This window comes from Pongo pygmaeus, chromosome 2 (genome assembly GCF_028885625.2).
Source record: "Pongo pygmaeus isolate AG05252 chromosome 2, NHGRI_mPonPyg2-v2.0_pri, whole genome shotgun sequence".
NCBI classification, from domain to species: Eukaryota; Metazoa; Chordata; class Mammalia; order Primates; family Hominidae; genus Pongo; species Pongo pygmaeus.
Window position 1 is genome coordinate 185,797,408 of NC_085930.1, and position 72,089 is coordinate 185,869,496.

At 36.1% G+C, this 72,089-nt stretch overlaps 1 long non-coding RNA gene across 1 annotated transcript; it reads right to left on the reverse strand.

The window, feature by feature from the left end:
- Positions 1–2,780: 2,780 nt before the first annotated feature.
- Positions 2,781–34,162, reverse strand: LOC129032478 (uncharacterized). The gene is made up of 3 exons (XR_008501366.1): positions 34,071–34,162; positions 32,961–33,151; positions 2,781–3,319 (listed from the first exon to the last, which is right to left on the reverse strand). It is a non-coding gene; the product is annotated as an uncharacterized LOC129032478 (long non-coding RNA).
- Positions 34,163–72,089: the final 37,927 nt, after the last annotated feature.

Here is a 72,089-nt window from a genome sequence, read left to right on the forward strand (position 1 = left end):
TACAAATTGGGTACAGTGTATGCTGCTCAGATGATGAGCAATCTCACAAATCACCACTAAAGAATTTACATGACTAAACACCACCTGTTCCCCAGAAACCTATGGAAATAAAAAAAAAGGAAAGAAATTTAAACAGAATCTAAGTAATGAAGAGAAAGTGAGACAAAATAAAATTTAAAAGATATTCTAGTAGTAGTCGAGGAGTCGGGGGGAAGACCAACTATAGACTGTTTCAAAATAAGTAATTTTTTAAAAGCTTAATGAAGTATAAGCAAAGAGGTATCATGTAAGGAAAACCAAACAGAAAGTGGGATGAACTGGGGAGGGGTGTACAGTATCTACCAGAATGGGATATAACATTAAATATACTAGTCAGATAAAATGGATATTATATAGTTATGAATCAGTTAGTATAAGATAGTGAAAAAAGTGGCTGTGTAGTTGTCATAAACATGTATATAACAACCAATATAGCTGGTAGCTCACAAAATCAAACCTTTTTAAGGTGCCAGGATAGCAAAGAATAAAAAGTTAACTACCATGAGTCTTCAATATGTTTCTGTCAGAAACGGACAGATGTAGTAGGTCTGAGTCAGATAAAAATTGAATAATAGAATTCATTAAATGTAAGCTAACATATTTTAAGAACTATACATACCTCAAAATAAACAAGAGGATTTCAGTAAATGTGTGTCTCTGTAATATTTACAAAAATTAGTCATCTTGGTCACAAAGACAATCCTAGTGACTTTTTTTAAGATTTTACAGTCACATTCTCAGCATAATACAATTAAAAATTAATGGACCTAGAAAAAAATTGTACTACAACAAATAGACAAAAGGCTCATATCAATGATGTATGAGCCGTTATAAATTGACATAGATAAGAAAATATCCCAACAGAAAAAAAATGGCAAAGCATATGAATGAGCATGCACAGAGAAGATATCCGAGGTCTTAAAACAGGGCAAACATGCTCACATTTACTGATTAGCAAAAGAACTGAATAAAATACTATGTATCTATGCCCTGGAAAAATGTACAGACATTCAAAGCAAAGAATTAGAGACTACTTATTTGAGTTGGAGGGATTTCCATTGCATATTATTTTTAAAAAGCAAGATAGTCAAATCTACAGAGACTCGGGGGAAAGGGTGGGGGGGGGGTGAGGGATAAAAGTCTACAAATTGGGTGCAGTGAAAGTACCCAATACAAGTAGATTAATGGTCATCAAGGGTTGGGGAGGGGAACAGGGATTAACTATTGATCCCAGCAGAGATCATATTGGGGTGATGAAAAACAACTGATTTCATGGAGACAGAGAGTAGAATATTGGCTACTAGAGGCTGGGAAGGGGAAGGGGATCAGTGTGGAGGGGAAAAAGTGAGAATAGTTAATAGGTACAGAAGTATAATTAGATAGAATGAATAAGGTCTAGTATCTGGTAGCACATCAGGGTGACTACAGTCAACAGTAATTTACTGTATATTTTAAAATATTGAAAGAGTGGACTGGAATGTTTCTAACACAAAGAAATGATAAATTCTTGAGGTGATAGATACCCAGTTACCCTGTATCAAAACATCACATGTACCCCATAAATATTTATAACAATTATGTACCCATAATAATGAAAAAATGAAAAATTTTTAAACCATGTTTGGGAAGTGATTAAGTCATGAGGGCTCCACCCTTGTGAATGGGATTAATGATCTTATAAAAGGGGTTTCCAAGAGCTGCCTGGCCCTTCCATCTCTCTGCATGTGAGGATACAGCATTAGTCCCTTTTTGCCCTTCTGCCATGTGAGGCTGCAGTGAGAAGAGGACATCTTGGAAGCAGAGAGCAGCCTTCACCATACACTAACCCAGAATCTGCTGGCATCTTGATGTTAGGCTTACCAGTGTCCAGAAGTGTGGAGAAATACATTTCTGTTCTTTATTTTAAAAATAAAAATAAATAAAATACTTAAGTAGAGGCAGTATAATATTATGTACATACAAGTTAGTTTATGAACCCACTGTAGGGACTGACAGTTTCCCTAATAACAAATTCATATTCCAGTGAAGGTTCTATAAAGTCTTACCAGAAACCCACAAATCAGAAGTGACCATTCCAAGTGCTTCTGTTTTCCACATCTTGATTATCACCTAAACATAGAAAATGTCAGAAAAATGATTTTACTGGTAACATTATTGGTTTAATTAACATGGAAAATGTTAGAATTGGGCTTGTATTGATAAAATTAAATATAGTCAAGAAATGTTCATTGGGTAAAATACTATGAGACCCATCCTCCCTCCAGTCCCTTGCATAAGCAAAATAGAAGACAGTGGTGTGCCTCCCAAATTCTTGGAAAGATATCAAAGCTTGACCAATAAGCAGCCCTATGCCCAGCCTTTGCAAATCAATGTGACTATTAGAATATCAAAAGCCAGCTTCCAGAGATCCTGTCATGTTATCCTGAGTGACTCTTTCATCTAGTATGGAGGTTGAAGAATTTAAAAGAACAAAGAGCCATGCCTTCTTCAAGCTGACAGACCCAGTTATAGAAGCTATTTTCTGCCTGCTTACTAACGTTTGGTTGTTTAGTAAATGTCTTTATGTGTGTAAAAATTTTGTCAGAGATTTCTTTCATTATAACCTGAAAGTAAGATTGTGAGGGACTGCTGACTCTCACCAGCTACATCAAACTAGTTGCTACCATTCTCAATCAAAGAACCTCTTCAGAAAGAAATTAGCTGTGTCAGTTCCCAACAATAAAGAAATAAAAGTATCTTTTAAAAAAGAAAACTATATAGATTATCTCTTTATTAAAAGAATAATGCCATGAGTATACACAAACAAAACTTTCATATTTAATTTTTGGGAGATCACAGGTTTGCCCATTTCCATTCATAGACTACTGGGTCTACTGCCAACAGGTAAGCCCTTGAACCTTAGATACAGTCATGCAAATTCAACCCTTACTTCAGTAGACAAGATGTGAAAGTTGAAGGACACAGGTTGGATCCCTGATTCTATTCAATTACAGTATTCCAGAAGTAAACTTTTTGGAGGCAGACTTTTAACAATGTACAAGATAGGATAGTTTTCTGATCACAGAGATTTGCTGTTCTTTCTCTGTGGGTACAGACCAGTGTATATGTGTCCATTTGGCTGGTTTTCCATTATGGCCGACTAGTGAATGCTAAGATTTCATAATGAGAAAGTCACTGTAGAAGTTTCCTTTCTTGCTTGGGTTTTGAAAAGCAGGAACATGAATGAGGAAATGACCAAAATCTTCATCTCACTGGAAAACATACAGTAAAGGAGGCAATCCTAAGAAATAAAGGAAATTAAATTAGATAAGGAATGGATAGAAGTAGCTTGAACTCATAATTGGAGATTTTTATTTAATTAAAATGAGACCACTGAGAGGTTTTTGATTAGTTCAATGGGTGATCTTCTTCCACAAAAGTTACTAAAAAGACAAAAATAACTGGCAATTTCAAGCTAATGGAGGAAAGTTGGATGTCTGAGAGCAAATGAAGAGAAAAAAAACATAAGATGATAGTGGCTGTATATGAAATCGAGAGAATAATAGAAGAAAAGGGAACTCTATTTAAAGACATTATTTAGGAAGAAATTACAAGATCTGTTGATAGTGAACAAAAGATAAATTTCCCATTGATGTAAGGTGAAACAAACACACACTTCATCCATCCACCAGCATCTCATGAATCTTCTAAAAGTGCTACTTCCACCATGTTATCTTTCTGTCCCCAAAGGGGAGAGCCTTAGTTTAGAATCTTAGAATAAGGTCTAAATTCCTTATCTTGAAATTTAAGACTTTCTGTAGTATAGTCCCAAATTCTCTTTTTCAAAACTACCTTTAAAAATAATTCTGATAAAGGAAGACATTTATGCAGCCGACAAACATATATACATATAAAAAAAAAGCTCATCATCACTGGTCATTAGAGAAATGCAAATCAAAACCACAATGAGATACTATCTCATGCCAGTTAGAATGGCGATCATTAAAAGGTCAGGAAACAACAGATGCTGGAGAAAATGGGGAGAAATAGGAAGGCTTTTACACTGTTGGTGGGAATGTAAATTAGTTCAACCATTGTGGAAGACAGTGTGGTGATTCCTCAAGGATCTAGAACCAGAAATACCATTTGACCCAGCAATCCCATTACTGGATATATACCCAAAGGATTATAAATCATTCTACTATAAAGACACATGCACACATATGTTTATTGCAGCACTGTTCACAATAACAAATACTTGGAATCAACCCAAATGCCAATCAATGATAAACTGGATAAAGAAAATATGGCACATATACACCATGGAGTACTATGCAGCCATAAACAAAGATGCGTTCATGTTCTTTGCAGGGACATGGATAAAACTGGAAACCATCATTTTCAGCAAACTAACACAGGAACAGAAAACAAAACACTGCATGTTCTCATTCATAAGTGGGAGCTGAACAATGAGAACACATGGACACAGGGAGGGGAACATCATATACCAGGGCCTGTCAGGGGGTCCGGGGCTAGGGGAGGGATAGCATTAGGAGAAATACCTAATGTAGATATTTGATGGTGCAGCAAACCACCGTGGCACGTGTATACCCATGTAACAAACCTGCATGTTCTGCACATGTATCCCAGAACTTAAAGTATAATAAATAATAATAATAATAATTCCGATTGCAGGAGTCTTGTGAGTTTCTGTTCCACAGCTCAGAAGCAGATTTAAAACGAATTTTATATAATTCAATCTTGATCAAGAGCAGGGCCTTCTTATCCCACTATCTTTTAAGTGTTCCACCTTCTGTTCTAACATAGGGAGATGTATGAGGGTGTGAGTTAGAGAAATCAGTGAATGTACCTCACATTCAGGTGGAACACTCTGTGGGATGGATCTGCAGGTGGGAAGGGCCTGGGCAGAGACATAAGCACAGGTGAGCTAAGCAACTGACTTTGGTCTATGGCCTGACCATGTGCTGTATTGGCCTCACTAAAGGCCATGTCTCTCTTGCAAGAACTTTCATTTCTTCATTTCACTCTCTCCTGTCATTGGAAGCCCAACTTTTCTTCTCTCAGCTTCTTGTTACTTTTTCACTCATCCCTGTGAGTTGAGAAACCATCGACCTGTATGATGGTTGAGTATTTGTAACCATTATGGCTCCTCAGTAAACAACTGCAGACTCCCATCTAGCTCTGACACAGTTCAAGCTGGAGGAAATAAGAGGTCCCTGTGGGATACAAGTAAAAGGAGGAAACCGCAAAAATAACCATGAAATAGTTATTGCCATGAAGTTACTTCATATGTCCTTAATTTTACACGTAATTGATTCTTTCTTCAGCAAGAAATGTTTCACTGTTTCCTTGGTATTTTGGTCTGCTTTTGGGGTCTAAGCCACATCTCTAAGACTCTTAGCTTTTCCATTGCCTCATTTCATTATCTTTATTCCCATTCCACTTCAAACTTATGGCCATGTCCTAAATACTTTTATCACCACAATTTTTCTCTACCCAATATATTAGGTTAGTGCAAAAATAATAGCATTTTTTGCCATTAAAAGTAATGGCAAAAAATGGTAATATTAAGTGTAACCACCCTGACACAATGCCATAAGATAAATTTTCAACCCTGCTTCATCCCAAAGTCTGCCTTCTCCATATTTATACCTGGACTGCTGATTCATCACTGCTAGATAAAAATCACACAACCACTGAGATTGACACCATTAAAAATTCATGGCTTCAAACTCTAACCGTCCAGAAATCCTGCAGTTCTTCTCCAGGAAAATCTCATTCCTATTGTCCACAGTGACTATTTTTATACTTCTCCACCTTCCTCAAACCTCTGAACCAGATGCTGCTCACTTCATTCTCAATAAATGACCTAACCTGCTGTTTACAAAGAAAATAGAAACCTGCTGCGGGGCGCGGTGGCTCATGCCTGTAATCCCAGCACTTTGGGAGGCCGAGGTGGGCAGATCACGAGGTCAGGAGATCGAGACCATCCTGGCTAACACGGTGAAACCCCGTCTCTACTAAAAATACAAAAAATTAGCCGGGCGTGGTGGCAGACGCCTGTTGTCCCAGCTACTTGAGAGGCTGAGGCAGGAGAATGGCGTGAACCCGGGAGGCAGAGCTTGCAGTGACCCGAGATAGTGCCACTACACTCCAGCCTGGGCAACAGAGCGAGACTCTGTCTCAAACAAAAACAAAAACAAAAACAAACAAACAAACAAAAAACCCTGTTGTGTGGAATTACCTCAATTCCTCCACCACACCCATAACCTCATCTGTTTCTGAATATATACCCATATTCTATCCTCCTTCCCTTGCTATAAATGCAAAAATTAACATGTGTCCTCAAAATGTATTATTCTCTTTCTCATGTATTATTTTGGAGAGGTAAATAGGAGTTTCTGTTGTATAATATTGGAGGCTACCTCCACAATGCCTGACAAGAAGCTGCCTGAGATTAGTGGCTCCTCATTCTCCAATGGGAGGGGTTTCTATTATTTTCAGCTTCGCACAAGGTGTCCAGGTTCTATCACGCCAGGGATTTGATATCCATGATGGCAGGTAGCCAGCTGCAAGATATCTGTCTGTGACTCCTTGAGTAGTTGGTATGCAGATCTATACTGCATATTATTTGCTTTCTCCACTTAGTACAAAGGATGATAACAGGAGAGTTAGAGCCCCTTCCCAAGAGCATTGCTCTGCTGTGGGTCCAGCTGTGCCCAGGAATAAGGCATATACAGATCTAATGCATTTCAGCATATAGTCTCTTCTTTAATCATTGTGCAAGAATAAGTAGGGTCATCTTGCCCCAGGGATAGAAGTTTACTCACACCATCCATACTGTTAAGTGTGTCCCCAATCATTTGTATCTGACAACCTCTCCTAGGGAGTAAAGGTATCACTACAAGATGCCGGAACTAACATCTGTGACCTTCACCTCAGTTTTAAGATGTTTATCTAGTGGTGTGGTGGTTCTCACTCTGTATCTTACCTCCTTTAGGGCTGTTGACATCATGGAAGAGAGAGTTCCAGGTCACTGGCAACGGGAAAATCCCTAAGATGGAGCTAGGTGCTCCGCTTATTCTGACATCAAGATTTACCACCACAACATGCAGGGTTTTTGTTTTGTGTTGTTTTTTGTCTTGTTTTGTTTTGCTTTGAAATAGGATCGTGCTCTGTCACCCAGCCTGGAGTGCAGTGGTGCTATCATGGCTCACTGCAGCCTTGACCTCCTGGGCCCAAGTGATCCTCCCACCTCGGCCTCCCTAGTAACTGGGACTGTGGGTGCATGCCATCACACCGGGCCAGCTTTCGTACTTTTTGTAGTGATGCAGTTTTGCCACGCTGCCCAGGCTGGACTTTAACTCCTGGGCTCAAGTGATCTTCCCACCTCAGCCCCTCAAAATGCTGTAAGTACAGGCCCGAGCCTGAGACATGCAGTTTTGATAAACTGTACCCAGCAACATGCGGTTCTGATAAACACCAAAGCGACATGAATCATAAAAATCACAGCTCAAACCATAACATAATCACAAAAGCAGCCCAAAGTATTAATAAAAGAGAATATAAGATGTTGAAAAGTGATAACAGCCCTTCCTAGGAGAACAAATGGAAGGACAACCAAAACCATGATGGGCTAACAACCAAAGACTTCAATGGTTCAGGCATAATTTTGTTTAAAAATCTCACTTTTTAACCTTCCCCAGGATAAGGAATGTATTTCCTGGCACCCCATCAGCACTGATTCATTAAGATGGGCAGCTGGCACCCACTTTGACTCTGCCTCTACCTATGAGGTAGTAGATGATTCCAGAGAGACTTTCCATGGAACAGTAGGCAGAAGCTAACTGCATGGTGGTCCAAGAGCCTAAGAAGCGGATTCTACCTGGTGCTTTTTTTTTTTTTTTTTTAACATATCCATACACTTAATAATAAATTATTAGTATCCATCTTCCACTGGCTTACAGCATGTCATTTCTTCACATTTCTACAATATTTTGCTCGAACTTCACTATCATTTGGATTTTAGTTTACTTTTATTCAGGTGTATTTTTCCTTGATTTCACATTTTTCTCACGTGAGCTGCAAATACAACTAGACTTCAAACCAGAGCATTTGATCTTCCCTTGCGCTTAACTTTCCAGGAAGATGTCGCAATTGCCCCTGAACAATAATCAAAAGGCACTTCTCTCTCTTCCTCTGAAAAATCACAGCTCCTGGGTGGGGAAGTGAGTGGAGATGTTACATCTCTCACATCCTTACTTTAGTTTCGAGAGTGAGAAGAGATGAAAGAAGATGAAAACAGACTTCAAAACACACAGAAAACTCCTGTATTTACAAAGGGGAAAAAATGATGGTGTTCAAAACACTACAGAGCAATGTAAGCAGTATCTCCAACTCCCAAACAAATAAAAGAACCTTTCACAAAAGAAATCTTATGTGACCCGAGACAATAAACCTCTGTACAGTTCAGCAGCTGGTTTTATAGCTAAAATAGTCAGGCTTTGCCTCGACATACCCACAGTTCTGAAACATGAAACTTTTCAATACCCATCATGTTCAAATTATTGCCACTCCATAATTTCCTCAATCCCATTCCACTGAAATGGAATGTGTTATGCATAGCAGCCATTTTAAATCAAGAGGGGCAGAAAGTTACCTATACAGTCTGTTATGAACTTCCTAACCTTAAGTAAGAGATTTCAATCCCATGCAAGTAGAAACTAGTGGTGAATTTATGATATGAATTTTGTCTTTTAATTAAGAACTTAAAAAAGAGTTGACAAAGTTTTTTTGAAAGCTTTGAAAAGAGGCAAAATAGATCTATTGGAGAGAGTTTAGGAGTTGGAGAGTGGAGTATAGGCAACCTCACGAGGAGCTGGGACTTGGGAATCAGCATTCGCTCTAACTTGTAGTGAACATCAGGGAAGAGTAGGTGGTGGAGAGGGACAGATTGGGCAGGTGGAATTTAATGTCTAGAGACACATGGTGTCTTTTGGCACAACTGGCGATTATCATGATCAGAGAGGCAACTGGGTGGGGTGAAGTCTCTGTAGGTAGAGGGTACATGCAATGGGGTATCTGGGATGCTGGCCAACAACAGAGAAGACTGGAAACAAGGAAAGAACCTCAGCTCCTGGACTGTTGTGTGATTTAATAACTGAAGGAGAATGGAAGGAGCAAGGCAGCATTTCAATACAAATGACAACAATTACTAACAATAACAGATTTGCTAAAACACTGGGAAGGATTGAGTCTTGTACTTCATAGAGGAAACTGAAACTCAAACTACATAGCCTTCCCAAATTCTCTCAGCTAGTGGGTCCCAGAGCCAGATTTATCAAAAGGCAGATCTACTTAGATCCAGAACTCATAAGCACCATGGTGTATTTTACTGAGTTAGAAAGAGCAGAGGTGCAGGGAACACGGGAAATGATGCACAAGGTTGTGATCCACATATAAATACATAGCAGTTCCTGTTTTCACAATGTTAAACGTAAGGAAACATAAGTAAAAGTCTACAGCATTCTAGAATTTACATAGCACTTTCACTTGGGCGGTCTCAAAACCAAGATAGAAACCTAGACAATCAGTTTCAGTGTCCAAAGACCTAACAGAATCAGCAAGTTTCTGTCTAGGATGACTTGAACATTAAGCCATCCTTTAAAAAATATCTACAAGAATATATAGGAGAAATTTTTTAAGACCTTGGATTAGGCAAAGGGATTTTAGGTATGACACCAAAAGCATGAGCCCCAAAATAAAAATTTGTTAAATAAGGCTTATTCTCTTAATAGTGTTAAGAGAATAAAACAGCAAGCATATTTAAGTAATTTATTTTCAAATCACATATCTGACAAATGACTTGTATCCAGAATATATATATATATATATATATATATATATATATATATATATATATATATGACTCTCAGAATTCAACATTTTAAAAAATCTCCCAATTTTTAAAATGGTCAAAGATTTAAAAAAAATGCTTCACCAGAGAAGATATACAAATAGAAAATAACCTTAGTGTCATTAGTCATTAGGACAATGAAAAAATTAAAACCACAATGCAATACAACATACAACTACTTAAGTAGCTGAAATTGACAGAACTAACAGTCATAAGTCTGGCAATGAGGCAGAGCAACTGGAACTCTCATACATTGCTGGTAGGAACGTAAAATGGCACAGCCACTTTGGAAAACAGTTTGGCTGTTTCTTCTAAAATTAAATATACACTAACCATATGACCAGCAATCCCACTCCTGTTTACACAAGAGAAATAAAAACTTATGTTTACCAAAATAGCTGTAAGCTAATGTTTTCAAGTGCTTTATTCATAACTGCTAAAAGTTGAAAACAACCAAAATGTCCCCCAATTAGTGAAACAGTTGCACATACATTCAGTGCAACATTGCTCGCAATAAAAAGGAACTACTGATATGTATAACAACATGAATGATCTCAAATGCATTATGCTAAGTGCAAGAAACCCCATTCAAAGACTACACACTGTATGACTTCATTTATATGACATTCTGGAAAAGGCAAGAACTGTCAGGCAGAGAACAGATCGGTGGTTCCCAGGGATTGAAGTGGAGGAGGGGCCAATTACAAAAGGGCAGCATGAGAAATTGGTGTGTGTGTGTGATGAAACTCTTTAGTAGCTTGATTGTGGTGGTGAACACAGGACTCTATCTACTAGCAAAATATATACTACTATACACCCCCCCCAGAAAAGTTTACTGTAAATTGAAGAATAAAAAACTGTAAACATTAAAAACTGATTATATATATATTTTTTACTTTTGCTGAATAAATTCTGTGTGTGTGTATGTGTGTGTGAGACAGAAAGAGAAAAAGAGAGTAAAGAGAAAGAGATTTTGCCAAAAAAAAAATGGTTCTTTTATGAAAGTATGGGAAGTACGGGCTGTCCCCTCATGCAGTGTTTTATGCAGAGTAGCTATTCAATATGCACTTGTTAAGTCAAAATGAATAAGAGAATAACAAAGTATACCAGTTACTTCAAATTAATTTCACTTACAAAATATAAATACCAAAATTAAACAATTAATGATATTTATAACTGTCTCAGTAATGATTCACATTGAGATCTTTGAACTTATATCACTCTCAACACACAAAACTTGCAAAGTTACATAAAAGCAACAAAGCCAACTCAATTAATTTATTAGCATATTTAAAATTCAGGGTGCCAATGATAATTTTAGTTGTCACTTTAAGTTATAAAGTAGCAATTTAAAAATCGTAATGATGAAAAAGAAGACTAAGACTTATACATATTATGAATGCTTATGATTTTTTGCACATATTAAAATTCATCTTTATTATAATTGATGAATATAAAATATATAAAATTACTTTAGAATGATATGGATACAATGAAAGTATATCAAAGGAATAATATTTCATATGCTGAATGCATTTTATATTTTATTTTTAATCCAAACTTTTGTAGAATGATTCAATGCTACTTTAAAAATTAAAGTAGCTTGTAAAGAATACAAATTACAGTCATTATCATGATTTGTTTTAAAAACAGATCATTACAGCTTAAATAACTTTCATGTGAAAGAAATCAACAATAATTCAAAAAGCAAAAGAAAGTATTGAGAAAATAACCTAAGTGTGATATTAGCAGATATATTTCACTTCTGAACATAGATAAATGTCAAATGAAATTATCTTTTGAAAGCATAAACTTTTATGAATTTATTTTAATTTATAAAATAGCTACAGCTGTTATACAAAACTCTAATAGTGTTTATTGACATGCACTGAATTGGGAAAAAAAGATACAGGGAAATGAAAAGTGTACACATTCAATAGAATTTTAAGACGGTGTATATGCCCAAGCTCACCCAGTTTTAATAGAAAGCAAGAATCTGGTTAATAATGAAGCCCCTCCCTAATCTTAAGAAAGTGCAGCAGAAAATAAAATTAAAGAAAAAAATTATCTCACTTTACAATTGTGTACTGTAGACACTTCAATTGCCAGTTTTAATTTTTCCTTGCAACATGAAGCTTTGTTTTCAAGATAGCTAGTGCAACCTCACATATGAATACTTGTGTTGTTATTTCTTTTGGTAGAGACTTGACAAATATTCCTAATTGAACAGTGGAAAAACAAGGATATGGAACTTATATCCAGCAACTTTTTTTTGTCCAGAACAACTAGTTCGGAGTTTGCCTATGAGTCAGTAATGTATTTTACAGTGATTACTAATATTTTCTTAGGAGTTCAATAAATATTTGGACAAAAAACAGACAAAAGTTATATTAACTTATCTAAAGTATAGAACTAAATAAAATATTTGGAGAAAATGTCAACTCATGTCACACACCCAAGATGATGATGATAAATTATTTGTAATGGATTGATTGTTATTGGTGCCACAATACAGATAGAACTCTCCTCCTATAAAACCTCATCTAACAAAATTTACATTTCCTCTTACCTTTTTCTATAAAAGTGGTTAATGGTCATGTGTCTAGACTGTGACAAGTAAAGATACTGACTTTATGAAAAATCACAGATTATATTCAGCACCTAGCACAGTGACTGGCCCACACTAATACTCAATGGAAGTTTATTGGACTGATGCGAAATGTGAATACATTCTATGTAAAAAGAATAAAATTATGCTCTTAGGACATTATGCTACAGTCAGTTTTAAGTAAAATGGATATTTTATTTTTGGAGGGTTGGGAATATTCTCATACACTATATGCATGAGCAAACATTTATACAAATTTTCTGATGGAAATTTACTAAGATTATTTTAAAGTCTTCAAATGTATATATGCAGTGATCTAACATTCTTAATTCTAGGAATTTATCCCAAGGAAAGTATTTGGAATTTGCACAAAAAATGCCTATGTTTTTAATAATAGCAAAGACTGGAAACCTTCTTCTAAATATATAATAATAAGTAATTGGTTAAATAAATTATGGCAGACTCACATAGTGAAATATCTTTGAACTCATTAAAAATGATGCTTTTTATGGAAGCACGTTTGTTTTATACATTAAGTAAAAATGTAGTTTAAATTGGAATGTATACTGTTATCTCATATCTTGTGCAAATATATGTATGTGCATGTACACATAGAAAAGTGATATGTACCAAGATGTTAATTATTGTTATCTGTGGATGGAGGATTTTAATTTTCTTCTTTTTCCTATCTGAATTTTATAATTTTTAAACACTAGATTCTATTTATTGCTGTTGAACAATTAAAATACAAGTAAGAAAGTAAAAAACTGATGGTTGAAACAAAAGAGTAACAAGGCCACTCACCACCACAAAAATGACTAGTTTGCCCCTCTTCTGGCTAAGTTGAGTGATTGGTACTTCTTTATCAACACAACTCTACCCCTGCTATAATCCTCCCACCAGCTAGAAACAATAAATAAAGAAATTCAATCATCACCCATCTCTGTTTCTTTCTCTCTCTCTTTTTTTTAATCCCAAGGACTTCAAAACAAAGTCTCTGTTTCTTGATAGCATTTGATCCAGAATGAGTTTCTGCTTTGTAATCCATCCTTAGAACCATCGGCACAAACCCAATCCCATAAGAAGCTCCTCTCAACACCCCCTTATTGAGGTGCTTTCACAATGACACTTAAATGAACTCTCAGATCCTGCTGCACCAAGAAAGATAAACCCAAATTTGTGACTCTGAGTATTTGTGGTGGTCTTTGGTTGTTTCTTGTGATGATGATGGTGGTGATAATGATATTGGTGATGTTAGTAGTGGTGGTGATTGTGATGATAGTGAGGCTGGTGATGATGGTAGAGATGATAGTGATGATAGTGGTGATAGTGATGGTAGTGCACAGGTGTTTTTAAAACTAGTAGTATTTGGGCCCCAAGAAACCAAAGAAAAATATTCTCTTTCACATAGACAACAAAATTATACTAAGTCCTATGACTTCCAGCACAGGAGAGGCAATCTAGTGAAACAGAAAGAAACTATACTGAGAGTCAGTAGTAATAGGTTCTAGTTCTGGTTCTGCCATTAGTTTACTTTGTTACCTGGAGCTAATCAACCTCTCAGGACCTCATTTAATTCATCTGCAAAATGAAGATTTCTGGATTGACTTCTAAAGTAACTTTTCATATTGTGCAGCCTTTTGTCTCTGCTCTGTCTAAGTTATCAAGTCAGAGACCCAGACTAGATGATCTACAGTCTAGGTCCACTACCTGTTTTTGTAAGTAAAGTTTTTATTGACATGTAGCCACATTTGTTTACACATTATCTATGGCTGCTCTCAGATTACAATGGCAGATCAGAGTGGTTACAATAGAAACTACACAGCCCACAAGGCCTAAAATATTTATTATCTGACCCTTCACAGAAAAATTTTGGTACATTAACATGCCCCTGGTCTAGGGGTATGTTAATAAGAGTTTGGTATGTTGAGGATATATCTTATTAGCAGATACATCTTGTTACCTGCTTCACAAGGTAGGGAACTCTCGTTCACTAGTGTATCCTTAGTGCCTATGTCAGTGCCTGGTTTCTAGCACATGCTGAATACATACTTGTTAAGTGAATGAGTGTATTAGAATGAATGACTAAATGAATTATAGCCTCTGGAGGGCTGAAATGTTTATTCATTAGTATTCTTCCTGTCTTGGCAATGTTTCTATTTGCTGTAGAATTTAAAACATATCCAGATGGAGGGAAGTTTATATATAACACCCATTTTCAGTGTTGTCATATAGCACGTCCAAGTGTACATAGTTCCAACTACATAACAGGGCTTAGTCTGAAGTAAATTCTAGTGTGATTTTCAAATACAGTAGCATCATACAATATCTGATCCCACTCAGGAGGCAAGTGTGGATTAATAAAAGTAGAGTCTGAGATTTCTGGAAAACACTTCTTCAGTTAGAGGACAACAGAATCAAGGAAAAGTGGAAAAGAATCATCATATGTTATAATCTTAGTACCAGTATTTATTGTTTTCAGATTTCTAAAAATAAGGTTTGTGGATCTTTCTTTTGTTTGATGTAGGCTCATTGAACCGATATCACCAGTAATGTACCCAAAGTCAAAAAGAGGTTTATGTAGCTTGCATCTTCTGTTTTTCTATATACTGGAACATCCAGTAAATTTCTCTCTCTCTTTTTTTTTTAATAGAGGTGGGGATCTCGCTTTGTTGACCAGGCTGGTCTTTAACTCCTGGCCTCAAGCAGTCCTTCCATCTTGGCCTCCCAATATTCTGGGATTACAGGGGTAAGCCATTGCGCCTGGCCAAGTAAGCTTTTCTTTAAGAAGAAGTGTATTCTTTAATTGGCTCAAGTGATTGTGGGGGCTGGTTAAAAGTGAAATCTGCAGAGTGGGCTGGCAGGCTAAAAAATAAGGGAAGAGGTGATGTTTCAACTCAAGTCAGAAGGCAGTCTGCAGGCAGAATATCCTTTTCCTCTGGAAAAAGAAAAATTGAGTCTTTTTTCCCCGTCTTAAAATCTTCAACTTATTAGATGAGGTCAACCCATATTACAGAAGGTAACTGCTTTACTCAATGTCTACTAATTTAAAAGTTAATCTCCTCTAAAAAATACCTTCACAGCAACATCTAGACTGGTTTTGACCAAATATGTGCATACTATGGCCTAGCCAAGTAGACATATAAAATTAACCATCACACTCTTCTATATATTAGCCTCATTAAAGTAAAGATTTGAAATGTACAGTTGACCTTTTCTAAAATGAAGATTCATAGAGAAGTCCTTTGTTTTTATATAACCTGATAAAAATTGGACAGCCTTAATATGGGTGTCCTGTTCCACAGAAACATGTATTCAGTAACAATGAAAGAAAATCACTGAGAAAACATTTACTAATATCACTGGCAAAGAGAAACATTACATCCAAAACACATAGCAATGGTTTTAAATATAATCTCTCAATCCTTTTTCATCTCGCACAATACAATAGCTACTCACAATGTCTGGTTTTTAGGTTCTAGGCTCATGTATTTAAAAGCCTCAAAAGCTCTTAAAACTCAACTTTCGTTGGCTTTCCCCCACCCTTTTTCATTTTTCCATTGTTTCACTTCTCCAGAAGTAATCTTTGCCCCCCAATTATGTCTTTAGCATTTATAATTTGTCCTCTTTGCCTTTTCCAGTCCCCTGCTTCACCCATTACCTGGGCCAGCGTATGAAAATTTGGGAAACCAGCTGGTACATACAGAAAAGGCAGGGAAATGGTAGTAGGTTTTCAACACTCACACTTTAACTTTTTTCAAATCCTATTTTTAACAGGATTTCAAAAATTTCCCCTGGTATTATTGTTACTTTTGGGAGTGGGATTTTTCCACAGGTGCATATCTTTCAAATTGTACCAAAAGCAACCCCACACACCACTCTTTCATCTACCATCCACTTCTGTTCACAGTCTATACAACAGCGAAAATATAGAGCTTCTTGCAATTCCCCAACACACCATGTATTTTCCGATTCCTATGTTTTGACGTGCTATTTCTTAGGTCTTACTTATCCCTTCTCTCTCATTTTGCTTTCATGACTATCCACACATAATTTAACACCTAGCTCAAATATCATTCTCTGAAGCCTTCATCAGCCAAGTTTCTTTCTCCTCTCTGGTTCCATTTTGCTATATATACACCAAAAATAATGCTTTTCATATTACATTGGAACTATTGTTTTATGAGTCCATTCTAATCAAACAGAATTACTTAAGGACTAAAACCTTATTTTGTACATCTCTGCATCCACAATTTCATTAATCAAGGCTTTTCGCTACAAGAGACAGAAATCAAATTCTAATTTAGGCATAAAAGGAAAATTACTAGTTTACTAACTGATACATTCTAGATTATGTAAACTCAGATTAGTAACTCCAAAAGAAAGCAAATCTTTTTTTCCCAAATGTCCCACAGATTAATTCCCCTATAAGTTATAGGCACTTCTGTGAATTTATGTCAGGTACTGCGATTAGCCCAGCCTAAGTCAAATGCTTATCACCATGGGCTCAGGAGACATTGGCATCATAATTATTACCCCAACGAGATCGAAAGTGAGGAAAGGGTGTGCTGATACCAAGAGAAAGAGGAAAGATGGAAATATGATAGGCAGCTAAAGACCACGGCAACTAGAGTTTGCTACTCTGAACTTAGCACAACATGTGGTACTTGATAGGTGCTCAAAACATATTAAATTAATAAACAAACAATAGTTGTTCTTCTTGGTTCTATAGTGTTCTTAGGATCCAAAAACAACTTTACCAGCATATTGTATTTCTGAAGACAATTACCAACAATAATTCACCTCAGATTTCACAGCATTAAATTCTGATACTTTATAAACCAACTGTTCCCCAAATATTTCCAACCTATGACTTTGGAAATGCAATGGTAACATCATGTAAAAAATTGAGAAAGTTTACAAGTAATCAAAAATTCTCATCAAGGTTTAAACATACACACATATACCCACATTAATTTATATATTTATATTTATGCCCACAAATATACACACATTAATATTTATGCACACACATATATATACACACATAACAAATGGTCATTCTCATATCAGAGAAATATATCCTAATATAGAGTCACCAAACCATAAACTTGATAAAATCTGTTTTGCAATCAGCCCTACAACTACATACTAAAAATGTTCTTATTTTATACACATTACAAACATGTTTTATCAGGCAAAATGTAAGTTTAAAGGATAAAATCCCTCCTGTTTGGGATAGTTTAGGCACTGTTTTGTTTAAAGAAAAAGAACTAAGCATGATGAAGACAAAAGAACAATTAAATAGTGGATAAGAGAGTAAAGGTAAGCTTTCAGGGCCCTTTTTCCACATGTCATATTTAGATCAGCCTTGCTTTATTAAAGGAGGTTTTCTTTAGTATCAAGTTACAAAAACATCTTTAAAGATGCAATTTTTATGTTTTAAAAATTATGATTAAAATGTCATTTACTTTGTTTTTTAAAACAAGACATTAGCCTTAAAATATATTTTCTTTTTAAATAAAAACCCAGGATTAACCCATAATCATACAAATAAAAGCATAATCCTTCTCAATAACATTTTAGAGTCTTTCGTTCTCTTTTCATTACCTCTTATCTTTGCAGCTATTCTCAGCAGCATCAGAAATCTAGAAATAGTGCCGAGCAGATATTTTGTCCAAACTTGTCAAAAATAGGCAACAGACACAGTTATATACAAATAAAGCCATTACTGAGTCTGCAGGAGCCAAATGAACTATACAAGTTGTTAATTAATTTTGCATTTCTAACATTTCAATCATCATTTCCTTGGAAGTGGACACCCACATGAAGAAAAGAAATGTAGCCACATGTAGCTATTATGTACAAAAAATATTCCTAATATACAAATGCAAACCTTTTCTTGGACAACATTTATATTTTCTATTAGCATCTGGCTCCTTTTTCAATAAAGTTCAGTATTTGTGACAGCCTTTCTTTCAGAAATGTGAAGGCTTCCTTGCCGTGAGCATTTCAAATGTTCAGAAATACCAACTGTGATTCAAATGATTTATAAGGTCATCACCCAAGAAAAGCCATGTACACTGAATTTTCTAGCTGCCAAACAGAGGGAAAATATAAAGAGAGATGTGTGTGTGCTTGTGTGTGTGTGTGTGTGTTTGGGGAGGTAACTTCTAGATTGGATGGTGAGACAAAGCAGTAATAAATAACAGAAGTAAAATGTAGAGTGTAAAAAAATAGACCTTAGTTCCTAGATACTTTAGCCTTCCACAGCCGCCAGAATACTGCCTTACACATAGTAGGTGCTCTATAATAATTTTTTTAGGGTATAAGCAAAGAGAAACTGGGTCTCTACGGAAAGTAAAATATCCATAACTAAAGACCCCCTTTAAAGAAGGACAACTTGATCTACTTTATTCTTCATAATAAAACCGACTGACATTTGCTTAGTGCTCACTATCAACTAGACAGTGGGACAGGTGCTTTCCGTGATTGATCTGATTCGAAATTTAAAGTAATTCTATGTGGCATTTATTATTACTATGCTAATTTACAGATGAAGGAAGGCAAGCGCAAAGCTCAGAGGAGCTCACAGCTGCTGTGCTTTCCTCCTGGAATCTTTTTCCCCTAGCTCTAAACATGGCTGGTTCCTTCTCCTCCATCACGTCCCTGCCTAAATTCCACCTCCTCTCAGCCTTTGCTCATCACCCTTGCCCCACAGAGTTACACTCCATCTCACTTTTCTCACAGCACTTTCCCAACACATTACCATCACTTTTAAATTAATTCATTTATTTTTCACTTATTCATGACCTATCTTGCTCATTAGTATAGTCATTCCATGAGAATGGTGCATAGCAACAAGAAATGTACTAAACATATTTTTATAGGAATTAATAAGTGTTTCAAATGTCACAGGGCTAGTAAGAATGAAGAGGAATTCTAACACACATACTTGACTCCAGATCTCAGTAGCTGAATCCCCAGCAATGTTCCTTACTAATTTGTTCATTCTTTCACTTTTTTATTGAGCACTTACTATGTTCCAATCACTTTTCTTAGCAAAGGGAAAGCAGTGGTAAACAAGATAAACAAAACAAAAAACTTGGACTTATGGTGTAATGGAGATAAAAGACAATGAATAGTTATGGAGCAACAAGTGCTATAACCAGGAGAATGCATGAGAGGTAGGGGACTGAAGATGCAGACAGGGAGTGAACAAGAGAGGTTTTGCAGAGAAAATTATGTCTAACAAATAAGTGAAAAGTTTGTAGAAGTCTGGTACTTGAAGGCTCAGGAAGAAGCTTCACGGAAGAGGGAATAATAGAAAGTTGTTTCAAGAAGACAGAACAACATGGACTAGGTCTTGGAGGCTGGCAAGGACAGGAATGGAAGGAAGTGAAGGTCCAGGTCAGAAAGGGTGTTGTAAATGAATTATAGAGTTAGGAATTTAGGTTAAGAAAAAATTGGGGCACTATCAAAAGGCAGTAAACTAATCGTTATAATCACTTTTTGGAGTAGAAAAAGGGACGATGAAAGCAGCAAGACCTATTGCAGTAGTCACATGTAAATGGGTAATAGCAAGAAGAACAGAAAGTAATAAGCATATTTGAGAGCTGTTATGGATTTAGAAAGGAGAATTCATAGGACCGGATTGATTTTATATACAGGAAGTGAGGAGGAAAGGAAAGGGTGAAAGAAAACATCCAGATTTATAGCTTGGGCAACCAGATGCCAACACTGAGACATGGAAAACAGAAGCCAGAGCTGTAGAATGGGCAATGGGGAAATGGTGGTGTGGAAGGCAAAGGCAATGAGTGCAGGAGGTACATGGGGAGTTTGAGATTAGACTTCCAAATTAAGAGACCCAAGATGAAGTTTGATAGGGACCTAGAATTCACGGAGGAGTACTGAACTGCAGCTGTAGATTTTGTTTTCATCAGGTGCTAATTGAAGCCATGCAAAGGATGAGCTGGCCTAAGGAAAATACACAGATTGAAGCCTAAGGAACAAGATTCAAGGGAGGCATGGAGAATCAGGAGCTTTAAAACAAGACTAAGAAGACCCATCCAGAGAACAGGGAAAAAAGCTAGAAAGTGCCACAGGTGCCAAGAAGAGAGGATTTCAGAGTGAGGGGAGCCCAAAAGTCTAAAACTGTTGTAAAGCATATGTGGACTGAACATGGACTGAACACTGACAGACATGAGGCAGAGGTACGTAAAAGTCATTGATATTCTAGGACTGAATGGCCAGAGAGTTGGAGCCAGGATGATGACAGGACAGGACACGGACATGACATCTGTGAGTTTACTGCTGAAGACTTCAACAAATGGCATCTGAGTGTTCAAGGATGACAACAATACAGAGATGTACAGAGTATGCCAGACTCATAAGCCTCTCAAGGGCATGGGTTTTTCACTTGGGTGGAGGCATACAGGTGTACAGAGAAATGTGCAATAAAGATGAGCAAGCCTGGCCGGGCGTGGTGGCTCACACCTGTAATCCCAGCACTTTGGGAGGCCAAGGCAGGCGGATCACCTGAGGTCAAGAGTTCGAGACCAGCTTGGCCAACATGATGAAACCTCGTCTCTACTAAAAAAAAAAAAAAAAAAAAAAAAAAAAAAAAAAAAAAATTAGCTGGGCGTGGTGGCGTGCACCTGTAGTCCCAGCTACTAAGGGAGGCTGAGGCAGGAGAATTGCTTGAACCAGGAAGCAGAGGTTGCAGTGAGCCAAGATCATGCCACTGCACTCCAGCCTGGGCAACAGAGGGAGACTCCATCTCAAAAAAAACAAAAAAAAACAAAAAAACAAACAAGCCTAGTTCCCAACCAAGGCCCTGTTTCATCCCAAGACATAACTTATTTGACTCAAAACAAGGAATAGAAATGAACTTATATAATGTTCTGAAAATTTTTTACTATTTAAGTCAAGAAAATATATGTATGCTTACTGCTTCAAATATTTCATTAAAAAACTCCTACACATTTCAATATTTCAAATAAAAACAGCTGTGATTGGATATCCTAGCTGTCAATGATCTAGATTTTGGAAGACTGTATCATATTAGCTCCAAACTTATGGAAGAATTTGGATGGAAAACAAATCTTTTAGCTAATTTCTATCTCTTAGAGCTCTGAATTCATGTCTCGCTGCTTTCCAAAACCCCCAATTCATTAATTAGATCCTGGCAAATAAAAGGGAATTTCCCTCATCTTGGCAGGTTTCTTTTAAAATGTTCTGATACAGAGGACGGAAATCATAATAGGATTTTTTAGCCCACTCAGTGGAAATGCATCTTGGAAATAATAAAGATTACAATCACCTAATATTTCACACGAGCTTCTTCATCCTTTCCTGGACTAGCTAGCACCCATTTGTCTTTCAATTAGAATCTTTAAAAGATAACTTTATGTTTTAAACTTAGGTGTTTTATGTTATCAGTTAAGTTATGAGTCATCTTTTCCACAAAACCATTTTTACCCTTGATCTCTATAAACACAACTGTAGCTAAATTAGCCTCTTTTATGTTTGCATAAAGAAAAGGATTCCAAGATCACAGTTTTTTTCTTCAGAATCACAGACAAAAATAAAAAAATTAACTCACATATATAAAAACAAAGTTTATAGTTATAATTGATAAGAAATGAGTGAGTTACTTTTCCTACCATACTCCCATGAAAAGAAGAGACAGGCTTTTGGGATAGATAGTGCCAAAAAGAGAAAAAAGTAAACTCTAACTCATTACATCATCTTTCTCCACAGTTCCCAGGAAAAGGCACCTCCCAGCTCAGCACAAGGGAGTTTATTTGGACCTAGGATTTGCTTTTCACATATCCCCAAAGTCATCAGTGTCAAATAATCTTAGGCACGTGTGAAAATCAGTGACTTCATACTCCAGTCTGAGCTTCATTTGAGATTTTTTTAAAACAAGTAGTGAGGACAGACACTCTAGGATTCCAAAAGACCTAGGGATCAGTCAAACAAAGTGATTCTGCTGTCCTTCATGGTTGCCTACCTGTAATTCCACCTGCCACCCTCGCTTCAAAGCTTGCTCCTTGCTAACAGATCACTGCCTAATGTGCCACACATCCAGTCTCAGGTGAGACAATGACTGATCCCTGGCCTCCTAGCTTCTCCTACATTTGAGGGTGCCGAGAGAATGCAGCTTGAGCCAGTGAGACATAAACCAATATTTGCTTGAGGAAGTTGGTGACTTTTGTCTTTCTGGAGAGAGGTTGAGAATGATTGGATGTAAGGCAGCAGAACAAAAGATGAGAAAGCAATCTGATCTCTGGTGATAACTTGAGCAACTGAACTGATACCAGAAAAATCTCACCTCTGGATGTTTTGTTTTATGAGCAGAATAAATGCCAGTCTTTTAGGTGGACTTTCTGTTATTGGAAACTAAACAAATTCACAAGGGATGCACCTTTTATTGGTTTCTCACATTGGGCACATCGATTGTAGCACTCGGCTTGTTAGGTTTCTTTTTCTCCTTTTTCTTTTCAGCTGTCTGAGCAGATCTAGACTTTTTTCCCAACCCAGTGCCCTGTGGAGAGTGGTACTGAGGATGGGTTCCACCAGCTTTAAGAGCTGTACCAGTCCTTGTCCCTTTCTTCTCCTGGGACATTCTTGTGTGCAGTGAGGGGAGTCATATCTCCCTACTTTATCTGAAGTGGGCTCACCGGTCAGGTGCCACATTAAACCTCCAACCAGAATGACTTGGGGCTGGAAAATTCTTACAAAAAATTTGAAAATACATGTTTCATTCTTTTCTGTAAGTAAAATACATCTTCCAGGAAAAGGGTACACACAAATATTGATGTAGCTTATTAAAAACCCTAGTTAACAGAGCCATTATAAATTTATCTTTTTTCTAAGAGAGAAGAAAAATTATCATGTATAAGTTTATAGTTTGAAGGCGTCTCAAGCCTCTTAAGGGGAATTTGGTCAAAGAAGTAAAATCATCCTGTCCCTTAAGGAGACCAAAAAGGAGAACCATGCCACTGGGGGAACTGGTTTAATTAAAACAAGAGGTAAAAAGCAATGTTCAGAGGTTCCAGGGTGTCTGGAGTTGTACAAAGCAAAGAGAGCAGTGCAGACGAGAATTGCAGTGGGTGAGAAGCAGCCTGGGGCAGGATGCCTTTAAGTTAGGTTAAGGTGCAAGGCAGCTGGTACAGAGGCTTACAGGAAGCCAGTTGAGATCCTGGGCCTTTGAGAGCCTGTAGGTGATGTGCTCGGGGGCATGGGCAGAGGCCTGATGATAGATCGCTTCTCCTACACGGTAGAGTTGATGAAAGCCCTATGGGAAATCTTAAAAAGAAATACGATCTTTTCTCTTGTAACTCCCCAGCGCCTAGTATACGTGCAGTAAGTGTGCTGATAAACATAAATGCTATGTCCTAGTTTTGTTTTTTCTCTCCAACCAAGTAAGTGCCTTAAGAATGGGAAGCATCGGCCGGGCACGGTGGCTCACGCCTGTAATCCCAGCACTTTGGGAGGCCGAGGCAGGCGGATCACGAGGTCAGGAGATCGAGACCATCCTGGCTAACACGGTGAAACCCCGTCTCTACTAAAAATACAAAAAATTAGCCTGGTGTGGTGGCGGGTGCCTGTAGGCCCAGCTACCTGGGAGGCTGAGGCAGGAGAATGGCATGAACCCGGGAGGTGGAGCTTGCAGTGAGCCAAGATGGCGCCACTGCACTCCAGCCTGGGAGACAGAGCGAGACTCCATCTCAAAAAAAAAAAAAAAAAAAAGAATGGGAAGCATCTCCATCCAGACAAGTGTCTTAAATAACTTCTTAATTTAATTTAATTACTCATGCATTCATTTTAGCATTTACTACGTTTTTAACTATATAAATACAAGGAAGAAAATCGAAATGAACATGATCCCATCTAGATAATCATGGGGAAAGTTCAAATAATAGACAGGTACAAAATAAAATGACAAACTTTACCACCTCCCCCACTCATTCTCACCAATGATAATCATGCCCAGACCACTTCCCTCCCTCACCTAAAAAAGTGTAAATCTAGCCATGTTCTTTAATCTTTTCTAGAGAATGCCAGCTTGCTCCTCAGCTTTCTAAAGTGTGTGCATATACCTTCCACAGTGACTCCAAACAAATATTCCAAGGTCTCATTGGACGAGATAACAATCCTAAATTTTCTAGGTCCTTGGAAACTTTATTGAATAAAATAATACTTATTTGGAGGAGGTAAAATTTATTATGATCTTTAAATAATCTTAATTTCTATACTTACATCAGGAAAGACATGAGATGAATACAGATTCGAACATATTTATTTCTTTAGCCATTCACTCAATCATCTTTATTTGGTTGCTCTGTGAATCTAGGATGTGAAAATCAATGGTCACTAACATCATAAAAAGAGAGACAACCAGGCATTGTGCTACCTCCTGATGAAAGTACACAATACTGCCTATGAAGTAACCTTCCCAAGAAGTCAAACCTGAATCTAGTTAAGGTGATCTGAATCAGATCACCAATTTAGAGAAAATATAAATGCTAAAGCAATACATTTAACACACCCCAGGAATACAATCAACAAAATCCAATCTGTTGGAAACACCATAAAGCAAATAATTTGATTTCTACGATAAATAAATTGATGGCAATAAAGAGATGAGTGAGAGTCTACATATTAAAAAGACACAAAATATAGCAACCAATCCAATTCATGAACTTGATTTTGATTGGAGCAAACAAACTGTAAAATAAATGAGACAAGGACATTAGAACATTGGCTATTACTTGATGATCTTTAAGAAAATGTTTAGTTATAGTTATGATTTTTCCCAAAGTGCTGCTTTTCCTTAGCAATACATACTGAAATACTTATATAAAATGATATGATGTCTGGAATTTGTTTCCAAACACTTCAAAGGGGAGAAGGAAGTAAATAGAATGAGACTGGTCATGAGTTATAAATAGTTAAAACTAAGTGACAGCTACATGGCAGTTAATACTATTCTATTTTTGTATATTTTTGAAATTTTCTACAATAAAAAGTTAAAACAAAAGGAGCATACATAAACTATTGCACTGAAATAGTCACAGATCAAATAAAAATTGAAAATTAAACTCTTAAAACAGTTATTTTTCTATAATATGCTATGTAGTTATTTTTTACCCCAAAGGTACCTTTTAGAACTTAGACCAACAAAGTTGGGTAGAGTCTGTTTCTAAAAACTAAATAAATCTTTATAGACTATATAAATCTTTATAGAATTTCTTCTAGCTTTCCACACATTCTTTTTTTTTTTTCTCTCTCAGTTCACATTAGTGGGACATTAGAAAGAGACAATCAAAAGAATTTGGGGGCATGGTGGCTCACGCCTGTAATCCCAGCACTTTGGGAAGCTGAGGCAGGTGGATCACAAGGTCAGGAATTCGAGACCAGCCTGGCCAACATGGTGAAACCCCATCTCCACTAAAAAAATACAAAAATTAGCCTGGGATGGTGGCATGTGCCTGTAATCCTAGCTACTCGGGAGGCCAAGGCAAGGAGAATTGCTTGAACCCAGGAGGCAGAGGTTGCAGTGAGCCGAGATCGTGCCACTGCACTCCAGCCTGGGCGACAGAGAGAAACTCCATCAAAAAAAAAAAATAAAGAAGGAAAGAAAGAAGGAAGGAAGGAAGGAAGGAAAGAAAGAAGGAAGGAAGGAAGGAAGGAAGGAAGGAAGGAAGGAAGGAAGGAAGGAAGGAAGGAAGGAAAGAAAGAAAGGAAGGAAGGAAGGAAGGAAGGAAGGAAGGAAGGAAGGAAGGAAGAAAGAAAGAAAGAAAGAGAAAGAAAGAAAGAAAGAAAGAAAGAAAGAAAGAAAGAAAGAAAGAAGAAAGAAAGAAATTAAGATTTGAGGCTAATCAGGGATAATGGCAAGGAACCAAGAATTCTGAAGAGTAGGTGTTAAAGGAGGTCTGAGACAAAGCTGAAATAACTTTAGTAATTTATGTAGATGATACAATGAAGCTAAGAATAGGGAATGTGTGTGTAATGGAGTCAGGTTAATTAGAAGGAGGGAAATGATTTCAGAGGAGCACACTGAGTTCAAAATTGGAAACGAAACTAAAGGAAGCCAAAATGTAGACATTTTAGGAGAAGAAAATTCTGAGGGAAAAAATCAAATGTTAAGGGTATCAGAAATTTTGAAAGATGAAGAGAAGAAAAATGCCAAGCTGTCCTGTAAATACAAAGGTTCGAAGGATGACTTATGGGCAGACAGCACCTATTTCAGAACTCTTCAGGCTGAGGGTGGAAGAGAGGGTCGAAATGCCATTGTATGAAAGTCTGACCTCTCTGGGGTCTAGACACATTTGAAAAACTCAGTCCTTCTATGGCAGCACATGCTTTACCAATGGAGGATAATAATTCCGCAAAACATATTTCAATCACCTTCTGAACCTTCAAATTGCATGTTGCAGCTAATAGAAGTATTGATTGAATTGTCAGAGTCACTATGCAATTTTTCATTGTACAGGAGCCTAGATGGAGAGAAGTCTACAGCAGAGCAAAAATGGATAATGCAGATTTTTTCTTTATTGCATCATGAATGAAGGAAAAAAATTCCTGCTTCTCCCACTTCCACTCATGCAGACCCAAAAACACTCAACATAGACTCAGCCATATTCTCATCACATCAGTTCTAGATATTGAGGCTACACAGTTTAAAGTGTATGGTCTTTGACTTCAGGCAGACCTCAAATCCTGTCCTAACCCTGCCACTCACTAGCTGCGTTATTGAAATCATAATTCTTAACTTCTCACCTACTCCATAGGGTAGGTATAAGGATTAAATAAGATAAAAGTTACAAAGTACTTAGCCTAGATTCTGGCACATACTAATCGGTAGTGGTGACTATTCTTCTTAGGCTGCTATAAGAGGAAGAATCTCTGATCAGGCTCAGAAACATGGCGAAGGGTTGCTAGGAGTACTTGAAGAACTGCAGCTATTGAAGCCAGTGGTCTATATCTCAGCAACCTCCAATGTCCCTATGTGGGTGACACCAAGCATACTGCTTGAGGAGATCCCACTAGAGATAATATTAACCACACATTCAAAAGAAACTTGCCTATATGGTGTGATTTGGGGAAAACTCAGACTGTTTTCCAGTTAGTCTGCCATAATGCCTAAAATTCTCTCAAGGACAAATTCCTTTGGGGAAAACATCCAATAAAAGATGATGAACTTTTCTAAAATATTAATCATAATGCATATTATATATTTATTTTTAATCCCCAGCACCTATCATAGTGTCAGACAAAGAGTAAGTGGTTAATAAATTACTCTTAAAATTTCACTGGATAAGTGTATATCACAAATATACTATGCCTCCAACACCGTGCAAGGCTTTGGGGAGGCAATAGGGAACAAAATAGATGAAGTTATTGCCTTTACCAAGCTTCTGATCTAGTGAATAAATGAATTAATTCATTAGTGAAGTAACAATAGAACTGTTTAGATGCTTGGACCATATGACCTTAAATTTTTGCTAATGTTTTACAATATTAATTGATTTACCTCCCACTGTAATTTTTCACAATTGTATTAACTACTCTAAAATGCATAGCAGTGTATGGTGGCTATGGTGGTTCATGCCTATAATCCCAACACTTTGGGAGGTCAAGGTGGGAAGATTGCTTGAGCCTAGGTGTTCAAGTCCAGCTTGGACAACATAGTGAGACCCCCTATCTTTGCAAAAAAATTAAAAATTAGCTTGGCGTGGTGGCACACACTTGTAGTCCCAGCTACTCAAGAAACTAAAGTGGGAGGATTGCTTGAGCCCAGGAGGTAGAGGCTGCAGTAAGCCATGATTGTGCCACTGCACTCCAGCCTGAGTGACAGAGCAAGACCTTGTCTCAAAAAACAAAACAAAAAAATACATAGCAAATAAATATGGTAATGCTAAATAAGACCCCAAATTAATTTTTCTTAAAATACATTTTCAAATGTCTAACACTCGCCTTGTTCCAAGCCAGTCTTATTCTATTTGGACAACTGCTTCACCAAGTAAGCCAAATGTGGTTATGTTCAGATGCCCTGCAGGATTATTTTCCAATTTGGGGATATGCTCTTCTCGAGGACACATTGATGACTGAGTTGCCTAAGCTGGACTTGAAGAAAAGGGAACAAAAGGCTTAAGCAGAGATAATACAAATTATTCTGAAACATAAATTGGGTGTTACCTTCCCCAAAACCATTGAAAAAATTAAAGCCAAAAGAAGAGGGCACTCTGTAGGGAAAAACTGGGAAAGCCAACGAAGTAGACCAAAAGACTAAGGGTGTCATTAATGCAAAACAATGCATTGTTTAGAACACACCCAAGGTTATCTAATTTTGTAAAGTTTGTGCTTTTCATTGTCTTCAGCTATTTTATAATTCTGTAAAGGTAGACATTAACCTGCAGAAAACTGATACCAATGCAAATAATTCTTGGTTAGAGGCATGCAAATAAATTCTGTCCAGTGGAAATTCAGTCGACTTCCCTCTCCCACTGTTGAAGAAGCTAGTTTTGCATCTATTAAGCAAATTTAAATCAGCCTTTCTGATGAGCTTGCGTATTAGTTGGCTGTTAAAATTCTCCTTTGTAGCAACCAGTTTTAACAACTTTTCCAGTTCCTTCACTAATCAGTGAGTGAAATAAAATTTTTGACATGTATCTATTTCATATAAGTCATGATTATATCCTCTTTTAACATTTATCCTTTACCAATAGTGTGCAAACCAAGTGAAATATCCCCACCGTAGTCTTTATAAGTCCTTCCTCTTAAAAGAAATCAAGACTGAGACAAGTTGATCCGTAGAAAGTGCTATTTGATCTTATTAGAACAAATAGCATACATAGAAATACAATTCCTACGGACATGGATTTGATAAAGCAATCATTTTACCTTCCTGAAAGGGGCATAAAAGGGCATTTCAGAAGTCCTGGAGGATTTATACCTTGCCCACAGTGGAAGAAAATAATTATATTAGCCTCAAACCATCACCACAGGCTCATTTCAAATAACTATGAGGAACTACAGCCATATAAGCCAGTAGGTACTTAGTATTGTATAGATCTATTTAGAGATGATCATTTAGAGAAATGAATCAAATTTTATTAGTTTGTGGACAGGAATTTCAGCTCACCAAAAAATTATGCCCATATCTAAGTGTACTTTCCTTACTTCTAGAAGTTAACAGTGTCCACATTCTCTTCAGGTCCTTTTTCATCACATAATAAGGTCATTCTAAAAGTGGAACAGCATTTCTTTTTTTAATGTGTTCATAACATGTGATTTGCTAAATCTAAAATAATTTATGTTGCTGCTAAATTCCCATTATTGTGTCATTATTCATGGGTTGGTTATTGCAAAACTTGGACTTGGCTAATGATTTGAGACTGGCCATGTGACAGGTCTGAGGCAGTGACTCTACACAAGAAACAACATGTGATGAGGCCCAAAGACACATGTTCTCTGAATGAAAGCAATATACTCAAGTTATATTAAACTCAGGTCAGACTTTTAGAAATGGACTTTTGCAAATATAAAGCATATAATTCCCAAAAGATGCTCCTCTTATAGCTCTGAAGATTCAAAATGTTATGAATGAAGAAATAAACATGAATGTACACAGAGATGTGGAATTTGTAATTCATTAACAACCATACTTTTCTCATTATATTTAGTAGAAGCAAAGCTTCACCAAGGGCCTAGAAACCCAACTCACTACAGTCTACAACGAATTCTTCATCTATGTAATGAGAAATTTTACCAAATGATTTCTAAGACCCTTTTAAGCATGTAGAAAGTATATATTTTTAAGTTTTTTCATACTTTGCAGTTTTTCTTAAAACTTCAACACAAGTGAAAATTTTCTGACAGTGGATTTTGAATAAACAAAATAAACTTTTGAATTCAAACCCACCCAGGAAGATTTAGAATTAAAAGTAAGATTAGTTTATTATTTAAATGATTTTTTAAATCAGGCACAATCAAGATAAATGATAGAAATCTTAGTAAAGCCCTCTGGATCCTGACTAAAGGAGGCAGCAAACAACTTTGGCACAAATATGCTAAAAGATGGAGTGAGGAAGATGTGAGCTCAGTCAATGTTAGACAGGCCAAGTCTAAGGTGGAAATTAAACCAGGTACGTGAAAATGTAGACCTGGAGCTCATGAGAGATGTCAGGGCAGGAGATATAAAATTGATCTCTAAAGCCATAAAACAGTGAACAGAGGCAGACAAGCCATCCAAGAATTTCAGAGAAGGACTGAGAAAAAAAGAAGGAAAAAACAACTGTACACTTCTCCAAAGCCAAGAAAGAGAGCAAAGATTGAAGCACCATGAAAGATAAAAGCAGAGCTCTATTCGTGCTCCAACAAATTCGGCAGGAGGCTCCAAAAATTATGGAATAATGGATATTTTCCATTAGCAAAAAAAAAAATGCTACTATGGTCCTTGCTTCCTGAAAGTTAAAGATAGTAATTCTGTATTTTCACTCAGAATCAGAATGTGTAATAAATTTTTCCAGATTGGACAAATATATGTGAACACTTGTACCTTCCTACTGTACAAGATCAACCTGAGAGCACCTGGAAAAATAAAAGTGTTCTTTCTCTCTTTTATTGATTTTTTAAGGAGATGATTTTAATCAGAAAATACAAAATTGAGATTAAGATTTAGCATGCTGCAAAAACTAGGCATCTACAGTCATTAGTGTTGAAAAACAAGATCTTTATGAAACAAATATGATGTATTTTATATAATATCTATAAAATATAAAAGACTACAGATTCATTCAAGGCTAGTAAATAATGAAAGAAAACTAATCACATGCAAATGTTAAAAGAGTCAGAGATAATCATGAAAAACCGTGATGGTAGTTGTATTTAGGGAGGGGTGAGAAGCAGGTTTTTAAAAGATAAAATGCAAAGACTTCTCCTGTAGTTTGGTAGCACAGAGAGGTGGTTAGTAGCCCTGAAGAAAATAAAATCCCAGGGTTTAGACAGGCTACCTGAAGATTTTACAGAGCGTTATTTAAACAGACGGCAAGCGCTGTTGCTGCTTAGCTGCTGTTTATTCCCAGAATCTTCTTCCCCTAGCCAGGTCACCATATGATCCAAGCAGTGCTTGCACATAATTATTCTCAAGGCAACTACACAACAGAGAGCTGGAAATGAGTCTCGGTTGAATAGCATTCTCTTGATTTGACTAATGCCCTTTTGCATCTATCTGCACACCCTCCTGTAACATTTGCAGGCACTGAATTGTGCCAAAGAGTTTTGACAAAGCTTCAGGTGCAGTCAGTAGCTTTTCCTTTTCTTTCTTTTTAGATTGGGAGGGATGGGGGATAAGAGGTGGGGAGATGTGCTGGGGTGCCATAAGTACCACTGTGAGCCTTAGAATGTTTCCCAAGTAGAAAAGAAGTAAACATCACTAGAGAAAGGATTTCTAAACCCGTTGTGCTTGTTAAAAAGACATACGAAGAAAGACCCATGAGAGCAAAAATAACAAACCAGCTCTCAATTCATTTTCCAAATCCTCCCAAGGGTTTAAAATAGTTAAACCAAGGCCCCAGCACATCTTCAACTACTGAACAACACATTCCTTTTCTAGTTTTTATGACTCCTCACACAATTTATATTCCTGCTAAGAACACTGTCTGGCTTCCTCCCCAAACCCATGCCATACAGGAGCCTGGCTCCATGCAGCCCTCAGGGTCCAGGCTGTGGGAACGCAGGAAGGTGGGGCTGTTGTAACAAGGTGCTGCCAGTGGAGAGAGCCCTTTGGCCAAGAGCACTGTAGGAAGTGCATTGTATGAATTCTGTCTTGTCTTGACACCCTTGTGTGATCCTTAACAATATCAGAATTTAATTAATATGAATATAAAATGACATGCTCTTTTAAAACACTAATAATGTATTAGAATTTCAGGCAATGTAGTGTCACAACATTGAGAGGAAAAAGCAAATCTATATGACACTCCAGCAGAGTAAATATTGAATACCAGCACGGTATAATTTAAAGGCAAATACTGATTGTGGTTTCACCAACAACCAATCATCTTACAGACTACTTCATACCAACAAAGCTTAGGGTGTATCTAAGCATACGGCAGCACTACTGAGAAATATCGTCCCTGTTCTACATCGTCATTGCCCTAGGCAACAGATGACATCCCACACTCCCATGTCTGCTCCCAATTCTTGCTAAGACCACTTTATCACAGCATCTCTTGTACAAGTCCCTTTCCTATGTACTCATTCATTGGATCCTTGTCCCACTGGGAACATAGTTTAATTATAGAGGGAAAAAAACCATGTTTTAAAGTCAGAAAGCCAAAGACTCAAATCTCAATTCTACCACTTAGAAAATCTGCTGCTTACCTTCTCAGATGGCATTATCTGTCACATGTTCTCTTAAAAAGTCAAACCTCGGGGATTCTGGGATGAGCAGGGGACAGATTTCCTGGCGACTCAGGCACTGTCTCTATTCTCCAGGTGGTGATGATCTGAGCCTCATCCATACCCTCCATTTTGGTTCTTGTTAAGGGGCTACTGACTCTATGCTACAGAGGCTCCCCAGCAGTCATGTGCAATCAAAAATAAAAACAATAAATTTCTTATTAATAGCATTCTATTTGGCCCTAAATTATAAACTGAAGAAATGGCTGGCCTCTGTTCTGCTGTCAAATAATAATGCCACTATTTGCACAGTGCTTATTATATGCCAAGCACTTTACGCACAGTATCTCATTTCATCCTAACAAGAACACTATGGAATAGGTGCTATTCCTCATCATTCTGCAGATGAGGAAATTTGGGCACTGTGAGTTTGCATAACTTGCCTATATTAAAAGGCTATCCAGTGGCTGGACCTAGATTCAAATGCAGGTAATCTCTACCCTGAGCCTGATTTTTTAACCACTACCCTCTGCTAACTCAAAGTAGTAGTACTGGGCTAACTGAGAAGAAATGCCTTCTTACTGTTCACAGTAAGAAATGGAAAGAATGGGGAAAAAATAAGAGAAGAGCACAGTAAGAGAAAAACATTCTATCAAGAAGACTTACTTAAGAACAGGCATTATGAACAGATCAGCATGGTAATACAGGGAGATAAAGCATAAAGCATTTTAGGGACTTAAATAACAGCTAAAGAGAGAACACATCTCCATAATTTTATAATTGTCCATGTGTGATAATCTTCCAAGTTTTATGACAGTGCTTATCAGAGTGTACTATAACTATTGCTTTTTACGTTTATTTCCCTCTTATACTGAGAATGTGGTCAGAGTCCTATTCATCCTTATACCTGCAGAGCTTAGCCCCATGACTGGCACCCAGCAGACAATCAAATAGTGTTGGATGAATGAGTGAATTGAATGCTGAAAACTCAAGTTAATGTTTATGGGTGCCAAACATTTAAGGATTTTTAGGGTAAGAAGCAAACCACGGAGGCCTGAAGCAGTAAAGTGCCTTAAAGAAGAATATCTTTACCTGGATCATGCAGAATGAGTGGGATTTTAACTTCAGCTAAGGACAGATTGAAAGATGACAGGGTGTTGTTTTAACGGCATTCCAGCTTTTCTCGACTAAACTTGCCAATTCTAGGAGCAAGTACTTAGAAATGCAATATTGTTTTCTTTTATGAGCTAGGTTGAATAATCCTGGGACCAAAAGCTGTAAATAAAAGATAGTACATTTTGGCAAACTAGAAAAAAGAAAGGTGCTAAAGTAAAACTAATTAGAAAGTGTATGCCAAGAAAAAAATCACGACTCTGTTTTTCAAGAATTGTCTCTTCATATAATTGCCTATGGACTTTCTATTATCTGGTAGGAATACTGCAACATTCCAACAGCCTAATTTAGATTTCTACCACTCCCTAATTCTAACATGTGTTTAAAGAGTTTCATGGTCCCCTGATTATTACTTTAAAAACATATTATCATAAAGAATACACAGTGATGTTGCTTTGGCACCAACATACATTTTCAGAGTTACTCTTACTGAAGGATATTGAGATTATAACAGAAGACAATTTATTTCAACCTAACAGGCATACTCAGAACAAGTCATCACTCTTCTGTATTTCTAATACATCATTTTCCTCATTAGATTTTGCTAGTACAACCTTTCCACCCATATGCATTCTTCAATGACATAAGTTTACGTTCAATTGATTGCTTATGGCAATCAATTCCTTAAAAGCTACTCTTGAGTTAGGAGCCTGAGTTTATATATGCATCATAGTTGTTTTCAGAAAAAAAAAAATTGAGTTGTCATAATCAGCCACGGACATAGAGTTAGAAAATTTAGGAACCAAATTGGAAGAGATAAGGTAGAAATTTATTACAATTGTTTTATGCCTTTATTAACATAGATGGAATCATCATTTTCGGTGCCAAAATTTGGGGTGTCTTAATGATCATCAATTATTTCATTCCATAACATTTATTTCCATCACGTTTATTTCCCCCTCATACTGAGAATGTGGTCAGAGTCCTATTCATCCTTGTACCTGCAGAGCTTAGCCCCATGACTGGCACCCAGCAGACAATCAAATAGTGCTGGATGAATAAGTGAATTGAATGCTGAAAACTCAAGTTAATGTTTAAGGGGGCCAAACATTCAAGGATTTTTGGGAAAGAAGCAAACCACAGAGGTCTGAAGCAATAAAGTGCCTTAAGGAAGAAGATCTTTACCTGGAACATGTTTTAAAACATGCTGGGACTGTGATGCTGAATTAAACTACAGCTGGGTTCTTTGTGTGTCATGGACAACATTGATATTTTGATGAAGTACAGGGATGCTTTGTGTATCAGTTTAGTATTGCTGCTGTAACAAAGTAGAACAAACTTAGTGGCTTAAAACAACAGGTAATTATAGTTCTGTAGGTCAGAACTCTAGTACAGGTCATGCCAGACTAAAATAAAAATGTGGTTATAAAATAAAAATACAGTTAGTGAAAGAAATATTTAAGCAAATTCGTGGTTTAGTTATATGTCTGCATCTTCACTAATGCTTTAGATAATAAGATCAAGTGGTGAGTTTACTAACTAGTATATTTTTCAAAGGGTTCAGCATAAATGATATTTTAATTTATTAGAAAAAACTATAAATGTAATAAGAAAATATGTGTGAGTTCCATTGGTAACAATGTCACAGCTATTGCCAATACTATTGTGCTTTGTTGCTTACGCTTATAATTGAAAGACATGATCAATTTCAGTTTTAAATCAGTTTAAAAAAAGAAAGATGTATATGCACCCTTCACCCCCAAAATCACACAACTCCTGAGTTTTTAAATCCTAAATTCCTGGTACAGAGATCCTAAAGTTCTGAATTAATCTTTTTTTTTTCCAGTATATTTTAGTGCAAACTTCTAGGGCAGAGATTTTTAGATTGGGCCATATAAAATGAAAATCAGTGACTTTTTAAAAACCCATCTGAGAACGTAGGTCCCAGGGCAAACTGGAACCCAAAGCCAAGATCATCTGGAGCAAAAGCCATTGGAACTACTAACTAGCAGCAACACTTAGATCAAGCTTGTCCAACCTGTGGCCCAACAGGCTACATGCAGCCCAGGATGGCTTGAATGAGCCCCAACACAAATTTGTAAACTTTCTTAAAATATTTTTGCAATATTTTTTTTAAGCTCATCAGCTATCATTAGTGTATTTTATGTGTGGCCCAATACAATTCTTTTTCTCTCAATGTGGCCCAGGGAAGCCAAAATCTTGGACATTCCTGACTTAGATGGTAATTTTGGTGAATTGATGGTGATGCTAGAAATCTAAAACAGAGCAAGAGTGGTGAAGATTATCTGATGGGCTCATCGGTAGACTCAACCCAAGGAAATAATCAGTGACCTTAAAGAAACATAAGCAGAACTTCCTGAACTAAAATGCAAGGAGAAGACAAGATGAAAAAGAAAAACAAACAAACAAACAGAATAAAACAGAATAGCCAATAGTTATGGGACAATTTCAAAACATGGAATATTACAGAATGCCAGAATAAAAGAAAGAGAAAATGAGACAAAAGAAATATTTGAAGTAATAATGGCCAAGAAATTTCCAAAATTAATTATAGACAACAAACCACAGCTCAAGGAAGCTCAGAGATAATCCACAGAATAAATAACCTCCCTCTCCTCCCTCCAAAAACAAAAACTATCTATAGACATATTCAAGCTGCAGAAAGCCAAATGCAAAGAGAAAATCTTGAAAGTCACCAGAAAGAAATAAAATGCTTTACCTATACAGGAACAAGGATGATAATTACAGCGGACTTCTCACCAGAAACTATGCAAGCAATATTTAAAATATTTAAAGTAACAAAAAGCAAAATACTTAAAGTGTTAAAAGAAAAAAAACCTGGAATTCTATATCAAAATACATTATCCTTCATAAATGAAAGAAAAATATTTTATAAAACAAAAACTGAGGGACTTCATTGCCAGCATATCTATCACATAAAAAATGTGTAAAGATTGTCTTTAGATAGAATGAAAGCTATGTAAGCCAGATACTTTACGCTACATTAAAAAGGAAGAGCAAGGGAGAATAATAAATAAAGAAAAATTAAATATTTTATTTTTCATATTCTTAATTGATTAAAAGATAACTATTTATTGTGTATTTATTGTTACTAAATAATAACAATTTCTATCTTCTGGATAACTAGAAGAATGACAGCAACGTCACAAGAGATGCAAGGGACAAATCAGGACTACATGTGAAATGGAATACTTTTATTTGAAGGTGAACTTAGATTTGTTGAAATTTTATATTGTAAACTCTGGGACAACCACTAACAATATTTGTAAAAGTAAGATAATACGCTAAGAGAGAAAAGAAAATGGAATTATATAAAATGCTCAATTAAAATGAAAGAAGGCAGAAAAGACAGCTTTTGGCAACAAATAAAAAACAGTAAAACATGGTTGATATTAATCCAAGTATATTAATAATCACTTTAAAGACAAATGATCCATATATAATTAAAAGATACACATTGTCAGAGTGAATTAACAAACAGAACTGAACTATATGTTGCACACAAGAAATTTACTTTACATATAGACTCTGATAGGATAAATGTAAAGGGATGAAAAAAGATATACCATGCTAACACTGATCCAAAGGAAGCTGAAGTAACTCGATTAATTTGAGTCAATGCAGACTTCAGAATAAGAAAAATGCCATGGATAAAAAAGGCAATGATTAAATGATAAAGGGACTGATTATCCAAAAAGTCACAACAATCCTAACAATAGAGCATCAAACTATGTGAGGCAAAAACTGATAGAACTTTAAGGCAGAATAGATAAACTTAATATTATAGTTGGAGACTTAAACATCTATCTTTCAGCAATTGATAGATCAAGCAGGCAGAAAATCAGTAAAGATTTAGTTGACCTAAACAGCAATATCAATTAATTTTATCTAACTGGCATTTGTGGAATATGCTATTCAACAACACTAGAATATACTTTCTTCTTTGGATCACACAAAATGTTCAACAAGTTAGATCACATTCTGGGCCATAAAGCACATCTTACCAAATTTAAAAGTATAGATATCACACAAAGTATCAGCTCAGACAACAATGGAATTAAAACTAGAGATCAATAACAGAAAGAAAGATATCTGAAAAATCATCAAATATTTGGAAATTAAACAATACACCTTTTTTTAAAGTTCCAGGATATATGTGCGGGATGTGCAGGTTCTTTACATAGGAAAACCTGCACATGGTGGTTTGTTGCCATGGTGGTGTGTTGCACCTATCAACCCATCACCTAGGTATTAAGCCCTGCATGCATTAGCTATTTATCCTGATGCTCTCCCTCCCTGCACTCCCTTAACAGGCCCCAGTGTGTGTTGTTCACCTCCCTGTGTCCACGTGTTCTCATTGTTCAGTTCCCACTTAGGAGTGAGAGCATGCGGTGTTTGGTTTTCTGTTCCTGTGACAGTTTGCTGAGGATGATGGCTTCCAGCTTCATCCATGTCCTGCAAAGGAATGATCTCATTCCTTTTTATGGCTGCATAGTATTCCATTGTGTATATGTATCACATTCTCTATATTCAGTCTATCATTGATGGGCAGTTGGGTTCATTCCATGTCTCTGCTATTGTGAATAGTGCTGCAATGAATATATACATGCATGTATCTTTGTAATAGAATGGTTTATATTCTCTTGGGTATATACCAAGTAATGGGATTGCTGGGTCAAATGGTATTTCTGGTTCTAGATCCTCAAGGAATCGCCACACTTTCTTTTACAACGGTTGAACTAATTTACATCCCCACCAACAGTGTAAAAGCGTTCCTATTTCTCCACAGCCTCACCAGCATCTGCTGTTTCTTGACTTTTTAATAATTGCCATTCTAACTGGTGTGAGATGCTTTCTCATTGTGGTTTTGATTTGCATGTCTCTAATGATCAGTGATGTTGAGCTTTTTTTCATATGTTTGTTGGTCATATGAATGTCTTCTTTTGAGAATGTCTGTTCATGTCATTTGCCCACTTTTGGGTGGGGTTGTTTGCTTTTTTCTTGTAAATGTGTTTAAGTTTCTTGTAGATTCTGGATATTAGACCTTTGTCAGGTGGGTAGATTGCAAAAGTATTCCCCCATTCTGTAAGTTGTGTGTTCACTCTGATGATAGTTTCTTTTGCTGTGCAGAAGCTCTTCAGTTTAATTAGATCTCATTTGTCAATTTTAGCTTTTATTGCAATTGCTTTTGGCATTTTTGTCATGAAGTCTTTGCCCATGCCTATGTTCTGAATGGTAGTGCCCAGATTTTCTTTTAGGGTTTTTATGGTTTTGGGTTTTGGATTTAAGTCTTTTATCAATCTTGAGTTAACTTTTTGTATGAGGTATAAGGAAGGGGTCCAATTTCAGTTTTCTGAATATGGCTAGCCAGTTTTCCCAGCACCATTTATTAAATAAGTAATCCTTTCCTCATTACTTGTTTTAGTCAGGTTTGTTGAAGATCAATATCCCTGATGAACATCAATGTGAAAATCTTCAATAAAATACTGGCAAACTGACTCCAGCAGCACATCAAAAAGCTTATCCACCACAATCAAGTCAGCTTTCTCCCTGGGATACAAGGCTGGTTCAACATACGCAAATCAATTAATGTAATTCATCACATAAACAGAACTAATGACAAAAACCACATGATTATTTCAATAGATGCAGAAAAGGCCTTCGATCAATTCAACATCCCTTCATGTTAAAAACTCTCAATAAACTAGCTATTGATCGAACATATCTCAAAATAGTAAGAGACACTTATGATAAACCCACAGCCAATATCATACTGAATGGGCAAAAGCTGGAAGCATTCCCTTTGAAAATCAGCACAAGACAAGGATGCCCTCTCTCACCACTCCTATTCAACATAGCACTGGAAGTTCTGGCCAGGGCAATCAGGCAACAGAAAGAAATAAGGTGTATTCAAATAGGAAGAGAGGAAGTCAAATTGTCTCTGCTTGCAGAAGATATAATCTTATATCTAGAAAATCCCATTTTCTTAGCCCAAAAGCTCCTTAAGCTGATAAGCAACTTTAGCAAAGTCTTAGGCTACAAAATCAATGTGCAAAAATCATAAGCATTCCTTTACACCAACAATAGACAAACAGAGAGCCAAATCATGAATGAACTCCCATTCACAATTGCTACAAAGAGAACAAAATACCCAGGAATACAGCTAAAAAGGGATGTGAAGGACCTTTCCAAGGAGAGCTACAAACCACTGCTCAAGGAAATAAAAGATGACACAAACAAATGGAAAAACATTGCATGATCATGGATAGAAAGAATCAATATCATGAAATGGCCATACTGCTCAAAGTAGTTTATAGATTCAATGCTATTCCCATTAAATTACTATTGACATGCTTCACAGAATTAGAAAAAAACTACCTTAAAATTGATATGGAACTACAAAAGAGCTTGTATAGCCAAGACAATACTAAGCAAAAAAAAAAAAAAAAAAAAAAAAGCTGTAGGCATTACGCTACCCAACTTCAAACTGTACTACAAGGCTACTGTAACCAAAACAGCATGGTACTGATACCAAAACAGACGCATAGACCAATGGAACAGAATAGAGATCTCAGAAATAAGACCATATCAACGCACTTTTATTTATTTATTTTTTATAATTTTAATTTCTACTTCTATTTTAGATTCAGGGAGTACATGTGCAGGTTTATTACATGGGTATACAACATGATGCTGAGGTTTGGGGTACAAATGATCCCATAATCAGATTGTGAGCATAGTAGCCAGTAGGTGGTTTTTAAACCATTTCCCGCTTCCCACCCCCACATAGCTTCCAGTGTCTATTTCTCCCATCTTTATGTTCATGAGTACCCAATGTTTAGCTCCCACTTATAAGTGAGAACATGTGGTATTTGGTTTTCTATTTGTGTATTAATTCACTTAGGACAATGGCCTCAAGTTGCATCCACACTTCCGCAAAGGACATGATTTCATTCTTTTTTATGATTGTATACTATATTCCATGGTGTACATATATCATATATTCTTTATCCAGTCCACCACTGATGGGCACCTAGGTTGATTCCATGTCTTTTCTACTGTGAATCGTGCTGCCACGAACATGTGCGTGTCTTTTGGGTAGAATGATTTATTTATTTTGGATATATACCCAGTAATGGAATTGCTGGGTTGAATGATAGCTTTATTTTAAGTTCTTTGAGAAATCTCCAGACTTTTCCACAGTGGCTGAACTAATTTAGATTCCCACAAGTCTTGTATTAGGGTTTCCTTTTGTCTGCTTCCTTGCTAGGATATGTTTTCTGACTTTTTAGTAATAGCCATTCTGATTGGTGTGTAATGTTACCTCACTGTGATTTCGATTTGCATTTCTTTGATGATTAATGATATTGAACTTTTATTATGTTTATTGGCCTCTTGTATGTCTTCTTTTGAGGATTGTCTGTTAATGTCTTTCGCCCCCTTTTTAATGGGGTTATTTACAACACACTTTTAAATAACATTGGTCAATGAAATCCCAAGATAAAATAAACAGTATTTGAATTAAAGAAAAATTGTAATACAATTTATCAAAATTTGAGGGATTGAACCAAAGCAGTAGTTAGAAGACAGTTTATAGCATTAAATGTATATATTAGAAAAGAAGAAAGATCTAAACCCACTCATCTAAATTTCCACATAAGTAAACTAAAGAAGAAAGAGCATCTAAGTCTAAAAAGCAAACAAGAGAAAATAAGTAATAAAAATTTGAGCAGAACAATGAACTTGAAAATAGGAAAACAATAGTAAAAATTAATGAAAACAAAAGCTAATTCTGTCCTGGCACTGTGGCTCACACCTATAATCCCAGCACTTTGAGAGGCCGAGATGGGAGGATCACTTGAGCCCAGGAGTTTGAGACCAGAGTAAGCAACATAGTGAAGCCCTGTCTCTACAAAATAAAAATAAATATAAAAAAAATAGCCAGGCATGGTGGTGTGCACCAATGGTCCCAGCACCTCAGGAGACTCAGGTGGGAGGATTGCTTGAGCCCAGGAGGTCAAGGATACAGTTAGCCATGATCACACCACTGCACTCCAGCCTGAGTGACAGAGTAAGGCCCTTTCTCAAAAAATATTTTTTAAGCTAATTCTTTGAAAACATCAATAAAGTTTATGAACTTTTTGCCAAGTAACTATAAAAAAGGAAGAAGACAATTATTATTAAAAATGAATTAAAGAGCATCACTACTGTTCCCAAGGATATTTAAAAAAAAAAGAAAAGAAATAGCATGAACAATTCTTGGCCCAAAAACTGATTATTTAAATGAAATGAACAATTGCTTGAAAGATACACATTATTAAAACTCACTGGAGAAATAAGTAGCATTAGTCCTAAATCCATTAAGATCAATAATTGCTACAGAATGATTGTTTGTGACTTACCCCCACCATGACCCCCAATTATGTGTTGACTCCTAACCACAATGTGATGACATTTGAGATTTAATTTTGGGAGGAAATTAGGATTAGATGAGGTCCTGAGGGTGGGGCCCTCATAATGGCATTTGTGCTTTGTAAGAAGAAACACAAGAGAGTTTGCCTCTCTCCTCCCCTCCCCTCCCCTCCCTTCCGCTCCTCTCCTCTCTTCTCCTCTCTTCCACATGAGGACACAGTGAAGTGAAAAGGCAGTCATCTGCAAGACAGAAGAGAGCCCTCATCAGGAACCCAAGCATACTGGCACCCTCTCTTCAGATTTCCAGCCTCCAGAACTGGGAGAAAACAAATTTCTATTGTTAAAGCCATTCAATCTACTGTATTTTTTATGGCAGCCCAAGTAGGTTAATACAATAAATAATGATTTATGAAAAAGAAACCACCAGGTCCAGATGTTTTCACCAGTAAATCCTACCAAACATTTATGATACCAATTCTTCTAAATCACTACCAGAAAATAGAAGCAGGAGAAAGATTACTAACTCATTCTCTGAGGTCAGTACTGTATTAACACCAAAACTAGGTGAAAACATTACAACAAAAGGAACCTTAAGAACAATATCTATCATGAACATGCAAAAATCTTCAACAAAATTGTAGCAAATTAAATCCAACATTGTATAAAAATTAAATCCAACATTGTATAAAAATAATTATATACCAAGACCAAATGGGATTTATTCCAAGTATGAAAGGCTGATTCCAAATTTTTAAATCTATCAATGTAATGCACCACATTAACAAACAAAAGAAAAATCATATGACCATATAAATCAACACACGAAAACATTTGACAAAATCCAGCATCAAATCATGATTAGAACTCTCACCAAACTAAAAATAGAAGGAAACTCCCTTAATTTGAGAAAGAATGTCTACAATAAACCTACAGTTAACATTATACTTAAAGGTAAGAAACTGGTCAATTTCTCCCCAAGCTCAGGAACAAGACAAAGATGTCCTTTCTTAACACTCCTATTCAATATTGTACTGAAAGTCCTAGCTAGTTCAGTAAGGCAAGAAACAGAAATAAAAGGTATATTGCCATGGTCTAAATGTTTATATCCCCTCAAAATTCATATATTGAAATCCTCACCCCCAAGGTGAAAGTATTGGGAGGTGGGGCCTTTGAGAGGTGATTTACATCATGGGGACAGTGCCTTCATTTGGGAGATTAGTACCCTTATAAAAGAGGCCTGAGAAACATACCTCACATCTTTCACCATGTGAGGTTAGAGAGAGAAGACAGCTGTCGATGAGGAAGGGGGCCCTCATCAGCCACTAAATCTGCCTGCACTTGATCTTGGACTTCCTATCCTTTAGAGCTGAGAAATAAATTTCTGTTGTTTATAAGATATACACTTCATGATATTTTGCTATAGCAGCCCAAATAGAATAAGATGTATATAGATCAGAAAGGAAAAAATAAAACTCTTTCTGTTTACAGATGACATGATTGTCTATACTGAAAATCCAAAAAATCAACAACAACAAAACTCCTGAAACCAATAAGTGAGTGTGGCAATGACACAGGGTATGAGGTTAATATACAAAAGACAAATGCTTTCCTATACATGTGTATACAAATTACCGCAAATGTAGTGACTTAAAACAATACGAAAGTATCTTCTTACAGTTCTGGAGGGTGGAAGTATGAAATCGTTTTAGATGAGCTAAAATCAAGGTGTCAGCAAGGCTGCATTCCTTCTGGAGACTCTACAGAAAAATCCATCTACTTGCCTTTTTCAGCTCCTAGAGGCCACCTGCATTTTGTGGCTCATGACTCAACCTATTTTCTGAAAGAGGAGCACCACATCTGCAAAGCTTTCTTTGATTCTCTGGACTCTCGTTCCATCATTACATCTCCTTTTCTGATTCTGACTCTTCTGCCTCGCTCTTGTAAGTATCCTAATGATTACATTGGATCCACCTAGATAAGCCAGGATGATCTCCCCATCTCAAAATCCTTAATCACATCTGCAAAGTGCATTTTGCAATTTAAGGTTAAATATTCACAGATTCAGGGCATTAAGTCATGGACATCTTTGGAGGCCATTTTTCTGACTACCACAACCAGCAATGAATAATTGAAATTTAAAATTTAAAAAATAATATCATTTATGTTAGCACTTCCCAAAATCAAATAGGTGTATGTCTAACAATATATGTGAGAGCTGTATGTATAAAACTACAAAACTCTATGAAAGTAATCAAAGAAGACGTAAATAAATGGGGAGATATTCTATGTTTATGGATTAGAAGATCCAATATTATGAAGATACCAAGCCATCCCAACTTGATCTATAGATTTAATCCAATCCCAATTAGAATCCCAACAAACTATTTTCCAGAAACCAACAAACTGATTCTGAAGTTTATATGGAAAAGCAAAAGACCCCAGTGTAGCCAGCACAGTACTGAAGAAGAACAAACCTAGAAGACTTGCATTATCAAATTTCAAGGCCTGCATAAGACCACAGTAACACAGACTGCGACCTTGGCAAAAGAATAGAAACACAGTTCAATGGAGCAAAAAAGAAAACGCAGATAGAGCCACACAAATACAGTCAACTGGTTTTTGACCAAGTAGCAAAAACAATTCAGTGGATAAAGGGTATTCTTTTTAAAAAATATAGTGCTGGAACAACGGAATGTGCACATGCCACAGAAAATTAATCCAGACACAGACTCATACCTTTCACAAAAATGAAGTCAAAATGGATTGTAAATCTAAATGTAAAATTTAAAGCTTTAAAATTTATTGAAGGAAACGTAGCAGAAAAATCTACAGGATCTCAGGTTTGGTGATGAGATTTTAAATATAATATCATTAACATTATCTGTGAAAGGAAAATTTGGTAAGTTGGACTTCACTAAGCTCACTACCTGGGTGATGGGATCATTTGTACCACAAACCTTAGCATCACTCAATGTATCCATGGAACAAACCTGCCCTGTACCCCATGAATCTAAAAAAAAGTTGAAATTATTTTTTTTAAATGGGCATAAAATATGATTAGAAACCTTACCAAAGGAGACATACAGATAGCAAATAAGCATAGGATAAGATAATTTGTCATTAGAGAATTATAAATTAAAACAAAAATGAGATACCACTATAGATCCATTAGAAAGACTAAAATCTGAACTGACAGTACCAATTGCTGGTAAGGGTGGAGAGCAACAACAACTCTTTCAATCATTGCTATTCAGAATGCAAAATGGTGCAGCTGCTTTGGATGACCATTGTGATTTCTTACAACACAAAATACAGTTTTACCATATGATCTCGCAATTGCACTCCTCAGTATTTATCCAACTGATTTGAAATCTCACGTCCATACAAAAACCTGAATGTAAATGATGATAGCAATTTTATTCACAATCACCAAAAAGTGGAAGCAACCAAGATGATCTCTAATAGGTGAATGGATAAACTGTAGTCACTCATAAAAAGGAATATTATTCGTCAATAAAAAGAAATAAGCTACAAATTCACATAAGGACTTGAGTGAATTTTAAATACACACTGCTAAGTGGAAAAGTTAATATAGAAAAGCTGTACACTATATGATTTCAATTTTATGACATTCTGGAAAAAGTAGAACTATGGAGGGAATAAATGGATCAATATTTGCCAGGGGTTCAGTGGCAGAGGGGGATTGAATAGGTGAATCATGGGATATTTTTTAGGATGTAAAACTATTCTGTATAATACAATAATTCTGAATATAAGATATTAAACATTTATCAAATCCAGAGAAATTTAAAACACAAGGAGTAGGCCTTAACGTATGTAAATTTTAAAAAACTCATTTAAGAGATTGGGGAATAACAGGATGGAATCAACCTCACTAAAGGGGATGGTGGAATAAAGTGCTGACCTAAGTAATTTTGGAAAGAATAAAGGCAAAAGGAACTATAGTCAGCACTGTACTTCCATTGATAGAATTGATTCCTACAAAGCTACAGGTTAATAATTCTTAAGCCAATATACACTTATATTGGAAATGAACAATTAAGTAAATGGTTGATGGATGGTGAGCCAAGTGGATGATGGAAGGGGAGGTTAAAGATAAGCAAGGAGAGGTTAAAGATAAGCAAGGGAAGGCGGCCCATGTGGTAATGAATTAGAGTTGGAGACATCAATATGAACCAATGTTTAGCTTAATAAAGGTATTATAGATACATGCCCATTCATATACATACATAGGCTTCCTTGCTCGGTCAGCTAAGAAGGGCTGGAAGGAAGGAGACCACAGTAGCAAAGAACAGACCTAGTATCCAAACCTTGATTTCTAACATCATTCTTTAATCAAAGGAACCAGAACTCCCTAGAGAAATGGCTGATTCTAAGTTTATGCTAGATGAGCCTTGAGCATCTTCTAGTACCCAAACAAACAAAGAAACAATAAGACAGCAATGTAGTTATGTCAAAGGGATATAGAAACCAACGGAAAAAGGTCCCAGTGGCCAAACCTGGAATAATTTGAGTAATAAAGTAAACCAAATTCGTACTGAATTATAGCCAAAAGTATAAAATAATATCTATGAGTTTATGCTGATGTAAATCAATTATTTGAAGAAATAAATAAACAAAAACTAACCAATCTATGTAGAGGAACCCCAAATAATGTATGCAGATGCTCACCATTAAGGAGGCTGAGCATAACTACCCACTCCTTAAGTGTGGGTTGTACATAGTGACTTTCTTTCAAAGAGTAGCATATGAAAGTGGAAACAAATGAAGACGCACCATCACTTGTTATCCACAAGCGATTGGTTCCAGGACCTCATGGATACCAAAATCCAATGCTGCCCAAGTCAAGTATATAAAAAGGCATAATATTTGCATATAAACTACACACATCCTCTCATATACCTTAAATGATCTCTAGATTACTTATAATACCTAATACAATGTGGATGCTATGTAAACTGTTGTTATACTATATTGTTTTTACTTGTATTACTTTTTATTGTTGTATCGTTATTTTTTATTGTTGTTGGTGCTTTTTTTTCTGAACTTTTTTTATCTGTGGTTGGTTGAATCTGCAGGAACCCACAGATATGGAGGGCTGACTATAAATTTACAGAAGAGAAACCTGACAAATATTGCCACGAGCCAAGTGACCAAGGTTAACATCAATAGTGATAAGCCATGTTGATGTAATATGAAGAGAATGGCATTTTATATCTATGGTTTTCTCACAAAGGCATATTACCCAAGTCTAACCATCAGAAAAACATCAGACAAATCCCAACTATGGGACATTTTACAGAAGACTTTACCAATGATCCTCAAATTCTCAAGGTCATCAAACAAAGGAGATTCTAAGCATCGCAACCAAAAAGAAATAAAGATTCATGATGACTAAGTGTGATGTGGTATTCTGGGTGGGATCCTGGAACAGAAGAAGGACATTAGGGAAAAACAAGAAATCTGAAAAAAGTACAAGTTTCAGTTAATGAACTTTCTGTACTGTCTTCACAATAATTCTGTAATCCTAAACCTGGCCTCAAATTAAAAGTTTATTTTAAAATATTCTAACGAAGCCAATATCAATAAGAGACATGGAATTGCATATCATGAATTGTTCTGGCTTGCCTTAACTGAGACTATATTCATAAAAAGTTATCTTACCCTAACAAAAGTTTCACAGGTCACTTCTGATAACTCATTGATTACCAAAATAAGAGTATCTTCTGACCAGTTTTCTGAAGTAGTTTTAATTTCCAGGTCCTCAAGACTTTGAGAGATTTTTATTAATATCATTTAAAAACTTAATACAGCTCATCAAGGAAAGAATTACTCTTCAAGGAATATATCATTAAATATGTCTGAGCAGGGAACTACAGTTAGCAGATGCATTCTCCAGAGTTAAGTCAATGCTTTTGTTATATTAAAATTTAGTAATTTGTTTGCTTGAACTGAATTCTCACTTGATTACTTTTAACAACCTCTATCTAAAACAAACAATGCTCATAAATTTCCCAAAATGATAAATCATTTGTAGTAATATTAATCTGGTATTTTAATATATATATTTTAGATAAACCATATGTAGTTTTACCAATGAGAGACAAAAACAACACTAATTCAACCCAATTGAGTTAGAGCCTTATCTCTTTACCTTACATCAGACAATGATAAATTCCAAATGGAGTAAAGATTAAAATATATAAATGAAGTTATACACATGCTAGAAAAAAATCTTAAAAATTTTTCTTCCTATATACTAGAAGTGAAGAAGTTAATTGATATGCATAAGCAATAAGGTAAAATAGATTTTAATACTGCATAAAAATTTGATATTTCTATATGACAAAAATGATCATAAATTGAAGTGAAAGTAAACATAATATTTGGAGCAAACAATTTAAAATTGTATTACGTAGGACTGAGTTCCCTAATATATAGAAATACAATTTAGGCCAGGTGCAGTGGCTCACTCCTATAATTCCAGCACTTTGGGAGACGGAGGTGGGTGGATCACTTGAGGCTAGGAGTTTGAGACCAGCCTGGCAAACATGCTGAAGCCCCTTCTCTACTAAAAATACAAAAATTAGCTGGTCATGGTGGTGCACGTCTGTAGTCCCAGATACTTGGGAGACTGAGACACAAGGATCACTTGAACCCAGGAGGCTGCAGTGAGCCGAGACTGTACTACTGCACTCCAGCCTGGGCAACAGAGTGAGACCCTGTCTCAGAAAAAAAATAAAATAAAATAAAATATATATTTTAAATGACCAAGAAAAAGGCAAATGTTACCTAAAAATGACAAAGAGTATACACAGATAGATCACAGGAAAGCAATGCATAAGGATTTAAATTATATTAAATGATGTTTAGCTTTAGGGACAAAAGAAATACCAACTACTCTAGAACAAAAACTCTATTATTGTAAACTAGTTTTTCAAAGATGAAAATACAGTAGGTAATGTACTATGTTGGTAATATTGGTGGAAACAAGTATTCTTATACATTGCACTTTTATGGCATACAATTGAGTAACATCTAAAATTTTAAATGCATATACCTTTGATTCAGAAATTCCACCTAAAATAACATTCAAATGATGTATTTACATGTGTACACAAAAAAATCATGTAAAGTACGTTCATAAAAATATTGTTCATACTAGAAGAAATTTAAATCAACATCAAGGTCCATTAATATAACAATGGTTGAATAAATTGAGTTCATAATGTCAGATTTCTTTGCAGTGATATGCAACGGTTTTACAATATACTATTAAGTGAAATATGTGTATAGGAATCTATTACTATGTAAAATTTGTTTAAGTATACACACACCCCCTTCATCACACATCAACTTGAATGTACTTTAAAATAATAGATTTTGGCCAGACGCAATAACTCACACCTGTAATCCCAACACTTTGGGAGGCTGAGGTGGGTGGATCACAAGGTCAGGAGTTCAAGACCAGCCTGAACAACATGGTGAAACCCCGTCTCTACTAAAAATGCAAAAATTAGCTGGGCTTGGTGGCGCACACCTGTAACCCCAGCTACTCAGGAGGCTGAAGCAGGAGAATCACTTGAACTCAGGAGACTGAAGTTGCAGTGAGTCGAGATCATGCCACTGCACTCCAGCCCGGGCAACAGAGGGACACTCCATCTTAAAAAAAAAAAAAAGAATAGAATTTGATTTTTATGTATATTCTGTTTTAGAGCTGCAATTATTGCCTGGCTTGATGTTGGAAAGACCCAATAAATCAATAATACTTAATCATGAATGATTTATGTTATCTAATGTGTCAGTCAACGCAGGCTGGATCCTGCTATAGTAAACAAGCAACGTTACAATTTTAGAAGCCTAAAACAACAAAGGTTTGTTTCTTGCTCCTGCTACATGACATGCAATATAGTCTTTCACCACTAGTCACAATCCATCCATTCATTTCTTTCTTCCATGTATTTTTCACATTTCTTAAAATCGTAGTGAATGGCACAGGCAGGGCATTTATAGCATGATGAGTCATGGTGGATCTTGTCTCACTTTCTCAGACGTTAGATTCAGTTTGTAGACCTTAGTAGGTCAGCCTTGAGCTTGCTTCACACCATTCTTGCTCAGTGACTCCAGCTAACAGTAACATCATCATCTCAACCGTGATGAGGCATTCTGGCAGAAGTTTGAGAAGAAGGCAAATCATAACTGGTAGTGATACATATCACTTTCACTAACATTTTATTGACTGGCACGTTCTATGGCAAATTCTTCTGTGCTCCTAAGGATGAAGAAGTGTGTACTCCTAAGGATGAAGAAGTATATCCTACTATTTTGCCAGAAAATAGAAAATCAGAATATTAGTGAACAAGCACTTAAATTTAAATGACCTCATCTACTACTGCCTCCTTGATAGCGCTTTTTTTATATATTGAAGAGATTTATTCTGAGCCAAAGATGAGTGACCATGGCCCGTGACACAGCCCTCAGGAGAACATGTGCCCCAGGTGGTCTGGGTGCAGCTCGGTTTTATACATTTTAGGAAGGCATGAGACTTCAATCAATTTTTACATTTAAGAAATACATTGGTTTGGTCCAGAAAGGTGGAACAACTCACAGCTGGAGGGTGGGGGTATGCTTCCAGCTTGCAGGTGGATTTTTACATTTTCTGGTTGACAGGTGGCAGAGTTTAAAGACCCGGGATCAACAGAAAGAAAAGTCTTGGTTAAGATAAAGGATTATGGAGATCCAAGTTCTTATTTGCAAAGGAACCCTTCAGGTAAAAGACTTCAGAGAGAATAGACTGTAAAATGTTTCTTGTTTCTTATCAGACTTATCAGACTTAAAGTCTGTGTTGCTGTTAATGCCAGAGAGGTATAATGAGGCATGTCCGACCCCTACTTCTAGTCATGGCCTGAAACAGTCTCTCAGGTTAAATTTTAAAAGATCCCTGAATGAAGGAAGTCCATTCAGATGGTTGGTCCGGGAAGGGGGGTTGGGGGAGAGTGGAAATGCAAATATGTAACCTGAACTTTTAGTTCAATATATAAACTCTGCCACTTGTCAACCAGAAAATGTAAAAATCCACCTATAAGCTGGAAGCATCCCCCCACCCTCCAGCTGTGAGTTGTTCCACCTTTCTGGACCAAACCAACGTATTTCTTAAATGTAATTTTATTTTTGGTTTACATTCTCCCCCTTCTGGCCAAGATTTGCCAGAAGCAACATCAAAGGCCAGTAAATCTTTATTTTGTCCCATAGAGTTGCCAGGATGGCTTGGCTACCTGCCCCACGACCACCCTGTCCGTTGATGGGACTCCCTATCACACAAAGCATTAAGAGTCAAAAGACTTATAGCTGATTAATTGTTCTAGGCCAAATAGAAATAGATGTGGACAGTCATCCATCACTTCTTAAAATCATTATTTTAAGTAAAAAGCCAACAAACAAAACCAAAAGGCAAAGTTACAAGACTCATTTATTTTTAATTTCTATGTGTTGAGCTACTGTAAGCTTGGTTTTCATTACAGACTTTTAGCAATTAGCTATGCAAACATAAGCATTGTTCTGCAACTTATAACTAGGAGTATTACACCCAGGAGGCTTTGTCATGAGGTGTCTTTATCCTGTCAGTAAATATTTTTTTATTGTACGGGCAGCAGAAAATTATTTATGGCTGGGGTGGATGCAGAAGTGACACATAACATCTTAGAAGGCTTGTTTTACCAGCTGTTTCAGCATCTTTGTATCCCTCCTTGGTTTGGAGGAGTCTTTTTAAATAAGTCATTAATCTTTCTAAAATTTCATGTCTCGCTTTATACTGGTTCCAACTCTTCAATTTATAACACAAACAAATTATCTCCCTTTCTAAGGTACAATTTTAAAAACTTCCTCCACCTTTGGTCCTAATTGATCTATCATTGAATTTCTTTCCTCCATTTCTTGTCCAAACTTCTTTTTTTTATTTCTAGATGGAGTCTCACTCTGTTGCCCAGGCTAGAGTCCAGTGTCATGATCTCACCTCACTGCAACCTCCGCCTCCCAGGTTCAAGTGATTCTCCTGCCTCAGCCTCCTGAGTAGCTGGGATTACAGGCATGTGCCACCACGCCCAGCTAATATTTGTATTTTTAGTAGAGACGGGGTTTCACCATGTTTGCCAGACTGGTCTTGAACTCCTGACCTCGTGATCCGCCCGCCTCAGCCTCCCAAAGTGCTGGGATTACCAGCATTTACCAAACTTCTTAAAAATGTAGCCAGCATTCTCTTTACTTTCTCAGCTTTCATCCACTTCCCAACTATTGGAATCCGACTTCCACTACCTCCACTCTATTAAAAAAAAAAAAAGCTGTCCCTAAAAATATCAATGTCTTCCTAATGATAAACTTCAATAGATGTATTTCTGAGATTTTCTTACTGAATATTGGAAAGATATTGATCTCTAGGGGATACTTCTGGCTTACGGCCCGGGTGTTTATTTGGATCACAGAGTTTATGTCATGACAAATCGTGGCAGATTCTGATCTCTTTTTCTCAGACATTAGATTTAGTTTGAATTATCTCTCTCTTTCATTCACAAAATTTTAGCATTGTAATTGTCTCCAGCTTAGAAAATGTCTTCATCTGGAGGAGGTGGAATGAGCCTTAGGAAGTCCTAGACCTTAAGCAGAACTCAAAGTGTTTCCTCCTTTATTTGGTTTGATTTTCCTTGGATGTACATTTCTGCATCATCTAAATAAAACACAGAACAATGAGATTGGGTGTTCCAAGTAACATGCCTATTCTAAGTAAAACAGTCTTTAAGGTCTTTCTATGTGTCAACCAAATATCTAAATTACAGTTCTACATTGCAGCTTGAGGCCAATACTTCATCTGGAAATAAATTGTATTGTTTGGGTTTGGTGTGGCCTGGCTTTCTTTTCTTTTTCTTTTTCTTTTTTTTTTTTTTTTTTTTGTACGTATCCTTCCAGAATTTCTTGGGGTTGTTTTAACTGAGTGGAAGGCAATTTGCTCAGGATCCTTGGACCCAGCCAATTAAGCCTTGCAAAATGACTAAGAACTTTCTGAAGTACTTGACTGCACTAAGCTCTATCTTTGAAATTCTCCACTCCCTTGATGCCCAATTCTCTTGTTTTTAAAAAAAAGATCCTGGGTGCGGTGGCTCACACCTATAATCCCATCACTTTGGGAGGCCCAGGTGGGCGGATCACTTGAGGTCAGAAGTTCACAACCAGCCTGGTCAACGTGATGAAACCCCATCTCTACTAAAAATATATGTTAAAAAAATTAGCTGGGCATGGTGGTGCATGCCTGTAATTTCAGCTACTTGGGAGGCTGAGGCAAGAGGATCACTTGAGTCAGGGAGTCAGAGGTTGCAGTGAGCAGAGATCACACCACTGCACTCCAGCCTGGGCAACAGAGCGGGACTCTGTCTCTAAATAAATAAATAAATAAATAAATAAATAGTGTCCATGTCCTTTTTCGAACCTCTTTGTGCCTACCCTCTGTTTCCTTTGTGTAACTCTATCTCTGTCTGCCCTTTAAATATTGATGTTAGGGGGATTCCTAGACTCTATCTCATCATGACAATCTTCCAGTCCCTGGAAAATTTCACCCACTAGCATAGTTTCAAGTGAAACATAAATGTTCCCTATTCCCAAATGTATATTTTCTGCACATATATCTCCCATGAAATACAGACTCATCAAACTGCTTGCCTGCTAGACTATTACCCTGGTTTATCCTAAATGCAGCTTGAACTTAGCACGTACACACCTCAGTTTGAATTATCTTTAGACTGCCCTGCTGTAGCACTAAATATTTTTAATTCATCCTCCTAAATATTCATTGAAGCCACTGCCTCCTCTTTCTCTAGTACTATGGCACTGTGTCAGAATACATTAGAATCTGCAGTACTGCTTCCACTTCTTAACCACAATCCAGCCTCCATTCTTGTGTTAGTCTTGGTCTCCACAGTACTGCCAGAATGCTGCCCTGAAAAGCAAAGGTGATCATATTTCTACCTTGCTTAAAAACCTTCAGTGAGTTTCCAAAATCTATAAGAAAAATACTTATTTCATTAACATGAATTGTAAGGCTCATATTGTACTTTCCTACCTCATCCTTCACCACAGTCTTGCCTTGCACTTTACACTACAGAAATATTAGACTGTTATTTCCCTCATAGACACTGCTATTTCAAAGGCATCTTCTCTTGCTCTTGCTATCTTTTTTGCCCAGATGATCTTCTAGCCCTACTCCTAAACCGCACTTACTATATGCTTCCAATTACCCATGGCATCTCTCTATTTTTGAACAAGCCATACTGCCTTGTAACTATATATTTATACTGTCTTCAGAGACAGTAGTCAGTATGGATCAAAAATTTCTCTTTATTTATCTTCCTGTTTCCATACCCCAACACAATCTATGACACACATTCAGCACTCCATGAATGTTTATAGTGAAAGGGAGAGAATAAAGGAAAAATGGAAAGAAGGAAAGGAAAGACAAAGGAAGAAAGGAAGAAAATTCTAAGGAGTATTACCACCCAAAGTACCCATTAATAGTGGTGGGCCCAGAAACTGAGAAGGAAAGCTAGCTTGGACTATCAGAATTTCACAAGATCTCCTCAAACAACACAGCACATATGACCATGTGCCTTCTTCATACCTTCATTTGTAACAGTATTTGAAAAACTGTTGGCAAATTATGGACTGGGTTGATGATACCACCACTGAGAATTATACTGTTTTTTGGGTGTCCCTTTTTTCAGAGTCTTTCAGAGAAAGATGCTTGGGGAATTCTTGACTAACAACAGAGCTAAGTACCATTAACTCTCAATTTTTTCAAAAACCGATTACCTAGTGTGTGGATTTGCCAGACCTCTTGATTGTTCTGCTTCAGGCTATTTAATTGCTCATTAGAGAGTCGAAGGAAGAAGGAGATGAGTCAACCACATCTGTCACTTGTTAGTGCCTACAGTAAAAATTTATTAGTAAAGAGGATGAAACCATGCAATAAACATTAATTTCATTTTTATATTATACCCAATCTTCATTCTCACAGATAATGAAAAATGGACTCTATTCAGCCCACATTTTCTTAGGAACTAATTTTGGAAATTCCCATGTTGTCATCACTCAGGATTTTTATGCATACAGGCATACATATACAACGTACATGAGGCATTGTAATTGCCCCTAATAGAGGCCAATATATAAATTGCTTCATTGCTAACCAATGACACAACTGAGCATGTGCCCTTCAGTCAAGGGTCATGGTGCTGAAACCATAGTAATCAACATAATGCTTCCAACAATTTAACTAAAATTAAAGATAGAATTTTTTTTAGAAATACTATCATAATACTATGTATATCTAACATAATACTTTGTGTAAAAGTCTGAATCCACAGCTGAAATTTTTGTTTCTCTTTCTTTCTTTACAAACTGCTATAAAGTTAGGTATTTCTAACTCATATACCTTGACATTATTTATTGGTCATCTATTAGATTTTTATTCTGTCTGGTGTTATCTATATAACACCAGACAGAAAACATTTATGGAAACATTTGTGGCTCCCATCTATCAGGTCAGTTCTAAGAAGAAACAAATTTTGTGTTGTAATTCTGAAACCTAAAGTGCACCAAGCATTTGAACAAACTTTGTTGACTATCCAATTTAATAGAGGCAATTAACTCTGCTTAAATGACCTTTCAAAATTAAACTATGCAATATGGCACATCTCAAAGGCTAATCTAAATTGCAAAGATTGTATCATTGTTTTTCACATTATCATGTTCATAATTTTCCCTCACTTTTTTTTGCTGTGGTTATTTTCTATGTCAGAAGTTGCTGTTCAAACCTTCACATAGTTAGAAGTCATCTAAGTTTGTGCTGGAACTTCACATTCTAGATTTCTCCCAATTGTTCTAGTAGTTTTCTGCCTCATTTCACATCTGCTTGACAAATATGCTAATGAAGCTCTTTTCCCTTGGCCCCTGACAAACAAGGAAATAGCAGATTTATTACCTTTTTCTTTTTGGTAACTAATAAGTACAAATGCTATAAATTTCTCTACAGGTAGCAAGTTGTTTAGAGCTTTGTTTTCTTAGTTGCTACCTTTTCATAAAATATGAACACAGGAATTTGAGTTAAAGTAGGAAATACATGTGCCATGCTGGTGCGCTGCACCCACCAACTCGTCATCTAGCATTAGGTATATCTCCCAATGCTATCCCTCCCCCCTCCCCACACCCCACAACAGTCCCCGAAGTGTGATGTTCCCCTTCCTGTGTCCATGTGTTCTCATTGTTCAATTCCCACCTATGAGTGAGAATATAAATAAATAAAAACAAACAAAAAATAAAAAATAAAAAAAAAAAGTAGGAAATAACATGTATTTGGTCTATTTAACTAGGAATAATTATTGTTTCCAGAGAAAACACTATAAATAATGTGCACCCTCTCAAAAAATACACAGCAATTTATAATGTACACAATGCTCAATGGTTTTTATTATTAAAGCACCATCACTATTTGGGCCATTGTACTAACGTGACCTGCATAGTAGATCATTTGTGGAGCACCTTGAAGACCTTCTCAAGAATTCGTGTGTCTAAAAGATCAGAAATTATTTCATAGTACAATAATATTTAATATTCGTTGAGGGAGAAAGAAAATGTTATCACTATTAATTATCCAAGGGGTTTTTCATATCCATATTTGTCAGTCAATAGGATGGCAATACCAAAAGCCTAAAAGTGCAGAAAAACTTTACTGTATTAACATAGCCAAATTCTACACATTTAATAAAATTAAGGTGGAATCCTGAAATTTTCATTCATGGCACAAAATATCCCTCTAAGGTGTTTACTAATTGTTAAATCATGATTTTGGACTTTTTATTCTGACTTCCTTTCATTTTTAAGTTTTTAATGAGGTATAATAAACATACAGAAAATGGCACAGATCAAAGCTTTATAATTCGAAACCATTTCACCAAATTGAAAACACCTGAAAAACTACCATTCAGAGAAACAGAACATTGGCAACCCTCTAAAAGCCCTGCTCATGCCTCTCTTCCTATCACTATTCTCTCTCAATCCTTAAGGGTAACCACTCTTCTGACTTCTAACACCACATATGAGTTTTGCCAGTGTTTGAAATTAATATAAATAGAATCATACAATGTGTGCTGTTTCAGGTCTTTATTATTTCATTCAACATTATTATTGTTGTGTATGTCAGATTCATTCCTGGTGTGGCATGTAGCTGCATTTCATTCATTTTCATTGCTATATAAGCATTTCACTGTATTTATATACAATAATCATGCATTCTACTGTTGAGGACGTTTGGTGTTGTTTTCAATTTGGAATAATTACAAATAGGTCTGCTACAAACATTTGTGTGTATATATATTGATGAATATATTCATTTCTATGTGCCATATACCTAAGAGTGACATAACTAGGTCATAAGGTATGCATATAATCAGCTTTAGAGATACTGACAAACAGATTTCCAAAATATTTATAGCTATTTATACTCCTATCAACAGTGGGTGAATGTCCCAGTTGTTCCCATATCCTCAACAACACTTGGCATTTTCTGTCTTTTCCATTTTAGCTTGATTGACTTTTAAGTTCTTGCTAAAATCTTGGTAGAAACAGTGAAGTGAAAAAAAAAAATATCACTACCACACAAATATTTAGCATCACAAAAAATAAAATGGAAGTAGAAATTGAAAGTCAATGACTTTTCAACAATAACAACAGCAAATTTGCAAAGTATCTTTCCTGTGATACTAAAAGATGCATTCATAATTCATAAAGGGTTATCAAATTCTGTCTTTTAAAGCAACTGTACACATATGTTCCTCCATATAACATGATACATTGTATGAGTTCATAATGAGTATAAAAATAAAACCAAAGAAACTAAAACACTACAGATTTTCTCCAAATTTCTTTCCAAATCACATATTTGAAGGAGTATAAAAATTCTCATTTCTTCATTCATTTATGTAATTTTGCTCTTGCCAAAAACTCTGCTGGATGTTAGAGACACACTATCAAATAAGTTACGACCCCCACTCTTAACCACTTAAAACTAGTGGCAAGTACAACAAGTAACAATAATAGTAGAGAATGAAACGTGATAGAGAAGTACACAGGGTACTGTTGGAGCACAGAGATATTACTGCAGGTGGGAGCAGAGTCATGCCAAGAAAATGGCACATTGGGGATAAAATTCAAGCTGATTTGTGAAGGAATATTAGAATTAGCTCAAACAAGGATTTGTCAGAGGGGCTTCTAGGCATGGGAATAGAATGTTCAATACCACCAATCTGATACTGAACTCACTTTACTACATTACCTCCAGGGCTGGAAATGCCAAGATAGTCAAGTCCAAAATTATTTCTTGCAATGAATCAGTGATCCCCTGAAGCTTTCATCCACCTGTCCCACTTCTACACTTTGATGCAATAGGAGACAAGTCTACATACTTTTTTGTGACTTCACATCCTTACTCCATAAAAAAAATCCTAATTTCCAAATGTACTAAAAGGAATAAATGCATAATAAAGATAAAAGAATGTTGTCCTAAGTAAAGATAATAATAAAAATCCATATGACAAAGACATTCTAGACAATATATTCTGAGAAAAATGGCATCAATGTGCTCTGTTTTCTCTTTTCAGAACATTTCTGGCACTTAGGAAAGGAAGAAATAACTGAGGGGGAAAATCACAATCTAATAAAAGCATAATGACCTCTCCAGGAAGAGGAATATGGTTCCAAGTCATTAAAGACAAAATACGCATTACACAAAAGCACAATAATTTAATTGAAAAAAATTGCTCCATTCACCTGCTTTCCTGTAATTATTAATATAATGTATTTTTTAAAATAAAGATGTCAAATTACTTTTGCAGTAGTTTCCAAAATGTAAACTAAAGCTACAGTTCTAGCCAAAAGAGTTGTATTGAATTTTTCCATGTATATTAACTTTCTATAGATGTGGCAAGGTCAGAGTTTTTCTTCTGAAAAGGAGAATAGACATAAGGGATTTTTGTGTTTCATTCTATTTACTGACATTGAAATTATTTGATGGGGAGATGTTTATTGGAAGACACACAGACATAGCACAATTCATGTTTAGGGAGATGGATTTCTTGCAATTGCAAAAGTCAATGGCATTTCACAAATGCTCCCAGCACTCTTTATTGACATTCTGGATAGATATTTTTACTAATGAAATGAGTCAGAATTTCACGAAGCATTGATGACATAGATAAATGCCAACTTATTTCAAACATCCCCCAATGTCATGATGCTTTCAGAATTGATTTCTGTTGCACATTTTGGAATTATCTTACTTTGCATGTTTATAACTTTTTCCTTCACAATGTAGACTTACATAAGTTGAGCAACAGGTGAAAAATCACCTTCTTTAAGAGTTTTGGAAAATTGGTAGGATTTAATCACAAATTAAATAAATATACTTATAAATTTCATAAATGGAAAATATGACACTGAACCATGAGAAATTCAGAATGTAAAGAATTGCCCTTTATCTCACACATAGTTATGGGGGAAAAGATTCTGTATAATACTGTAACAATATCATATTTTCCACAACTTGGGAGACGAAATACAAATTTTAATTAAGGAAAACATAGAAAGGTAGGTTACCTCCCTGAGTTGCGGAAACTTCTTAAGAGACAGAACATTTAATAAAATGAGACATGGTATTCACAATCAATAGAGAATATAAAATAATCTCCCTTTCTTTTATCATAATTTAAAAATATTTTTTGGATTGAAATATCTACTTAATGCTTATTCTGTCCAACATTTAGCTACATGATAAAGAAACATCAACCAAAATCTTAATATGCCCTAAAAATTTTTACTTTTACTATAAAGTTTGGTTTGTGGAAGGTCATTACACAACTATGATATCCATGCATCAAAAATGAAAATTTACAAAGATAAGTTGTCAAGCATACATTGAAATTTTATCCCGTTGAAGAAAATTATTCTCACGTACTAGAAAAATAAATGTACACCTAACAATATTTATTTCTATACGTATTCTTGCTCACCCCTTTCGTACTCTTTTAATTTTTGTAAAAGATTTGGGATTCTTTGAAATATAAGTATACAAATAAACCTAAAACTATTAACTCATGATAAAAAAAATTTAAAACGACTGTAGCAGGAGAGCTAAAAAGAAAAATTATATAAAGTCTTGACTGCAGAAATATATAGCAAATGATTTCAAACCTTAGCTCTAAGTTTCTAGCAATCTAGGTCAAAGGACAATACAATGAATTTCACATCTCTTATCATCAAGTAGACCATGAACTCATTGGTAGAGTTCTGAGCTCTTGGAGAAATTTTTCATAGGGATTTTTACAAGGGCTTTTAACAAAGTAATGAATGAAGACCTTGACAGCAGGGTTTTTTAATGCAACAGAAAAGTTTCCTATTATATCAGACCATCTATGAAAGCTGATAATACAATATTTAAAGAGTTCACTAATAAAAATTATAAAGCAAGCCAGAGGGATACAACCAAGCCATGAAACTTTTTGGTTTTCAAGCTCACATTAAAATAGAGAATAAGATGATAAGTTTTTAAATTACAAGTGTTTTTTAATTATTTCTGCTGGAAATAATTTTATGCCACAAGCATGAAATAGTAATAACGTTTTGCCCCACAATATTAAAGTAAAATGGACCATTCAGGAGGCATGTCATGTTCATCCCATGTTGTAATGAAATCTCTGGAGAAATATAGCAAGTCTTAGACTAAGAAATATAGAACCAGAAACATAAGCAGAGAAACAAACATGCACCAGAATAAGAAACGTAGACTTATCTACTCTTGTGGAAAAGCCTTTCTGTCAGCGAGAGTTTTGACAAAAGTTCCACAGAAAGGTAATTTGCTAGAGAAGTAGGATTGCCCAGTATTTACAGTCTAGTCTCTGGACTATTACCATGTTATTTACTAGACTGCCTGAGTTCAAGGCCCAAGCATATCACTTTCAGGCTGGAAATAGTGGACAGTTATTTAACATCTCCAGCAGTCCTGTGACTCTTTAAAATAAGGTTGATGATGATAATAACAATATTTAGCTTACTGCATAAAGTAACCATGGAAAAATCAACCATGTGAGTTGTTTAACATAATACCAACTATCTGGTAGGTATTATCTCGATGTTTGAGACACCCAATGTTTTTTACTGATAAAAATGAACGTATTCTATATATCAGGCATGTACATGAGACAGCATTTTGTTTCAAAAGTTGAAAAGCCAGCCTTCTGTTTTGTCTTAAAGGTGAGTCATCAAAATGCATTATATTTTACTGGAAGATTGTTTCACAAAATACATTGAACCCAGGAAAAGAAGAGGAGTTTATATCTAGAATCCAATTTTTAATCACAGATTTTTCAGCTGGGCCACAAGTTTTATAAAATTAGATTTATTTGTGATCATTAGTTGAAGCATTCACTTCATAGTAAAAAAACTAATTTACAATGATTCGCATCATCTGAAATTTTATTAGACCCAAACTTTCAGCTTTGGGATAGTTAAGCAATGATATTTAATATTTTGTAAAGCTCTATACACTTACTACATAAAACAGAATTTCAGTACTCACTTTGCTTTAAAGTGAAAACATATACATACTTACAACAACAACAATAACAAAAGTAAATTACTAACTTTTCTTTTGAGACTGAGTTTGAGGTCTCACTTTCCTGGCCATAATGCAAAGCTAAAAGGAGTTCCCGTTCATAAACTGAAGAATTCAGAGTCCAGTATGACGTTCACTAGAAATTCTCATCCATAAGAAAATGTCTATGATTCTACTTGACATGCCATAATACCTTTTTACATATCCTGACCTTTTTTTGCTTTGCTTTCTCTGTTTTGCGTGACTTAATCATAGACCCCTGAGACATGGTTACTCTTTGTCTTGTACTTGATCTTAGAGTGGGAAGTTGGAGAAAATGTTCTGATATCAATGTCACTGAAAAAATTGTCTTCAGTAATTAAATGATTCACTGTTTCAACTATTTATTTCAACAAATATTTATTAAATAGTTACTATCTAATTTTTCTTACCCCAAAAGAGGAAAAAGAAAAGGAAGGCCCATTTAACAGACCAAAAAAATTATAAACACCATTATTTGTTGACTACTTCTTCTAAGCCAAACACCTAAAAGGTAGGTAGACTCATTTTTACTACTCTACAGATTAAAACGGATGTTCATAACTGATGTTCACCAAGTCACAAGGCTGAGGTGATCCGCTCAGAGCTGTCCAATCTCAATGTCTGTGTTCTGAACAACTCCTCCTCTCAAGATGTCAATTTTTTTTTTAAAGGAGGGCCAGAACATAAATACACAAGAAAATGAAACATGGCTCGGACTTTCTAAGAGCAAAATTTAATATTCAGAAATCTAAGGCATGTTTTAAGTTAAAATAAAAAGCCTAGAATATATTCTATTCCTAAGTAGGCTCATTCTCATTCAATCTGATACTATACCAAAATTTTTAAATCATACTTTAAAATTCTTTTCCAATTCCCAGCCCATTCTTATTCTGAATCTCCCATTCTTATCAAAGAGCATATACTTGCTTCCTTGTATGGATTAAATTTGCCAAGAAATTTTGATTCTGAGACTTCATGGTTAAAGAGGAAAATGGACCAGAATAAGATCATGATTCTGTTTCTTCATGTACCCTCAGTCTCTGGCCACAGAAAAAAAAGTATATTTTGGTCCAAAAGATAAAATACTCGGTTTCTAAAGCTGAAATTCTTTTCAGGTTACATTTTCTTTCTGGAAGTTTGTAGTATGCCTTTGCATACATTTGAATTTTTCATCTCAGTTTAGAAGCAAGTGATTTAGCATATCTGCCTTATTGAGGGTTTATATTTTAATTAAAACTTTGTCATCTGGTTCTTTCTTGGCTGCTTTTGAAATTGCATCCGCTGATTGAGAATAACAAAACTCTCAGTCTCTTCCTTCCTACCTCAATGCCTGACTAACCTCAGGACTCGGGCCCAGAGAAAGAGAAAATGCTCTTGGAAATCATGGAGAAGGCCACAGTGGTTTATTCCTGAGCTCTTTGTCGTTCTGGTTCTATTGTGACTCACTGAATAGTGTACATTTACCCAAAAAAAGTCTGTAGGTTTTAACCATGACCATTCTTCATCTTGCAGTAATGTGAAAACAACTCTAAGTAATGATACCTGAAATAAAGCATTATTAAAGGAAAAATGAGATCACTTAAAAGGAAAGAGCACAGTTAAACAGAACATTTTCTAAAACCGTGCACAATTTTAAATGTAAATGCTGACACTTATAGATATTTATCTGTTCCATACGTACTCTCCATCTGAAATATATTTTCAGAACGGTATACCTTGAATTGGTATGAAAGTTCCTATTTATCCATTATTAAGCAATACAGCATCTGGGAAGCCCAGACCACAAGCATGTATGTGTTTATTTTTCAAGGGCAACATTGCCATCTACAGGATATGAAATGACAAAATTTCACCACTCCCTTAAACATGTTTGCAGTCAAAACTAGAAATTGCTGAGATTGAAATGTGTGTCCAAATTCAGTCCTATTTGATTATCCTGCCAGACACCATATTTCACAAATTATCTCATCTCACAGCTAACTTAAAAAAATAAAAAGAAAAGAATGCATTAAGCTGACTGCCAAATGCCACAGCTTCTTTGTCTTTGAAAATTGCATTAGGGGTTTACTCAAAGGCTTTTCACCATGATAAATGTTAAGGAGCTGAAAGAAAAGCTATCAGAATGAGGTGGTTAGGTTTTTAGTTGGTTATAACTAACACCAAATTCTCTGGAAGTTAGCTGAATATGTGTTACCTAAACTTCCTCATAGAATTCAAATAACCCAACAGCTTTTCATTCATAGATTTCAAGTAACAAATATAGCTAATCGTTTTCCTCTAGTACAAGGAGTCAACTGATATCTGTTGCTTAAAGAATCTGATCATTTAATCAGACTTCCCAACGTTCAGATGGCATGACAAAGGGGAGCCTCTCAGACTGTTTTGCGAGGGAAGAAACAGAGGCACAGTTAGGTGCTGACCTTGAAAAGCTTAGCTCATTGTCAGGCTGTCCTATTTTAGCAAAAGTGAGAGACAGGAAAAGGGAGACAACATAACTCATTTTCTCCATTTTGACACACAGACCAAAATATGAGCCAGGAAAAGATATAGAATATACAAATGGTATTAAGAAGCTATTTTTGACTGCTCAGTCTGACCTCAGTCAAGTTGAAATTGGAATTACAATATTTATTAGAAAAAGCTTGAGCGTTTCAGGAAAAGCTATTACAATTTTCTAGTACATTTCTAATCTCCTTTCCTGAAGATATTTAATATTAGGATGTATAATTAGCTCACTCTAATTCCTTAATTGTGGCTCGCCTAGAAAGTAAGTGATGGACGTGCTGGCAGCGTATGACCCTACCGTCTTGTGATTTTTTTTAATCAACTCTCATAGAAAAGATGGGAATAATGTAAATTAAAGCCATCTCAATCATATAGTAGTGTGTAAAAATCAAGTTTATTTTATTATCACAATGCTAACTAGAAAGTATTCTATGAAAAAATGGGATCTGAGCACCAAAGAAAAACCCTCATTAAAACGAGAAAACAGTTTGAAAGAACTCAGTATTGGGGTTTCATTTCCGATGTGTGCTTTACAGCTTTTCATCATATATCCAGCCTGTCGTCTGTGTACATGAACCAAGTTTGAATCAAAAGATTCCCTCCAAAAAAAAACAACCTAGCCATAAAAACAAACTTATTTTATCTGTAGTCCAGCTAAATGCAGTCACCAAACGGGAAATGTTTACATAGACTAAACAAGTAGCTTTTTATCCAAAGGAAATTAAATAAAATAAGGGGCCACCCTTTGTCTAAAACCAGTATGGTTACTTCCATTGAAAAGTAGTTTATATCATATCATCCATTGCTAAAAATAAGATAGAGGGCACCCTCTTAATAGAAACTGTTTTCCTCAAGGCTCCCAATGAACCCAACATTGCCAAATCCAAAGGGCAATTCTTAGTCTTCATTTTATTTGACACCTGAGCACTTGACATGATTTTTTCATACTTCCTGAAACATTGTCTTCAGCTGCCTTCCAGAATATACTATTCTCTTACTTTTCCTTCCAGGACCTTGGCCACTTCTCTCTGCCTCTTCTTCCTTTTTCTGATCTCTGAATGCCAATGTGCCCTCAGATATCAGTCCTTAAGCCACTTTTCCTCCATATCCACACTAAATATCTAGATGACTTTATCCTTCCTATGCTTTAAATATCATCTGTATGCTAATGACTCCCAAATGTATACGTCAGCCCAAATTTTACCTCAGCCCTAGACACTTATGTCCAAATGCCTATTCAACACCTCCATTTTGCTATCTAATGGAACATCTCATGCCGGATATGATGAAAACGAAATTTTTAAAAATTATTTCACACCCCTGTACTTGCTTCTTTTTTAGGGTTATCCATCTCAGAAAATAACATCTTTCAGACAGGCAATACATACCCAATTAGTTTGTAATTAATTAATTAAATAACACATGATGGCAGTGATATGACCACATCATCTCAAGAGAATGATAGTGAAAGACTAGGACTCTATGATTAGGAAAATTATTCCAGTAAAGGGAAAATGTAATCAGTATTTTCTTATGGAATAGTAGGGATCATAAGAAAGATGTGATCCATAGAGAACAACACATACTAGAGCCTTTTGGCGGATGGGTGGTGGGAGAAGGGAGGATCAGTAACAATAACTAATGGGTACTAGGCTTAATAAATGGGTAGTGAAATAATCTGTACAAAAAACCCCCATGACACAAGTTTACCTATGGAACAAACCTGCACTTATACCTCTGCTCTTAAATAAAAGTTAAAAAAAAAAAAAAAAGGGTGGGGGGCCGGGCGTGGCGGTTCATGCCTGTAATTCCAGCACTTTGGAATGCCGAGGCGGGTGGATCACCTGAGGTCAGGAGTTTGAGACCAGCCTGACTAAAGTGGTGAAACCCCATCTCCACTAAAACTACAAAATATTAGCCAGGCGTGGTGACTCACACCTGTAATCCCAGCTTCTCTGGAGGCTAAGGCAGGAGAATCGCTTGAACCCGGGAGGCGAAGGTGGCAGTGAACCAAAATCGTGCCATTGCACTCCAGCCTAGGCAACAAAAGTGAAACTCTGTCTCAAAAAAAAAAAAAAAAAAGATGTGATCAAAAGAGGACCTACCATTCCACACTTTTACTCACTTCACACAGCACTTATTTTAGAGTTGAATTAGGGATGTCTTCATGCCACAAAGACCCCTGTACTCCATATTCCACCCTCCTAAATGCTAGTACAGTAAGACAGGTTGTCCTGATATTGGTAACAATGTCCAAGATTGTGGGAGATTGATTTCTTCCCACTATTGACTCTACTAAGAAACGAAGGCTGATACTAAAATCACTGGAAATTACATTTGAAACCTCAGTGAGGCTTACAGAAGCAGGTTGTCTGTCCATGACTATCTGTAAGGAGTAGTATGCATGGTCACGTTGGTACCTTTAAATTAGTTAAAAGGAAAATAGAAACATATCATTTAATTTCTTCATTATTTTGCAAATTTAAAAAATTTTTTTTCTGTTTATTATGGATACATAAGAGTTACACATATTTATGGGGTACATGTGATATTTTGATATATGCTACCATATATAATGATTAAATCAGAATAATTAGGGTATCTGTCACCTCAAGCATTTATCATTTATTTATGTTAAGAACACTCCAATTCTACTCTTTTAGTTATTTTGAAATATACAATAAATTATTGTTAACTATAGTTACCCTTTTGTGCTATTGAACACTAGATCTTAGTCCATCTATCCGTTTGTATTTTTTCATTAATCATCCCCTCTTTAGCCGCCCTACCCTCCCCACTACCCTTCTCAACCTCTGGTAACTATCATTCTACTCTCAATTTCCATGAGTTTTTCAGGTCCCACATACAAGCAATGTTTTGATACAGGAATACGACGTGTAATAATTACATCAGGGTAATTGGGTATCCATCACCTCAAGAATTTATCACTTTGTGTTAGGAACATTTCAATTCCATTCTTTTAGCTATTTTTAAATATGCAATAACTGATTATAGACTGCAGTCACCCTGATATGCTATCAGGGTGATATAGTAGATCTTATTTGTTCTATCTAACTATATTTTTATGTCCATTAATGATTCCTACTTTTTCCCTTCCTCCCTGCTCCCGTTCCCAGCCTCTGGTAACCATCATTCTACTCCCTGTCTCCATAAGTTCAATTTTTTAATTTTAGCTCCCACATAGGAGTGAAAACATGTGTTATTTATCCTTCTGTGCCCAACTTCTTTCATTTAGCATAATGTCCTCTGGTTCCATCCATGTTGTTGCAAATGACAGGATTTCATTCTTTTTTACAGCTGAATAATATGCCATTGTGTATACGTACCACATTTTCTTTGTCCATTTATCTGTTGATGGACACTTAGGTTGATTGCATATCTTGGCTATTGTGAATAGTGCTGCAATGAACATGAGAGTACAGATATCTCTTCCGTGTATGATTTCCTTTATTTTGGATAAATACCCAGCAGTGGAATTACTGGATCATATGGTAGTTTTATTTGTAGTTTTTGAGGAATCTCCATACTAATTTCCATAGGAGGAATCTCCATACTAATTTCCATAGTGGCTGTACTAATTTAAATTCCCACCAACAGTGTAAAAGGGTTCCCTTTACTCCACATCCTCACCAGCATTTGTTATTGTCTGTCTTTTGGACAAAAGCCATTTTAACTGGGGTGACATGACATCTCATTGTAGTTTTGATTGCATTTCTTCCTCTGATGATTCATGACATTGAGATTTTTTCATACACCTGTTGACCGTTTGTATGTCTTCTTTTGAGAAATATCTATTTAGATCTTTTGCCCATTTTTAAATCAGATTATTTGTTTTTTTCCATTGAGTTGTTTGAGCTCCTTATATATATTCTGGTTATTAACCTCTGCAAATATTTTCTCCCATTCTGTGGGTTGTCTCTTGACTTTGTTGTTTCCTTTGCTGTGTTTTGTCTATTTTTGCTTTGATTGCCTGTGCTTTTGAGATACTACTCAAAAACTCTTTGCCTGGACCTATGTCCCGGAGAGTTTCCCTAGTGTTTTCTTCTAGTAGTCTGATAGTTTCAAATCTTATAGTTAGATCTTTAGCCCATTTGATTTGATTTTTGTACATGGTGAGAGATAGAGGACGAGTTTCCTTTTTTTCTATATGGTTATCCAATTTCCCCAGCAAAATTTATTGAATAGGCTGCCTCTTACTCAATCTGTGTTCTTGGCAGTTTTGCCAAATATGAGTTGACTGTAAATGCATTGATATGTTTCTGGATCCTCTATTCTTTTCCATTGGTCTGTGTGTCTGTTTTCATGCCAACACCATGCTGTTTTGGTTATCATAGCTTTGTAGTATAATTTGAAATAAGGTAATATGATACCCCCAGCCTTGTTCTTTTTTCTCAGAAGGGCTTTGACTATTCTAGGTTTTCTGTGGTTCCATATAAGTTTTAGGAATTTTTTTTCTATTTCTGTGAAGAATGACATTGGTATTTTGTTAAGTATTACATTGAATCTGTAGAATGCTTTAGGTAGTATGGTCATTTTAACAATATTAATTCTTCCGACCCATGAACAGAGTACTTTTGTGAAATTACATTTTGTAAGACATGCTTTAGCATTTTATGGATGGAAACATTGAGATAAATAGAATTACTTTTGTATTGAATTTTAACTATTAGAACAGATAAACAAATTCAGTAAGGGTACAAAATAAACATACAAAAATCAGTAGCATTTATATATGCCAACAGTCAACAATCTGAAAAAGAAACCAACAAAATAATCCTATTTACAATAGCGACAATAAAAAAAATGGAGTAGAAAACCACAGAAATAAATGGTCAATCCATACAGCTTTAAAAAAAAAAAAAAAAAAAAAAAGCCCTAGAAAGATCACATCCAATTATCCCAAAGGAGTCACTATTATTAGGAATACCAAGAAACTAGAACAATTTCTGACCTTTTAAAACAATAAGAATATAAATATGTCTACATAATTTTGGTATTTTCTGCCTTCTGAAGATATTCCTATCTATCCCCCAGAGCTGTATCTGCAAAAAAAAAAAAAAAGAAAGAAAAAAGAAAAAGAAAAGAAATGAAGCAATGAAAATTCTAACAAGAACGTTTTTCACAATAGAACACACACATCTTCAAGCCCAGCTCAGGATATACTCAGCTGTATTTTATCTCAGGCATATGAATGTGGTGGAGGAGGAATTTCAAGGTGGTGGGATGTATGCATCTCCATTTCTTCATTTATCCATTTCTCTCTTTACTCAATAACCCTGTTTGAAGAGACAGACATCAGCACGTTGCTGAGTGCATGGGAGTGAGCTTTGTCAGAGCCTGGCAAGAAGATAGAGAACTCATTAGAGCACAAGTTAGAAACTGATGCATACAATTAACTAACAAGGAGACAGCCAGACTACTGCTACAGAAGTAACTGATTTTCGTAAGCAGAGATTTGATAGAGCTGATTTGTGATATCTTAAAAGAACCCCTCTTCTTCCTTATTCACTCACTGTCAGTAGCAGAAACTAGACACAGGCAAAATGTGAACCTGGTAAGAATTTCTCCTTAATACATCATTATTCTTTTCTCATGCAAACAACACAGGTTGTTTTAGACCCTTAATCAAGGCACAGAGGATTCTCAACATGATGCACCTGCTCAGGGCACCGGCAAAGCAGAGGCCCAAAACAAAGAAAGGTTAAGAATTTGATGTTTGATATGTTGTTGAAAGTATCAGAGTAGTCAAGATACAAGGAGAAAGGCAAAAATTGGGGGAGATATCTGTGCATCAATTTATCTATTATTATGTAGATAGATAGCAAGAGACAGAAGAGAGACCTCCTCTTTTCAATGTCTCAGGATGCTAAAGTTTTGATGGGTCCTGCACAGAATGTCAATTATCAGCCCACTTCCCTGTGGTGCCCCACTTGCCTCTCTTCCTCTTCTCTCCCATTGAAGTAAAACTGCTTCAACTCTCATATAATGTTGCTGTAATTATTCACTTCTACAATCCTCCTAAAGAGTAACTTAAGAAATTAGAAACACACACACACACACACACACACACACAGAGGTATATCTTGTTCTATTGTGCTTCACTTTGTTACGCTTTGCAGATGTTAATGTTTTTTACAAATTACTTTCAATGGCAAAAACCGCAATTACTTTTCCACCAACCTAATATATCTGCTATGGTAATCTGTGATCAGTCATCTTTAATGTCGCCAGTGGAATTGTTTTTAGAGCACCACTAACTGCACCCATATGTAACAATGAACTTAATCAATAAATACTGTATGTGTTCCGACTGCTCACCAACTGGCAGTTCCCTCATCTGTCTGACTTGCTGCTTTGCTGCAGGCCACCACAGTAGCAAGATGATAGCCTCCACCTCATTTCTGTCTTCTTATGAGTATATTTTATTGGTAGAATCTAATTCACATTCAGACCTCTAACAGCAAGAAAGCCTGAGATATGTAGCATTTCATTTACCAGTCCCCACAATAAGGAAAGAACACAGAATATAGTAGGAATCGATGATGAGTACCAATAGACAATTTCCAAAACGAAAGTTCTTCAGAATTATTTTTCAATAAGTATAGAAAACCATTTGATCCATGTGTAATCTCACTTTTAGGGAAAATCCCAAAACCCAGTTTTTGACATTTTTGCATACCTGACATTTTGCATACCTGATATTTTGCATACCTACCATATCTTATTCTTTATTCAAATTAAAAGAGTAATTGGGCTGGGCATGGTGGCTCACGCCTGTAATCCCAGCACTTTGGCAGGCCAAGGCAGGTGGATCACGAGGTCAGCAGTTCGAGACCAGCCTGGCCAACGTGGTGAAACCCCATCTCTACTAAAAATACAAAAATTAGCCGGGCGTGGTGGCGCACGCTTGTAGTCCCAGCTACTCAGGAGGCTGAGGCAGGAGAATCACTTGAACCCAGAAGTGGAGGCTGCAGTGAGCCGAGATCGTGTCACTGCACTCTAGCCTGGGTGACAGAGCGAGACTCCATCTCAAAAAAAAAAAAAAGAGTAATCATGGCAGAAAGGATGATGGAAACAATAAATCTCTTTTGTGTTCAACTTTTCTTTTGGATACTTATAAGAGAAGGGGAGAGTGGGTCGGGCGTGGTGGCTCATGCCTGTAATCCCAGCACTTTGTGAGGCAGAGGTGGGCAGATCACGCGGTCAGGAGTTCGAGATCATCCTGGCCAACATTGTGAAACCCCATATCTACTAAAAATACAAAAAATTAG